This window comes from Indicator indicator, chromosome 1 (assembly GCF_027791375.1).
Source record: "Indicator indicator isolate 239-I01 chromosome 1, UM_Iind_1.1, whole genome shotgun sequence".
In the NCBI taxonomy this organism is placed as follows: domain Eukaryota; kingdom Metazoa; phylum Chordata; class Aves; order Piciformes; family Indicatoridae; genus Indicator; species Indicator indicator.
In genome coordinates this window covers 131,037,138-131,104,503 of record NC_072010.1, presented here as the reverse complement: position 1 = coordinate 131,104,503, position 67,366 = coordinate 131,037,138, and the positions used below count along the sequence as shown (strand labels likewise).

The following is a 67,366-nucleotide window of genomic DNA, read 5'->3' as shown; positions in this document are numbered from 1 at the left end:
AAAGCACAGAGCTCACAGCAGCTCTCTCCCTGTGCAGCCAGCTGTGGACACAAGAGTTATGTCCCTTCCCCTGATATTTGCAAAACACCTGAAGCAAAGTGACCTGCTGGGGCTGGGGGGAGTGAGCCACAGTGTATTTATTCACCTGCACAAACACCACTCTGCTGGGGCATGCTGAGGGAGCTCAGCTTTCCTAAGGAACATCATCTCCACATCCACACCTCCTGGAGGCTGCGTTACAGCCAGGGAGGAGCCCATTGCTCAGCAGAAGTCAGGCTCCAAAGTCTTTTATTGAACCATTTGTTTTCCCTGCCCCCTTCTGCACTGCTCCCCTTTCCCTAAAGCTCCTAAGCAAGCAGCTGGAGCCATGGACACTGAATTGCGGAGGGAGCAAAGCTGCAGAGCTTGGTGATGTGCTGCATTAGCTCATCCACGCTGGCCTCTCTCCCTGGCAAAAAGGACACAGATCATGTCAGTGATAACCCAGCCAGGTCCACAGCTGCTCCTTCTGCTTCTGCATGGGGAAGACCTCTTCCTCCCAGCGTGGTGGAGCTGCAGCCAAACTGGTCCTGGGATTCATCCTCTGCCTGGCCCTGGAGCCACAGGGAGGAGCACCTGCTGGCCTCAGCCAAAACTCTGCTGGGAAGCACTGAGGCATGCTGGGCCCTAGACAAACACCACCTTCATGGCCATGGATCCCAGGGATCCTGCTCTTCCAGCCTTGCCCACTAGAAAGTATCCAGCCGTGCCCACCTCTTGCCTGGGAGAGAAGGGCCTGCACAGAGGGACTGCAGGGAGACTGCATGAGGGAGGCAGGACATGGAAAGAGGTCTCATGGCCATGTGGATCTTCCTGCCTGTCCCACTGCCACAAGTCCACTGTGCAGTGGTCAGAAATACCTCTCCTGTTCCTAGACACCTCCAGCCTCACCAGCTCCTGCTCAGCACACCCAAGGGCAGCGCAGGCAGATGCAGGCTCAGTGAACAGCATTGTAGCCTGCGCTGATCACTGATCAGCCCATGTGCTGCAGGCTGAACTCAGGTCACAGGAAATTAAATACTCTTTTATTTCTTCCCAGAGGGTCTGAAGGACCATATTTTGCCTATTTAAGTAGCATCCCAAAATACCTTCTTCTCTTAGAACTCCATTTTTCAGGCATCAGAGGAACTTTGCTGTTCTTCCTCCAGTGATACTCTCTTGTTGTTAAGACAACACCAATTGAACTGTGGAGGTTTGCTTCTGAGAACACAGGCTGCAAATGGTTTTGTGGCTGCAGTGTGCTGCAAACAGAGAAGCTCAGCAGGGGCCACTGAGGTGAGATTTTCTCTGATTCAGAATAGACTGATAGGAGACTCTAGCAAGGTGAGGGAAATCAATGCACATCAGCTGGAGTAAAGATAAGCCTTGTAAACTGATAAGGAGAAAGCTAAGGCCTGTTTAAGTGTACAGAGAACAGCTGAGGAATTTGTGTGCTTCCTTTTTGTTCCTAGTAACTGATACAAGATGCCAAGGCTGGGCGGCACCCACAGATGGCTCTGAAGCCCTCTCTCAGGATCACCTCTGCTGTGGAGGCTCTACAGGCTCTGTGCTCAGATCACTACTCACATAGGACCACAGAAGCAGGTAAAGAATGTCTCAAAGCTGGCTCCCAAGCTGCAGTCTCACAAGCACCAGAACCACCTCAGGGCACCCTGCAGCTACCTCGCTGGTGGCCTAATGCTCAGCTGCTCTGCCAAGACCTTGCTCTAAGCTGCAAGCTGCAGCTCTGCACTTGGAGAGTTCAGTGTCTGTAGCCAGGAACCTTCTCCTGGAACTTCCACTGACCGACTTGTCCCTGTCCCAGGGCAGCTGTGTGAGCAGGAAACCCCTCCTGTTCTGGCTGGCACACTCCAAACAGTTTGGCAATTCCTTCTGGAGATGATGCTTAGCTGAGTAGCAGTAAGGACAACTTGTCTTTTGACTTACACTTTGTGCCCCAAAGCTTCATGTTGGAAGTTGGAAATGTTTATAATTTTTTTAGTTCTCAGCCTTTCTCTTTGGAAATGTAGCCAAGCTGTAGCCACACAAAGCCCCAAATGACAGCAACTCCTGAGAAAGCCTGGGCAAAGGGGTAGCATATATGTGAGGCTACCCACCAAGCCCCCCTGCTGAGACTCACAATGTGGGTGATCAGACCTTGGAAGAGGCAAGGACGGCACCCAGAGAGCAGACATGCACCCTGCGAGGCACTGCAGGCTGCCTTTGCTTTGCAGGGAGCTGGGAGCACCAAGTCACCACCTGAGGAACATAGCTGTGCTCATTTGTGCTTCCACAGAGGCACCCTGGCCAGTGGCAGGTCAGACCTGCTGCAGTGCACAGGGCTTGAACCCACCTGGAGTAAAGTGAAGTTGTGCATTCTGGAGCAGTTCAGTTAACAACCACCACTGCAAGGCCTTCTCTGAGTGACTGAACACAAACCATGGACAGTCAGGGAGAGCACCAGGGAACAGCAACCCCAGAGAAAACATCATTAGGCAGGGCTGAATATCCCCTGCTGGAACCTGCAAGCCCAGCTCTGGTCCTGCTGAGGTGGCAATTATTACTGCTTTAATTACTGCTCCACACAGGCTGGTGGCTGTGGTTTGCTTCCTAGCATTAATTCATAGGAAGGCTTTGGCATGGGGGGGGGGGGGGGGACGGGGGGGACGGGGAATGACAGTGGAAGATGACCCCAACCCCTCCATGCACCATGGCCATGGGTGAGGACTCACACTGCAAGGGACAGGAACAGGAGTGAGGATTGGGCTCACCCCTGCTGCCTGTTCTCAGGCACCTCATGGGGTCTGCCAGCCCAGTGCTGCTCCTGCTGATTACTGCAGACATGCTGAGGGGCAAAGCTGACACCAGAAAGAGTGCAGAGCTGCTCTGACTGAGGCAGAGCAGGGTTAGAGTGGAGCTGAGGAAGAAGTTGTTGAGTGTGAGGGTGGTGAGAGTCTGGCACAGGCTGCCTAGGAAGGCTGTGGCTGCCTCCTGCCTGGGGGTGTTGAAGGTCTTGAGCAGCTGAGTCTAGCTGGGCATGGTTGGGAGGTTGAAGGAGATGATCTCTGAGGTCCCTTCTCACCTGAGCCATTCTGTGACTCTATGACCATTAAAGAATTTCATACTCCTTTGGAAAAAGGAGAAAGATTCTGCCACCCCCCCAGAAATCCACTCTACTCTGGAGTTCTTAAAAGCTTGTGCATTGAAAATTCACATCTAAGTATAGATTAAAAATGGTAGCAGCATCTGAGCACAGCTCATGAGTGCTGAATTTTCTTAGTGAGGTTGAGAAGAGGCAAAATTAAAGCAAAAGTTTCTAATGTGGTAGGCAGCACTGAAATCCACTGCCAGTAAGCAGAGCTGAATTAAAAATGAGCCTTAACTGCAGGAATCTTAAAAAAAAATGTGAGGAGAAGCTGTTGGATTAAGGAGCCATGAGGTGGGCAGCTGGGACACAGCATGGGCTGCAGGTCAGGGCTGTGCAGAGGAAGTGTTTCCTGGGGTGTTCCACAGGCACCTGCCCAAGTGCCCAGCCAGGCACCCGAGGGCTTCCCCAAGGGGAGCTCTGTGTCAGATCTGATCCAGCAGGGATCTGTCCTGTGGAACAGAAAGCAGAGCTGTGCTGCGGGAACCAGGGGGACTGTTTTGGCCATCAATGTTTGATCCCTGGGGCAGGAAGGAAGCAGGCAAGCTCTCCAAATGCCCCTGTGGGAGCAGCACAGGCTGTGCAGAAAAGCAGACTCCCACCAGCCATGAGCTCTGCAAGCTCTTGGCAGCTTCTGCTCTTTCCCCCTGACGTTGGAGAGCTTTTCAAAGGCTCAGGACTACAAAGAAGCCATCCCCTGCTCAGTTCAAACCATAGTTGGGGCTATGAGGAGAGGAAGGGGCAGGCACAGAGGCAGAGCTGGCTGGTTGGAAGGCCTCACTACAGCCCAGCAGAGGTGAGGGTCACAGCAGGGCACAGGATTCACCACCTCTCCACTTAGGCCATGAGGAGCAGGATGAGCTGAGCTTTGTGTCACCAACCTGTGAACCTGGCCTGAATTCCACAGGGAAGCACCAGGGTTCTGTGAATGTAGCACTGCAGGCAGGGGCTGGGCTGGTGCAGACCTCAAGCTCTGGCAGCCTTTGCTGCAGCTGCTGTCCTGCACCTGTGCATCATGAATGTCTCAATCCATTTGTGGGATAAGGCTGTCACATATCAGAGACCTGAGGCCGCAGAGAAGAGCAAAGGAGCCTCTCCTCCTCAAAGCAAAAGTTAACATGACTGAACAGCAGCAGTAAACCTCCTACTCTTCTGCTCTTCCCCTGGGAGGCTTTGGCAGAGCTTCTCTCTTGACTAGGGACTTCTGCTGCCCTTCAAAGTGCTGCCCTAGCTCCTGCCCAGCAGCATGCCTGGAGTGCAAAGATAGCACTCAGGAAGCTCCTCAGCAAAGTAAGCCCAAGAGAAACTAAACCAAACAACATACCCAAGCTCATGCCTGGACATCTACCCAAGGGTTTAAATCCCTGCAGAAACAGTCACCTGTCACTAGCATGACCTGGGTGCTGTTTTTCTGACCCTGTCCTCTTGGCTGGTGTCTCTGCTGAGCCCCTTGCTCACAGGTAAGTGTGCCAGCAGGTCTGGCTGGGCTCAGCAGGGTCAGCATGACTCAGACTGCCACAGCTCCCAGGCTGTGGGAAAACAGGAATCAGGAATTGAGAGAGGAGGTTTGACTCTCAGAACCAGGAACAAGCCCCAGCCTGTGGGCTGCCCTGAAATGCCTGCACAAAGGGAACATTGCTGCCCAACACAGGCTGCTCCAGAGCAGCTGCTCCTCCCCGAGAGGAGAGAGGAAGACCCCTGCAAGGACATTTATTGTTCCAGCCTGGCTGGACAGAGTTCCTTGGCACACAATCCCTCTGCCCCAGGCCTCAAGCCCTGCTGACTTCAGATGTGCTAAGCTGGACAGAGGGATGTGCCAGGCAGGGCAGCTCATGCCTGCTGTGCCAGGCTGCCAGCTCTCACCCCAGGCTTTTCAGACAGCTGGCACTAGAGCCATGGCAAGGCTCACATCTGCACACTGAGCACTGCCTGGGAAGAGGACTTGAACCACTCCTACAGAAACCACTGACAGCTCTGCTTCTCTGTTCTGTGTCCTTCTCCTGATGGGGACAGCAGAACTGGATGTGCTGAGAAGGCAGCATGTGATGATCTTCTGGGCACTGGCAAGCTCTGGAGATCAGCTGCCCTCTGCACTCCACCAGAATCTGCACATTCAGAGCAGCAAGAGCCTGCTGGCTGGGTACAAAACCACTACCACAGAACTACTAACCAAGAGCTGCACAGGTTGGATCATGTACCAGCAGGTTGTGATTGCTACATGCAAGCCAAAAAAACCCTGCAGAATTACCTGTACACCCCTGCTGAGGCAAAGGATTCTCCCAGAGACTTTCTAAACCAGCTGCCCAGGAGCCAGGAGTCCCAGGAACTGGGATTCGCCTTCCTGCTGCTGGTACAGAGGAATGCAGAGAGGGAGTGTGCAGTGTGAACAGCTGTCTGCTGTTATCACAGAGTCTTCTGCTGGCTCTGATCTGCACCTCTCCCAACCTGACCTGCTGCCATGCAATGTGCAGAACCAAGCACTCAACTACTTCAGCAGCTGTTTCTTGGCACTTCAGTCCCCAGCACCCAGGACTGCTGCTGCCACTTACTGACATTTCTGAAACGATTTGCCAAAACCTAACACTTGCAGAACACGCTCTCTGCAAGAACTTACTTCCAAGGCTTTCTTGGAAGTCCAGAAGATGGGACCCCAACTGTTGGTGACATAAAGGCAGTGAACCAACCTGCTCAGCTTTCCTTGTCTGTGCAATCTGGACACCAGCACAGAATCACTCAGGTTGGAGAAGACCTCTAAGACCAAGCCCAGCTGTCCCCCCAACACCACCATGGCCACTACACCATGTTCCCAAGTGCCACATCCACACATTGGTGTAACACCTCCAGGCATGCTGACTCCACTCCCTCCCCAGGCAGCCCTTCCCAAGGCCTGACCACTCTTTCAGTGAAGAATTTTTTTCCTAATAGCCAACCTGAACCTCCCCTAAGGCACTTGCTAGACCAAAGAAACTGAAGTTTAACATCTCCAGTTGCTTTTACTTCTGAGGGGCTAGTTGAGGCAAGCACACAGCTCTAAATTCCTGAGCCTGAACCTCTGTTCAGACTTGCTCCTCTTTTCCACAAGTTCTGCCCCACAAGTTCCACAGATTTCCAGCAGACCCTTAGAGTCTGGCACAGAAAAGTCTTTCCCATCACAGACAGCAGACCCACCAGTTGCATCACTACCCCTGAAGATTATGCCATGTCCTTACTAGCCAGGTGGAGAGCTCTCCATTATTGCACCATGCATTGCTGGCCAGCTGCAGGACTCTCCATTATTGCACCATGCATTGCTGGCCAGCTGCAGGACTCTCCATTATTGCACCATGCATTGCTGGCCAGCTGCAGGACTCTCCATTATTGCACCATGCATTGCTAGCCAGCTGGAGAGCTACTTCCAGCACTGCAGAGCTCTTAGCCTTGATGATCCACTGAGCTCTAGAGCAAAAAGTACCACAAGTACTCACTGAAATGGAAATGTTATTGAATAGTCCAATTTTAATAAAACTTCATTCCAAATGAACTGAGTGAGTGGTTCCTAGGCCTTGCTCAGTCTCCACACAACCATATCTGAGCTGAGCTGAGCTTCTGCTGTTTTCCAAGTCATCTCCTGGTACAGGGCAGCAGTCATGGTCTGAGCCATGCTCAGCTCACTCTTGTCCCTCTCACTCTGCAGTTTCTTTCTGAACTGCTCAACTCCTTCCTTACTCTCCAGTAAAGAAGCCACAGCAGCAGCACTTATTTCCTCATCAGATTCATCCCCCCATGGAGAAGTACTTTCAGCTTTACTTTCTTTTGAGAAGAAAGAACTTCCTGAGGTGAGCACTGAGAAGAAAGCGCTTCTTGAGGTGAGCATTTCTTTCTCCAGGGCCAGTGCTAGCTGCTCACTAAGTGCATCCTTGCTGCCAGACCTCAGCAGTTTTACATCACAGCTTGCTGGCAGAACTCTTCTAAGGCTATGAAGGCACTGGAACAAGACAGTCAGATTTCTGTAAAACAAGAAGATAATGATGAGGATTATTGTGATTATTATTATTATTATTGCTACCCTCTAGCTTCAAAATTCTGTAGTGGAAAATAAATCAAAGCTACCTCAAATCAAAGAGGGAGAAACTTGCAGTGTTGATGGTTTCAGGTATTATGTGCACTGTGCAAGAGTAAGCCAGGGCTCTCTCATGGCATGCAGAACCACTGGACATCCAAAGAGCTTCAGCAGCACAGTCTGTGCTAAAACAGCTGTGCATGGTTAGGGTTTACAGGAGCATCACTTGTTCCCTTATGGAGCAAGCCACCTGTAGTAGCACAAAGGAATTGTGCTGTCTGGGCTACAACGAAGAGGTAGAACAGAAATCGCTTAGAGCTGGATGGAATCCACCAAGGCCAAGGCCAGCGTCTTGCACCTGGGCAAGAACAACCTCCCTGTACCCCAGCAGCATCCATAAGGCATTTGTACTTCAAGCACTTCTGGTTTGATTTAGGCAGCTTCATACTCCACTACTTTAACAAATGTAGTTTGTTCTGGAAGGCTGTGGAACAGTCTGGCCTGCAGCTCACTCCTCCCACAGAAATATCCTGGCTGGGGGGGATAAACAGCTATGGAATATGTAACACACCACAAACATGCAGCTGGCTGACAATGCAGCAGTGGGGCAGGAGCAAATGGATCAACTCCTGAAAAGGAATCAAAAGATCTGGGGCTTAAAATTCTACTGTTTGACTTCTTGAGCAGTTCAGCCTTTCCTCTGACAGAGCAGAGGAAACCCCAGCAGGAGGGAAGGACTGACCCTCACTCTAAGTCAGACACTGGTAAGAGACATTCCTTTTCTTTCCTGTTTTGGCTTGCACTCTTCAGGACAGGCAGCACTGGTCACTACCCAAGAAGCTCCCATTGTGTCCTGAGCTTTACCCAGCTGGCTCCTAAATTCAGGCAGGATTAGTAACTTGTGCAGCCTGGCTCAGCAAACTTTGCAGACATCTGGCCAAAAATCTACACCAGGAAAGGAAATCACTGAGCCTCTTCATGAATATGCGTAATTGATATGCATTTAAATTTAGTGCAGCCTGGGGCTTGTTGTTGTTTGTTTGGAGGCTTTGCAGTTGCTTTTTTCTTTTTTTTTAACATCACCTGATGGAATTTTTTAAAAAAATCAACATGCTGAAAAAAAAAAAAGATACTAAGGAAACCCAAAAATGAATATAAACTGCTGCAGTGAAATGGACCGAAAAACCAGTACCAAGCAGAGAGTAATGGAGACCAGACATACTTCTAATTCCATGCTCTAGCCTAGACAAAATTCAGCACTGCAGGTCCTGCCACAGCTCTGTGGTTGCTAATGGTTACCATAGTCTCATATTTGAAGCATCCTGGTTAGGATCTTGGCTGATTGTGGCACCAGGAAGCACCAAAGATAAAGTGTGTGTGTGCAACGTGAACATTCTTTACACTTTTGGAGCAATTTTACCTGCAGAATAAGGTCAGAACTCCTTCCAGTGGATTTTTCAGGGTCCAGCTGAGAATTGTCCCATAGACATTTCCTGCCTTGTGACAGAACAGCTTGTCTGTGCATTCCTTCAGTGGTGTGCACTCCATGTCTCCCAGTAACCACGAAGCGATTGGAGTCAGTGTGCAGGCAGCAGACACCACCTGAAAGGAGAACCTGGCAGACACTGCAAGGACAGCAAGTACATCTTCCATGGAACCTGCAGGGAAGCACAGTACACATACACTGATCTATTTTTATCATGCTGCAGGTACTGAATGTGCTTAGATCTGGGTCACACTCCCAGTTTTAGGGGAAGTTTGTACCTCCTCTGGGAATCTTCTCCTCACCTAAATTCTGATGCCTGCTCCTGCCAAGCAAAATAGCTGGCTGACTACCAAAGCCTCACCTATGGCGTGAAGTCACTAAAGACACACCTCACCTTGCCAAAAGCAGGCTATTAATAGCTTCCTGTGACAGTAAGATGACAAGTTGGCTTCAGTGATGCAGTATTAAAGAAAGACAGAAATGATTCAGAGGATATTTTGCTACATAGACAGAAACTCAGTTCAAAACCACTTCAATCAGGAATATGAAAAGAAAGGAAATTAAATTACCTCAGTAGATGTGTAGATGAGGAAAAGCTGCAACTGCTGTGCTATCATTTAAGAGGTAATACCATGCCAGAAAAATAATCTATGCATCTAATCAACAGAAAGCATTTTAGGTACAGAAAGGAATGCAAGTCTCAGCATCCTGAGCTGAGCTTCAACACTAACCTCTCCAGCCACACCTCACCAGCAGTGCTAGCACAGAACCTTACAGCAGCTCACTTCTGCCATTCTGAAAAACGTTCACTCAGCTTTTGCTTCCCAGCAGGCCTAGGATGTCCTAAGAGAGATGTGGTTTGACCTTGAAGGCTTAGCTTGGGTTCAGCCAGAGCAAACAGAAGACTCAGCCACCTGTTTATGAACCCAAACCAATCCATTTACCTGTGCAGTATCCATTATCCCTCAGCAGCTTTACTGAATGTTTTCCATTGGAAATATCCTCCAGGCTCAAGGCAATCTTCCCACAGAACACAGAGATCTCTTTGCTCTCCTGCAGGCTGTCCCCATGCGGTGCCTTTCTCTTGGCATGCAGGAGGACAGCGCAGCACACACGATGGAAAGCCAGTAGTGGTGAGAGGCTGGTGACAGCAGTCACTGCCCTGCCTGCAGCCAGCCCAGCCCCTGAACACCCCTGGGGAAACTCCTTCTTCAGGTTCCTGTTGCCACACAAATCCAGTTTCATCTTTTTGGCAGGAGGCTCAATGTGACACGGGGAGAGGGGCAGCGCTGAGCAGGCTCTGTCCAGCTTGGTGACTTTATTTCGACACTTGATAACAGGAGCAGCCAGGGAGGAGTCTTGATCCAGCACCAAGGATAAACTGGCACCACTCAGGGACCTGTGGGGACACAGGCAAGGGGACTGCACTTCTGCTTTGTATCTTCCCTCCTGACAGATACTTTGCAGGTATGTACAGACATTTAAGACTCCCACAAACTCCAACAGCATTCCAGGGGAACTCACAACCTGTGCAGAGAACAGAAGTCCCTCCAAGGACTGTTCTGTCCAAGCTCAGTATAAAGTGTGAGAGCTTCTATGAGCTTCCAGGAGTTGGATGCCTCATCTCAGCTGAAAGGCTTTGGATGTTTAATTCACCCCCAAAATGTTGAGAAGTTCCCATAACCCATGAGATACTCACCTATATTTATAACTTACTTTTAAAGCTTAATTTCTTTTTTGATTAAAAGTATTGAATTCTGCTCTGTTAAAGATGTTCTGTATTGTTTGACAGCTATTCAAACAAAACTGAGTGTAGGGAACAAAACAGAAGGTTTAAAACACCTCACACCAGTCAAACCACCTTGCATAGGCAGTAATTGCCTGAACTGTCTGAAGTTAATTATCCAGCACAGGGTTCTTCCAATGGAATCCTAACAGCACTGCTTCAGATCCCCTCTGAGTGTCAGTTCAGTCTCCAGATGTCACTGCCACTGGCAGTCCTATCAAGGCCTTCTTTTCCTGATGAAGAAGCACCACCACCTCTCAATGCACCCTGACACACCACTGCCATTTTGCATTAGTAGGAAGCAAAACCCCAACCAGTCCAGACTGCCAGTGTGGGGGGTGGAGGGCAAGCAAGGCCCTTCCCCCAACACGGGGTGGTTGTGCACAGCACTGAACTGCAGCCAGAAGCTCTGCTCCCACCAAGCCTGCCAAATGGCTTCATCTTCACACATATCTTCTCAGCTGTAAAAAAGGAGGAGAGGGCAATACTGCTGCTGGGTTCTAAAGACAGGTTCTGATCCTTTGGAGGGTTTCTGAAGCTGTGCAGCAATCAGGTATTTCCTTTTCAACAGCCACCATCATTAAAGCCAAAGGAATCAATGCTGGCAAGGCAAAACCAATCTCTTGCCTCAGAGCCTTCTAACAGAGGCTGTCAAGAGGATGTCAACCTTCTTGTAAAGTTGTAGCACCCTGGCAGCTGAGCCACAGCATACCCTCAGCTCCAGCAGAACAGCCAAAGGGCACCACAGGTCAGCTCCCTCGCAGCCACTGCAGGCATTGCCCAGTGGCATCAGCAGATCTTAAGCTCACCCTAACAGCCTCAGCCACACTGCCTGTGGGAATGTGGGTCAGAGGGAAGTTCTGACTCCATCCAAGCTCACACTGCACACTGGAAATCTGTTTCATGGAATCCTCTGTTTTTTAAACTGCACTCCAAGTGAGCTCCCTCCCTGGAAGGGGGGAATGATAGGAGTAAGATTTACAACTGCAACTGAGCAACTGAAATGGACATAGTAAACCAAAGAAGACAACAACAGAAACAAACCAATGTTGATGGTTTAAGGACTGTGCAGCTGACTGCTTCACAGAATTTACACAGTACAGAAGCTTAAGCTAAGATTGTGTTTGATTAGCTACTTGATTGCAGCACAGTTCAGTTCAAAGGCTGAGTACTCATTAGGCTGATCAGAGAAGTGAAAATGTTTCCTTCTGCACTTCTGCAAGCAAATCTCTCACCAGGAATTTCAAGGCATTAACAGTAAGGTATCAGGAACTTCACAGCCACAGCACATACCAATGGCATATGGTACCCTCAGCACAGACTGGCAGGAGCCATCATTTTGTTAAGGAACACAGTGTTGTAAGCAAGCCTCTGTCAGTGCTGTGGCTGTCCTGGCACAAGTGCTTTGTGGCTGTTCAGTGTGGTGGTTTGCACAGGGGGAGGGAGACAAAAGCAGCAGCAACCATGACAAGACACACGTGAAGCAGTTTATAAACATATAGGCAAAGTTCAGAGCTCAGAAAGCCACTTTGCTACTGCAGAGCTTAACCTGCAAAGTCAGCTTCTACAAACCCACCCAATGGCAGCAGATGCCAGTTTGTACTCACAGGTGAAATGCTTCAGCCAGCTGCACTCCAACAACCAGGCTGTCCCCCACAACGCGCTGCCACAAGCTCTCCACGAGGCGCTCCGGGGCCTGCTGTGCCACTGGTGTCTCTTGACCAAGAGGAGGAGAAGGAGGATTTTCTACCTCATCCCAGAGAGGGGCAAGACCTTCCTTATAGAAAAATGGGGTTTAGAGAAATTCAGTGGGGTATTATTTTTTTGTATTTCATTAGTGGTGTTTTGCCATCAATGACTGCTGGAGGTGCTCTGAAGGCACATCAGCTGCAATCCACACATAGCAGTTCATTCTCTGCAGCTGCTTGGAGAGAGAGAGTTGTGTTTCCTTAAAACACAAGCAATCAGGAAGAGCACAACCTTCTTGCCTTACAAACAGAACGTGCCTAAATCCTGAACTGCCATACAATTAACTGTCCAAAGAAGATTCAATCATGAAGTGATTGAAATGTCGTTGTCTAACCCTGGCTGACTTGAGAGGGCCAACACAAACTGGAAGGGATATCAACTCCATGGCAGGTAAGTCAGGAGGCTTATTTTGAGCAACATATCAAGATGACCTCCCCCAGCCTCCATCACCTTCTCAGCCCACAGCTGCCCCTTCCCCCATTGTCACATCAATTTTACTCACACAGAGCTGTGACAGCTCCTTTTTTTGCAGCATTAGATCCCAAACAGCTATTCAATATCTAGGTGACAGTGCCAGTTCAGACTGTACAGTCCCCATCCTCTTTGGCACCACCTCTTCTTCAGAGGATGTTCCTCCATGCAGCTCAGCTGTCAGGAGGTATTGTGCAAATCCATTTCAAGCAGACACTGACATTTACTCTTCAATATGTACATTGAGAGATTAAGGCAATGAACCAGAATTAAAAAGCAGATGGCAGAGTTTTGCTGGTGAAAGTTAGCAAGTGGGTGAGGGAATCCCCCTCTCCAAATGGCTCAGCAGAACCAAGAAGCGATTTGTCCTCTCCTCTGCGTTTTACCTCTTTGGCAGTTGGTAGAACATGGGTTCTGCCCTCCACAAGATCATTCAAGGCTTTACAGGACTGAAGAATGACTCTCTTTTTGAGTCCTAAGTGGTACTGCAGCTCTCGCACAGCTGTACAGCCAGCCTGTGGAAGATGCAGATGGTTGTTAATGCTTATGCAAACCAGAACACAAACTGAGGCTACCAAGACATCTTCTTAGCTTCCTATTTTTAGGTAAGGATCACAAACTGTACCAAATTATGTACACATTTACCACTTTCATGCCATCATTTTCATCCCTCCTGTTTCTCTCTGTCATGGGAAGGTATCGGTTTCAATTTCTTGTATTGATTATTGGTCAGGTCAATATACAGAAGAGTTGACAAAAGAATCTAGCACAAAACAAAACACAAGTATCATTCAGGATCAGTCACCAGCAGCTGACAAGCCTGAGGGAAATGCACTCCCTGCAAGCAAAGTGCTGCCCTCTGCTCATGCTGCAAGGGCAAAGGGCATTCAGAGAAAGCAGCACTGCCCATGGCAAGCTCAGGAAAAAGAGCATTCAGAGCACTCTTATGTGACACCTATCAAACCATGCCTCCTTAGCACCATATTTTATGCAATAAGCCTGTGCTAAACTTGGCTCAGGAGCTAGGAATAAAGATGTTTCTATAACGTCTTCCTAATCAAGATCATCAGAGTATCTATTAAACACTGTGAATAAACAATTGAGAAGAAGGAAACAAAGAGGAAAGCACAGACTGAGCAGCAGCCAGAATGGCCACGTTCACAACTGGAGGCCTGCTGGTGCCTGACCTTTGCAAGCCCTTTTTCCTCACAAGGCAACACAAGAAAGAGACCTGAACTTCCCCACACGGCAAAGCCAGGCCTGGGTAGCAGCCCCATCAGCTGTTTCTGGAGCAATGCCATGTGTGTCCTCTCTGCCATATGGAGCACACAGCAAGCATCAGCAGAATTCACTCTTGACTGTGAACTAAGGAAACAAAACCAGACCCATTTAAAACAGAAAAGAAAAATCTGAGAGTAAATGCAGCATGAAGACCAGAAGAGATGAATCACTGTCAAAAGCCAAGCAAATTAAGGCAGAGGCTTAGTTCTGAGACCAGCCAAGTGCTCTAACCTAGAGCAATTAAAGTTGCAGCATTCCTAAATAAACTAATGCCCACACAGAGCTAAAACCACTGAGTCAAGAAGGTGACACTTTTACAAAAGAAAGGCAGTGAAAAGGAAGATTAATGACTGACAAAAGTGGAAAACATTGGGAAAAGCAAGGCTAGAATGGAAAAAGACAAAAAAAAGCCAGATGGAAGCATAATTCAGAGATCCAGAGGCTGAAGCTGCTCCTGTGGCAGGTAACTGGTTCTATGCTTTGCAAGTGACTACAACTACTTATGAATAAATAGCAAAAAAAAAAAAAAAAAGGGCACAGCAACAGATGGAAGAAACAATAAACCTCACACTAAGCATAGTATCAAAAATCAGTGTTACAGAACATATCTTAAATAACTTTCTACCCAAATCAGCATTAGCAGAATAAGAACAAAACAATCAGTGCAGAAGTTCAATAAAATCACCAGTAGGGACTAGAAACCCACCTGCCCCAAAGCAGGCAACCCAAGGCAAAGGAAACGAGTCAGCCACAGGTAAGAGTAGATGGCACTGTAATCCTCAGCACTGCTCAGTGGGCACAAAAAGGTTCTCGTGGCTGCTGGCACTTCTACAGGCACAGCTCACTAGAACCATGAGACAATCTGTCAGCTGCTTGAATGGAACTGCAGTGCTCTGCCAAAGGAACTCTTCAGAACACACTAAAACAAGTGTTAAACAAAAAAAAAAAATCTTCAGAGAAGAAAGGCTGGGTTCAGGCCCCCAAAACAGTATGAAGATAAACACAGAACAGCTCAAAAATGCACAGACTGAGACTTTCTGGGGCTTTTTTTGTTTCAATTTCACTCCCTGCAAACACAACTTCTGTGTATTGCTGTGTACAAGTCAAACACAGCCTTCCTACAAGCACTGCCCAAGCTCTCACATGGCCATAAAACTGCTCCACAGAAGTGAAATGAGGGCTAGCCAATCAGGTGTGAAACAGGGCAGCATCTGCCCTTTCATTTTGCCCTGAAAGACAAGGCCCCACGGAGGCTGTCAAAACAATTTGATTGCACATTCCTAGACCTCAACTTTGATGATCCATATCAAGAGGCATCACTCCAATGCTACATAAATAACCTTTGGAAAGCCCCAAGCTAAGCAGGATCCATGCAACCCTGCATCAACACCATCATCCTTGAAATTCAGCTCTACACCAGACTGCAGAGCACAGGGAGAGTGCTTCACTGCTCAGGGGAACGCAGAGCACTGCTGATGCCAACAAGAAAACAGCAGTAAAACTAAAAAGAAACATCTGCACCTACTTCTTAATGCATCAGTGTGACAATTTCAGAGATTTACAGCAATAAAACACAGGAAATACAACTAAAATGCACTTGCCTACAGTGCTTGTGCTCCTAAGTGGCTATAAATATTAAAGATCCAAAAGATCTTCAAGTAACTAAAGAAAGAGGTTTTATGAAGAAGGATCCTGTGTCCATAAAACTTCATCAGCAGCTGACACGAGATCACAGAAACATTCAGGTTGGAAAAGACCCTCAGGATCACCAAGCCCAACCATGAACCCTACTCTACAAGGGTCACCCCTAAACCATACCCCCATGCACCACAACCAAATAATCTTTAAGCACACCCAGAGTTGGTGACTCCACCATCTCCCTGAGCCCTGTTTGTGTTCAGCCAGTGGCTTGTTAGCAGCAGCAGCTCCACACAGACTATTCATTTGCTCCTAGCATGGATCTCGGAGCTGTGCAGCTGGAAGCCACCTGGTGCATTACAAGAACAGAGAGCCATCAAGGGCAGGGTGGGTAGGCTTCATTTATCATAATGGAAGCAGCAGCAAATGAGAAAGAGTGAAACTAATTTCTGTTTTGTAGAGAAGGAACGTAATGTAATAAGTAGAGTACAAATGCAGAAGCAAAAAATCAGTTATAAAACCTGTGGCTGCCCAAAGGAATGATCAAAGAAAGGCATTTGGAGGGGAGCTTGCATCTCTGCATGTGAAAGCCAACAGGCCTCCAATGCTGACAGGAACAATGGAAAAGTGCAGGGTTGAAACAGACCTCAAGAAGTCCTCAAAATGAATCCAACTTCTACTTTCTCATGCTTTCCAGGAAGGAAAAGAAAAGTAAATATACTGTCCAGTGTTCTCCAAAGAGCAGCTTTTCTGGTTTGCAAGAGCTGTGTCTTTAGACAGCTCTGCTGGAATTGCAACTAGAAAAGTCTTTTCCTAATAGGTCACAGGCCTCCTTCTATTCCAGTACTAAACTTCTGCCAGACAATTTCCTTCGCTTTTAGAGGCTGGAGCTAAAGCTGCCACAATATCCTACTCAAGTTTTCAGTAACTCTCAAATGACAGCAATAATTACCTCCTACCTCAGACTAACAGCACTCATGGCAAACTAAGAACAGCCTCACATCACTGATCCAATTTGAGATTTATGCTAGTTCCAAAAGCCTTTTTTTGTTTTCCAGTAAAATAATCTTATTTTATTAATTGTTGCCCATTTGGTACAGGTCAAGGCACAATACTGCAAAGAACATCCTGGAGAGTGTGCGGAGTGTCTACTGTCAGGGTGAGAGGCAGCAAGAGAGGCAATAATGCACTGCCATCGATTACTGGGGCTCAGGCAAGTTCCCCAGCTGGCTTTATAAATGATGCTAATGAAAAGAAAGCCAATTTGAGCTTCATTTTAGCTGCTAGTAACAGGAAAAGAGGCATCACAAGGTGGTGAAATAACAACCACTAATTTGGGCATAAGTAAAAGCAAACTTGACTGAAGGCCAGAGGCAGAGAATCAGACCACAACACTTTTTTTCAGGATAAGCCACCACTCCAAACTGGTCATGAGGAGCAAACACTCTGACTTTATTAACCTGGTATTTAAGTATCCATAAGCCAAATGACTGTTACCATGCTTTGATGGGATGGCCTAGGCATTATCTCAAAGGTTTAATTGAAATTAAATTAGACCCTTGCAATTACCCAACTCATTTGGAACAGCTGAGAGAACTCAGACTACCACTGCTTCAGCAATGGATACTGACTTGTGTTCTCCTTGAACCACTTCTCCAGCAAACCTCACGTTTCAGATCATGCAATGACACAAAAGGGTACTTTGGAGAAAAGAGGGAGGCAAAACTGTTGAGCACAAACCTGTAGTCTTGTCTGAAGGGCCTGGACAGTAAGCAAGCCATTCTCCTGCAATCCTTCTGCAGCAGCAACATTATGTTTATAATTTTTACCACTCTGCAAAACCAAACCAAGCCAGTGAATTAATTAAAAGGCTGAAAGTAAGGCACAGGCTATCACACAGCATAAGGATATGGGGGCAAACACAGAAAGGCAGCAGAATTCTTGTGCTTTCTAAAGGAAAAACCCTCTGCAGGCAATTAGGGTGATGGGACCCCAGGGCAAGACTCAATTATGCTAAGTAACAACCTCTGTGGCTTTCATGAACAGTTCTTAGCCAAAAAGTAAGCACTGTAGCAAACCTGTTACATGTGAGGCATTTTCAGCTGCACTGCTTTCTTTTCCCAAAAGCAAGTTGATGCTATCAAGGAAGCAGGATCATCTCTTCAGAGAATTTATGACTATATTCAGACTTGAGGGCCTTTCACAGCAGAGCTCTGGCTTTGCTGAGTTCCCACTGCAGTAAGCACATACTGAGTAGCTGAGATGAGGCAGGCTGCACTTACTGCATAGCTGACTGCTCCAAGATCTGTTATTGTGAATGTGCTCAACACCTCTGCACTGGAATCATCCCTGAAGAGCAGCAGCAGCTGCTCACTTCCAGAGCCGATGAAGTCATCCACCAGCACACACTTCACATCTTGCCACTTGGAAGCCACCTAGGGCAGAAGAGGTTTAAACAAATACAGATGGCTGAGCTCTGGCACTGCTGAAGCTTGCTTTCTGCACAGAGGCAGCCTGGTCAGGGGTGTACAGTGTAGTACTGGAAGCCATCTCAGGCTCTCACTCTCAGTTCATCACCCAGAGCCTGAGTTACCTCTGGTTAAAACCAGGCTTTGCCCTCTAAAGATTGCTTTGCACAGTACAGGGGACAGAGGAGATAACTTTTCAGTGTACTCAAAGAGATGAAGAGCTGAATTCTCTAACATTTGTTTACAACCAATAACAGTTGCAAAGTACCTAAAGACATGGTACCTGTGGCACTCAGAGATATCTTTGTTGTATTGCTCTCTTAAATATGTTGGGGAGGCAAAGACAAATTTGCACAACAATGCTGCCAACCAAAGAGGAGGTTCTGCAAGTCTTCTTGAGAGAGGACTATAAACCCTGCAAGTTAACTTTACCTCTTCCTGACTTTAGGAAACAAAAGGCCTCTTCTTGTCATTTCCATGAGACAATACTTTTTCTTACTAGGAAGGGAAACTCAGAAGGCTTTTAAACTTACCAGTTTAGTTTCCCTTGAGCACAAATCCTGTAGGCACACTTGTAACTACCTTAGCTGTGCAAGCTCTTCCACTAGGGAAGGTTTCAAGCAGCTAATAAATAATAGAATCCCAGGTTTATATTCAGGTGTAAGAAAGCAAAACAATCTGATACTTTAGAGAGGTAGTTTTTACAGAAGGAACAGTAACAGACAAACATATCTAACCATGCCTGTCTTCAGATGCAGAAACTCCCACAAAGCCAATCTGAACAACCCAAAGCTACAGCAGTGATACTGCAGGGAGCTGATGAAAGCCACAAATACCTGCAAGCTGCCTCTCTTCTGCACAGCACAGACATTTCCAGAGGCAAAAGACACAATGAATAGCACATCACTGCTGCTGGTTACAGCTGCTTTCACTGAGTATGGGTCCTCATAAGGAAGTTCACAAACACCTCTGGGCAGCCCATCTTGGAACCAGATCAGCTGATTCTTGTGAGTGATGGCCACAAGTGATGTCCGGAGCTGCTTTCTCAAGGTCTCACTCTTGCAGACACAGACAGAGGACACCACCCTGCCATAAGCATGGGGCATAAAGCATGTGCCAGGCAGCATCTTCTGTGCTCTGACTGCATAGCCAAACAACTCACTACCCCAAATGGCTCTGTCTGAAGTGGAAAACTCAGCCTCAGCTTCGCTCTCTGTCAGGCAAGCAGTTCTTATTCCTAAGACAACAGGGCCTTCCTCCTCAATTTCACCTGTCCACACGACAGAAGAAAGCTGAACAGGAGCACTGAGGACTGTGCAGGTGCTGGCAGAGATGTAGAAGAGCTTGCTGGCATGCCTCCACAGCACTGAGGGGCCACCAAACAGGTTGATGTCTTCTTTCAGCTCATAATCCAATTTAAACTGAAAGGACTGCTCAAACTGGTTGGAGCTGTGAAGTAACAGCAAAAGGTATTTGACAACATTGTTCCTTTTTCTCTTTTTCATCAAAATGCAGGGGAGGATAATCCCAGTTCTGGAATCTGTCGTGCAGCTACAACAAATTATTTCCATTTTCAAGGGACTGCCATGCACACTGAATGCTCCAGAAGACTTCTGAACAAAGAGCTTAGTGTCTCTGTTGAAGGTCATTCTCCTGACACATAAATCCACTGTTTTATCAGCTACTCCCTCCACATGTTTTGGGTGTGACAGCTGAAATATGAGGACTTCACCATTGTAGGACAAGAACTGTTCTTGCTCACTCAGCAGCATCTTTATTTATCTTTTATATGTTCTTCTACAACACAACTGGGTGCATCTCTATTTTTGTCAGGATTACTTCTCTGCTTAAATTTTAACCTATCTGGATGTTTTCCACCTACAAAAGTGAAAACAACAACAACAAAAATTTAATAATTTTGGGACAAGCTGAAGGAATGTATCCCTAAGAGTAAGAAAAAAAAATCTACATTGCAAAGCAGTGACATAGGCTTATTCAAGAATATGAGGCCTGTATATGCTCTAATCTCACCGAGTAAAATGAAGTTAGACAATTTTGTATTGAGGGATGTAACAGAAACACCACAGAGTTGCTTTCAAGCCATTTATTTACCAAGGCATAGATTAGCTGCTGATAAACTGCTGCAAGATATAATACAAGCTGAAAGAAACCAGACCAACTCATAGACACTGTTTGTGTGATTGCATTGAAGCTCTTACCTCCACAAACATACTGAGTGGACTGGAAGGCAATGGTGCTTTGAATTCTTGCATTTAAGAGCCTCTGCTCATCTGTAGGCTTAATAAAAATTCCGGGTTCGTTCAGTCATTCGTGGTTAAACTTATACAGCCTCTTTAAGGAGAAAGTTCTCTGAAGAAGAGTTTATTCTGTCGCCTCCCCCAGACAAGCCTCCAGGGACGCAGAGCAAAGCGCGGCTGCCTCAGCTTTCACTCATTACACGGTGACGCCCCCCGCAGGGCTGCCTCCCTCGGCCGCCTGAGGCCCAGTTGAGAAGCTCTAGCAGCAGCCCCCACGCCCCTCACACCCTCGGCCGGGTCTAGTCGCACCGAACAGTCCCACGGTGCTAAAAGTGGCTCAAGGCCTGAGGCGGCAGCGGGCCGCGGCCCGGCTTCCACCCCCAAATGCCGTTGACAAGCATTGACAGCGATTAACGCCCTCCCCACTCGGTCCGGCAATGAGAGAGCAACAGCGAGCGCAGACTCAGCACCGCCAAGATCTTACCCGGCTGCCGGAGCCACCCGGCCCCCAGCCGTGCTCCGGAATCTGCGGGGCAGGGGGGAAGCAGAGAGGAGCGGCCTCCCGCCGCAGAGAGCATGCCGGGAGGGGCCGAGCGGCGCCGTTCCCCAGCCATTGGCTGCGCCGGCGCCGCGGCGCTGTCGGCGTGGGGCGGGGCCTAGCTCGCGTCACGTGCCGCGTGCATCCCCACTCGCAGCTGCTGCTGGCGCGGGCCCTGCTGCTGGCACTGGCGGCCGGGCCGGACCGGACCATGGCCGAGGTGAGCGCTCGTCCTTCTCCTGCCTGCTTAGCTGCCTGCCGGGCTGCCCTGCCGTCCACCCGCCGGCACTGGCATTGCGGCTGCGGGTCAGGCGGCGCCAAACAGGTGAGGGACTGGGACTGTCTCGGGCCTTGGCTTTTCCCTTCCTTTCACGTCCTTCCTGTTTCTCGTTTCCCCTCAGCAGCGACAGGACAAGGCTTCGCTGAGAAGTGAGACCAGGCGGCGTTTCGAGGCGGAGTACCTGCCAGGTGAGCTGGGGCGTGTGGGCTGGGGGCGCTGGGCCGGGCGCGGTGCGTGGGGCTTTCCCGGTGCAGCGTTTGTATTGAGGGCTCTGTGTCCCCGCGTCCCAGGGTGAGTGCCTGTTCTTGCCTCTTCCTCAGGTGGCTGAAGCTGCGGGCTGGGCATGGTGCACAAAGCAGGAGGTTTTCTCTCTTGGCTCTTGGTGCTCTCTTCTGGGTCGCTGTCTTGGGCAACAAGGGACGTCGGGGCAAAGGTCTGGGTTATTTTGACTTGTGGTTGTGTTTGGTCGGCTCTAGTGTGGGGTCTGGGATACTGCTGTGCTTGGTGCTGCCTGGACATATAGGGGGATAGGGAAAGAAGAATTCTGATCTCAACCAGTTTTTCAGCTGCTTTTTTAAAGTAACTTGCCTTTCAAATGCATGTTGGCCTGAATTGAAACACTGCATTCAACTCCATTTTTAAGTGCAGATGTTTGTAAACTTGTCAGTGAAGGCCTGGAGGTGCTTGGGATGCCTAGGGCAAAGGGAATGACCAAGGTAAACCTAGAGGATTTCATTTTGTTTCAAGATTGATTTGCATTGGTTATGGTAAAGGAATATATGGTAGTGCAGTATATTAATAATTGCAACAAGCAGTACATTTTATTACGACTGAAGACTTTCTATTAAAAACATGGTTTCTCTCTTATTTGAAATGCAAATGCAGTAAGAGGCAATAGTTTACGAGTCACCTGCATGTCCTTTAATATAAGTCTCAACTCTGTGCGCACACACACACGCTTTGGTGTTCTTGATCAGAATCATAGAGGTTACCTGGTTACCCTTTTTACTGAAGGGCTGCACACTTCCATGGCTTCCTTGTGACTGGCTGGAGCACTTCTCATGTGATCCTGACTCTTGGTACAACTTTGTCTCACATGATTGCTTTGTTGACCTTCCTAAAGGGAACTTCGTTTAGGGAACTTGAGCATCTCCCCTGTGAAGAGAGACTGAGAGCTCTGGGGCTGTTTAGTCTGGAAAAGAGAAGGCTGAGAGGGGGTCTATCGATGTATATCAACATCTGAGGGGTGGGTGTCAAGTGGAGGGGGCCAAGCTCTTTTTGGTGGTGTGCAATAATAAGCCAAGGAACAATGGAGACAAACTTGGAACAGAGAAGGCTCCACCTCAACATGAGGAGAAACTTCTTTCCTGGAGCAGGCTGCCCAGAGAGGTTGTAGAGTTTCCTCCTCTGGAGACTTTCCAAACCCACCTGGATGCATTCCTGTGCAGATTTTTGGTGATCCTGCTTTTGCAGGGGGCTTGTAGTGGATGATCTGTGGAGGTCCCTTCCAACTTCTAACATTCTGTGATTCACTGCCTTGGTCAGCAGTGACCTGTATTTATGGCAGCATTACTCGAATAGTGCCTTGAGGAACAGGGAGCTTGTTTCATTATTTGGTATCTCTGTGTCAATGAAGATGACTTCAGCAGCTTTAAAGCTCATGCTGAGGAAAGTGAGGGATCAGTGTTAAATTATAAATTCTCTTGTCTGCTAATGTTATTAGTTAATATCTGTATTTCTCTATGACAGATGATTTACTGTGCCTTGTGTTCTATTATCTCAGAATCTCATTAAAAAATTACTTTGGAAAGCCTTGAGCTGCTTTGGCAATTGCTGCTGAAAGGGAGTATTAGCTTTGCAATTGGCCCATCCCTTGCAATCTTGGAAGTGCACAGGTTTCTCTGGTGTCATGAGGCCCCTCTTGGGCTGTGTGTTCCAGCCATTAAACTAATTGGATGCTGCTGTAAGGTGAGCTGTAATCCTAGCTGCAGTATTTCGTACACATGTTCTCAGTAAGCCCATTTTTGGGTCATGGTTCAGGGCTCTTAGCCCTTTCAAGAAAATAGGATTAGGGTGTTGGGTTTTTTTTTTTTTGAGTTTACATTCTTAAGTCTCTCCCTCGAATTTAGGAATGCCACCAGCAAATTAATGGTGTCATGCCCCCTTCAAGTGTAAAAACACCAAGGTTTCAGTTCTCTTCTGGTCATTCAGCCTTTGCTGTGTGTATTTTAAAATGTAGGGAGGGCTATGGAGGGTCATGTGAGTTTTGTGTTGTGAAGGTTTTTGTGTTGCTTCCCATCCAGCAGCTTCATCCTGCTTTCAAAACACTGAGGAACTGATGCTTTCTGTGAGAATCTGGGGTGGGCCTCCACAGAGTGAGCCTAGTTCTGTTCACAAGTGGGCTGCAAATGTTAACATTTGAGTGAAGCTTTCAGGTGATTTAGTTTCTGGGGGTTGTAGCTACCACTGTTTTTATTTTCCCTTTGGGGAAAACTGTTCCTGATAATTCTAGAGCCTTGGTGTTTGTGTTATGAAGTGGCTCTTCCATATGAAAAGAGTCACAGGTACTGACTGCTGTCCTCCCCACCCCATCCCCTCATGCAGGAAGCACTGGCAGTGGTCATACAGTAAAGTTTGCTTTTGTTCAATGAAAGCTTACGAGGGCTCTGGGATCCTGACTTTTGGTTGCAATTTTTTATTGGCAGTACACAATGGTTCAGAGTAAAACAGGCTATACAAAAATACAGAACTGGATCAGAAACTAATATTGACCTGCCATAGTCAATCCAGGTGGGAATGTTTCACATCAAAGTTACAACCAAATCCCAGGCTGCAGTCCTGACAGTTGCCAGGCTGGAATGGGAGAAGTTCTGCTGAGCTGTTGGAAAGCACCAGCCATGTGTTTTCTGAAGCAGACAGCTGTGTCATTTGTATGACCAAGGAATGGCTTTAATGGTTGCTTTCCAGCCTGCAGTGTCACACACCCTTGGTGGCTCATTTCCCCAAAGCTTGCACAAGAACTTCCTCGCTGAGGCTGTGCAGCAAATGTGGGCATTGAGGAGCTGTGGACGGAAAGCTTGGCTGTGTGAGAGCTTTACCTGCAAAGCAGTGTTTGCTGGGAACTCAGCTCTGGTCCTGGTGTTTCCAGTCAGTGTTTTGGCTGTATTTGAACTACAGCTCTGGTGAGGAATGTTTATCCCTAGCAATTAAAAGCATCTTTCTGATGCTGAAAAGGTCCTGTTGGTGCAGCAGCCTAGCAAATGCTTTCTGGTGTGGCAGATGCACAGACTCCTTGGCTATTTTGGACTCATTTCTGCTTTGTCTGTTTGGACTCTTTGTGGGAACTGATGTAAATGATTTGTGTGGTGTCAGGAACAAGGAAAACAAAAGGTTCTTTTTCTAGGACTGGCTGATACTAACAATGTGTTCTAGCAAACAGTCTTCAGTGCATTTGTATTCTTCAGAGGATTTCTAAAATTAGCTTTTATTTCTATTTTAATATTCCGTTGGAAGTTCTAAATCATCAAATTTTGGTGGATTTTTTTCCCCATTCGACAGGCCTTTTCCACACTTCCTTTTACATATTTACCATTTCTTATTGCCTGCGTCCCATGCCTCTCTCCATTCACATCCTCTGCTTTTCTCCTTTAGGCAAAGCTTAATTTTCATTAAAAGGTTTTGCAAGACAAATTTCCCTCTGCAATTACAAACACTAAACATCATGATGCTTTGTGAGTCAGGAGCAAAGCTTGGTTTTTTTTAATTGGCTAATTGCAAGTGACATTTTAGATGTAGGGAGCATTCTCTACAAAAATTCATGTGGCTGCCAGAGAAAACTCTTAAATAATGTTTTGAATAGCTCTGTGTGTGTTTATGCTCTGAAGAATCTGTTTTCTCCAGTTGTTGGCTTTCACAGTGAGAAATGCTGGAAGCACCAGATAGGAAACATACAGGCAGGATAAACACTGTGCCTTTAGAGAGAGCTGTGTGATAGTAGTGATTGAGCTTTCTCTTGGAACTGGTCCTGTTGGTCACTGGGAGTGTTCAGCTTTGCTGCAAGTTCAGACTGATCACAGTTTGTGAAAGGATACTTCATTTGATTATTGAGTTCATTGAAGTAACTCCTTGTTGGGTGGACATAGTTTGATGTTCTTCACCCCATCCCTGAATGGATACTGATCTTCTGAAATTGTTTTCAGTTTCTTGCCAGTTTCCTAATCCAGCAGCTGAAGGTACTTCCCTGAGCAGAGCTTAATGTGGGGCACCAACAGCCCATCAAATGAGTTTTTTTTTCTAGCCAAGGTCAGAGCAGTGATTATGACCATTGCAGAGCTGAGTCCTCCTGGATGAAGCAGCTCCAGGCAGCAGTTAAATTGCATTTCCCCAGTTTCATGTACAGTGAAGTGTGGGATTTTCTCTATTCAGAAGTATGTGGTTGCCATCCCTGCTTGGCTTTGAGCAAGACTTGTTCTGTAACATTTAGTCTTTAGATAGGACTCCTCCCTTCAGGAGAACTCTTCCTTGCAGCCTGGGAATTCAGTACTTGTATAGATGAAAGTAGTGTGGAGCTTAGCTGTGCTGCCTGTTCTTTGTTCCTGGAGTCTCTCTTCTACATTCTTACTCAATATTCTCAAGTTTGTTACTTTTCCCAGAGCATGAGTGTCAGAAGGAAACACAGCAGTGCAGCATTGGTCTGCTGGTAATGCAGCAGGTACTGAGAAACAGAAGAGAAGGGATGGCACAACCTGTGCACCACATCATTTCATGAGTTCTTCCACTGACAGTGGTGCAGCAGAATTGTGTTCATTCAATTTTCCGTGATGCTGGAGTTCTTCTCAGGGCTGTTGTCTTTTCATTAGAGCATAGTAATTACATTGTAGTTTCACTGTGAATTTGTCAGCTTGAAGACAAATATTAAATGGCAGGAGAAAAAGAACAGGAAGTCAAGCAATAGAAAGAAGTCTTTTGCCTTGACCCCAAGTGTTAAATGAGGGAACAAAAGTACCTTGAAGTAGCTGTTTTTAAAATAAGGGTAAATGAAATTAAGACTCTCAGACCTGATCAGTCTTTCTGCTCACTCTATTTTTCCTGCAGGGCTTTTGGCTAAGGGCATGAGGAGAGCTGGTTTTGACTTCTCCTTGCTGTTGTCACCTCTTCCCTCGTACATAAGTTAGAGCTGGATTCGAATGCTGTGGTAAAGATCACGTTTGCTGAGCAGGTTCCTTCTCTGGCTTTTCTGGCTCTGAGGCTTGCTCAGCTCCTGCACAACTTACCAGCTGAACAGAAAAGTCCTGCAGTGTCCTGGGTTTGTCTCTCCCACTGGCTGTGGGGCTGTTCTGGGACGTATTTTTGGCCTTTCTGATCAGAAGCAGCTGCCAGTGCTGTTCCTCCTGTTACTTTGGAGGCAAGCAGAGTGTGTTCCAAAGGCTTTATCAAATTCTGCTTGTTATGGACTTAGAGATGCCCTTTTCCCTAAGCAGGGGATGACCAAACAGTGTCTCAGCATCTTACTGCCTCTTCTACAAGTGTGAAGTACCAAGCCCTTAATTTTTCTAGTGGGAAAAGCATCAGGATGTGTTTGCAGGTACCTGAGGTGGCTAGGCTTGGAGGGTGCCTGAGGTGACACGCTTCAGCTGGATTTCCATTTGAGTGCCCCTCAAATTCTGATTCCTTTTTGGCCTTTTAATCGTTGTGCTGCCTATGTTTAAATTGTTGAGAACCCTAAAGGTTCTCTTTCAACTAATTCTGTTTTTACTCCAGAAATGGCTAATTATCCAGTAACTGCAGTCAGGTGTTCCATGAGTGATCTAAAATTCAGGTTATTTCACATCATGGTTTGAAAACACATTTCCAGATGTGTATAGAATTATGAGAAATCTGACAAATCTGAAAGGAGTTCTCTGAACTGACATTCTCAATAACTGGATGATTGGAGGGGCTCCAATATCAAAGCAGTTCCATATCACTGCTTTGTGAGATAAAACACCCTTCTGCTGGCTTCATATTTCATCCTAAATGTTACTTAATTTTGTAGCAAGAACTGGTAAGGTTAAGAGCACTGCTGTTCCACCAGTCTTATGTCAATGAAATGCTGTCACCCTGCAAGTACCTGTGAAGGCAGGATCTGAGCAGTTGGTCCTGGCCTGCTGTTGTGGTGTATATGTGAATTTGGGTTGCTTATGTTGGGATTTTTTGTGGTGGTGTGCTGTGGCTGTGAGTAGCTGTGTGTGGCTTCAGTAGCTGTTGTGTGGCACAGCTGGGATGCCATGGCTGGGAGAGGCCAGTGCTGGCTGCAGATGTGCTGTACACAGCAGGATCTCTGAAGGAGCTCTAGGGTGGGGTGCATGTCACACAAGGAAAGGCTGAGCAAGTTATCTTTGCAAGTTGTCAGAACTTGACTGGGAAAGGTTCTTAGTGGCCTGCTTGAACCTGGGAGTTAGCCTTGCTGTGAGTAGAAGTTGAAACTGAGATGACCTGCAGAAATCTTCTCCAATGTCATCTTTTTGTGATTCTAACTCAAAGCCTAAGTGCTGTTACCATTTCTCAGGAAAACAGCCCCAATAATGATCATCAAATTTCAGATGAGCAGTTGAGACTTTACAAAATTTAATACTCCAGATTTTTGCAATTTGTTCCATCTGTGCTTGACGTGGAGCAACAGAAATTAACCAGCATCTCAGACTTGTGCTGAGTGTTCACAGAATCACAGAATACATCTGTTTGGAAGAGACCTCAAAAGTCATCCAGTCCACTTTATTTGGCTTATCCACTGGAGAGTTTTTGTGGGTTGGAGGCTTTTGGGTAGAAAGAAGCAAGTAGGGGACTAAGATGAAAGGAAAGGGGCCTTAGGCACAGCTAAGGAACAAGATGAGGTCCTGGGATGGGATCAAAGGAAGGAGAAAGTTGAAAGCTGATGAAGGCACCAAGTAGGTTGAGTAGTTGCACTCCCCAGTGCATCTCTTCACATTCAACTCTAACAGCCTATGGTGGAGGAGGCATTTAGCACAGGTTATGTTGCCTCCTTGGACAGGCAGAGTGTATGAAGGAAAGCCAAGTGACATAGGTCCTGTCTTTGTATGTAGACTAGAAAACCAGAAGTGCTGGCAGAGTTCACTGGTGTCTGTCTTCACATCTGCTGCAGAGCTAAGGTACCTTGACTGAAATGCTTCACCCTAACCAGCCAGGCACAATTCTAAGTCGCTTGCCAGCTGTTTTTATTGTGGTGCCCTGAAAGTAGTTGTTTTGAGGCTCTTGTTGCAGAGGAAGGAGAAGTCTTTCGAGTATGTGAAAATTAACATCTATTTTATTCACAGCTAGGCTTAACCTTTTTCTCATGCTATCACAGTGAGTCATTCCAGAGCTCTGGGGAGGTTTCCTCGAAGTGTATCAGCGCTAGTTGACTTCAGAAGCCTTTGTCTGTCATGGGCTCTTGATTTACGTTCCAGTTATGCAGGTTTCTCACAGAGGAGCATTGATCTTTAACCGGAGCCTCAGTTTAAGCATATCAACAATAAAAATAAGCCCATTTAGGCATATTACAAACTTTACTTTAAAAAAACCAAAACTAAGGAGTAGCAGCAACTCCTGAAGCACTTGCTGAAGCATGTATCCTGTTGTGCTGCTGCTAACCTGCTACCAAAGGAGTGCAGTCAGCAGAACGTGGATCCTTAGACTATCTACTAATATTAGTATATAGTCTATGTGTACTGGTACATAGACTATTATTAGTGTGTAGGTACATTAGCATGGACTAGACAATAACTGAATCCACCTCTTAGTCTCTATTAGCATTGTCTAAATGGTCAGCATAAGTACACATGGTAATAATTATGGAGGAATTTGGGGTCATTACATAACCTTGGGTTTAGAAATATGCCACCTGCCCTGCCCAGGCTTGCTCATATTTTCTTTGAAGAAGAATCACAAAATATTTCTGTGGAGAGAATCCTCTTGCAGTACTCCTGAAAACTATCAGAGCAGATCAGTGTTTGTAATCAGCTTCTCCTGGTGTGCTTTGCTGGAGGTTGAGGCTGTCTGGGGAGTCCTGTGTGCCTAGTAGACACTTTTTGGAACTTATCGATCTCTTTGTAGCAGATGCTGTATCCTTACAGTCCTTGCTTTGTTTGCTAGATAAATCAGATAAATATGATTCTAGAGACGTGGAAAGGCTTCAGCAAGACGATCAGTGGGTTGAGAGCTATTTGATCTGGCGCCACGATATCGTGGACGACACCTTGAAGATGATTGATGAAAGCTTTCAGTGGAGGAAAGAGTACACAGTTAATGGTAAGCTATGGTTATAATGGTTTGCTGGTGTGTGTTGCACTCCTGTTGGCCTACAACTGATTTCTACATGTGGCTTCCTTGAGCATCCTTTGAAGATGATGTAGGTGCCACTGAGCTGAAAAAAGCTTCTGCTCATTTAAAACCCCCAAATAACAACTGTTGTGTTGATGTTGACCGGTCCTGTCCTGCTGCCCCTGTGCCTGTTGGAAGGTTCAGAGGAAGGCAGGCAGGCAGCTCTCTCCTTTGTGGGTTTGCTGCAATGGAGTCCTTAAAAATGAAGCAAAGAACAAAATCCACAAACCCCAGGGCTCTGTTTGTGGCTGCACTGCTCTGGCGACAGATCTTACTTTGTCCCGTGAGATTGTGTTGAGAGTGAACTGTGTCTGCAGGACTCCACAGCCCGAATCAAAGGGTGGAGCAAGAGGGCCTTCAGACCTCAGTAAAAATTAACATTTGCAACATTTGTTCTTGCATAATAACTTTAATTCTTATTCCTCTCTAAGTGGATTAAACTGTACAGCAGGAGAGGAAGCAGTAACGATTTCAAAAGAGCTCAGTGTTTGCATTAGTTTAGTAAAGGCCTTGCAGAATGGTTTATAGAAACATTTTTGTTATTTGCTACCAGCCTCCTGCATTTCTAGGGACTTCTCTTAATGAATTTGCAATGTGATTATTAATGCTTGCTGAAATGCTCTCTCCTTTGGCTTTGCAGACTTGGCAGAATCTGTCCTTCCCAAATGGTTGTTTGAAATCGGTGCTGTCTTCCTGCATGGATATGATAAAGAGGGCTACAAGCTGTGTAAGTCACACACAACATCCTATTTGCAGTCATTAATCAGTGGGGTTTGTTTCCAGCATCTTATCATCCCTTCTGAAAAAACAATGTAGCAAAACCAGAAGTAGCTAAATATTAGCAACTACTGTTGTTAACTGTGAGGAGAAGCTGGTGAGTGAGAACCTCTGGATACAGGAGTGGAGTGAGGGAACTTAGCAGTTTTCAGAAGTCAGAACTCTTTTTCCTACTGCTAATGCAGCTTGGCTCTGCTGCTTGGGGGTTTTCTTGGGGGTTTGTTTTTTTTTTTTTTTCCACTTTTTTGATGCTTTTGAAATCCTCAGGAATAGTGTGGACAGCTGAGAAGTGTTGAGAGAGCAAACGCCCAAGTTATGTGGCTATAAAGAATAAAATTTGTAGGGAAACAGTAAATGCTGCCAGGATGCTCCTGTGTTGTGTGTATCAGATGGTCAATATGTTCTGTAAATGAATCTCTTCTAACATCTCTCATATTTACTTTTCATGAAGATTAAATCCTATGAGGCAACAGAGGCTTTTTAAACAAAGCACTCCCGAGGCTTTCCAAGCAGTGATCTTGAGCCTTTTAAAAAAAACAAAGCTGTGATTCTGCTTCTCCTTGCTTGACAAGGGCTGGTTTGTAGCATGCATAAGGCAGCAATCCAGTCTGTTACAAGGATGACTGCTTCACACTCCAGCAGGATTCTTTTAATCGCACCATGAAAACATACTGCTTCCCTTGTAAGGTCTCAGTGCTGTGTGAAAGATTGCTGCTTTCTTATGCTTCGTGAGGTTTTGGCCTCCAGGGTAAGTATTCAAGGGTACATGGTGCTGAAGCCTGTCTGTAGCATTTGGAAAGCTGAGCATTGCTGTGCTGGGCTGCTCAGGTTGGAGATACCAAGGGGAAGTGAGTACAAAAAGACTTTTACATTAGAGCTTGGACTGAGAAAGTTCTGAATTGTTCTGTGACCAGAATGTGTGAGTCAGGTAAATGATGATTTGCAATTTGTTGCCATCTAAACATGGGTAATGGTTCAGTTTTCCACACTTGAAGTGTTCCTTCTATGAATGCTAGCTGGGCTGGAATATCTGACATGGCAATGCACATTCAGAGCTAGGAGGTCCTGCTTGGTCAGCATTTGAGAACTTCTGGGCTATGTGCTCCATTCTCCTGTTCTGTAAAGTGGACCTCTTCAAGCACAAAGGAGCTCTTCAAGAACTGTTGGTCGCTCCGCAAGAATCCTGTGTTTGGATAGAGCTCTTTGTGAAGCGCTGAATTCACTCCAAGCTGATCTGCTGTGCTTTTAAAAAGCTGCTTTCTGTACACGAGCCAAAACATTTTTTTAGTTCAATTGGAAGCAAAAGACTTCCCAAGTCTGGGGAGGAAAACACCAGTCTGTCCATGCAATTGGGTTTCAGAGCATGGCTGGTTGTGGTGGTGTAGAGTTACCAACAGTAAAGGCTGCTCTTTGTAGTGCTGCCTGGAGGATTTCTTTAACCAGTTCACTGTATAATCAGTAGTTTGGTTTCAGACATTTCTCAGAAGCCTGTTACTTTGAAACATGCTAATTTTAATGGAAAAAACTTTATCTGGCTGACTCCCTTCTTGCAGAAGGCTATATGTATGGCTTTTGTGTATACACCATTGCTCAGTTTATTTGGAATAGTCTGTTGCTTTTTATATAATCCATGATGTGTGTAGAAGTAGTTTTTCAGGAGGTGTCAACTACAAAAACCTAATCAAAGAAACAATTCCATAAGACAATACTTAAAATGTATTCAGAGCATAAAAGCCTATCTGAGGACCATGTTGATGTCATGTGGAAGTATGGAATGATGATAGCCTGGATGAAAAGTGGTCCTTAAATGCATGGGAAGTATTTCTGCACTCTTCCCCCGTGCTGTAATTCTTTGTATTGTCAATCTTGAAAAAGTTCTGATATGAAAATGAGAGCAAGGAGAGGAGGCTGTGGAGAGGTAATCCGCTGGGTTTGTTTGGCCCTTCAGTGGTCACACAATCAGTCCAGGTGTGGAATACCAGCCCAGGGGTGAATGTCAGTAAATCCTGTACAGTTACTTGCATGCTTCCTGTTAGTTTGGAGCTCTTTTTTTTCAGCTTTTGTGTGTTTTTTTTTTTTTTTCTTTCTTTTCACAAGTTTGGTTCAGAGTGAAACACCATGTAAGAGATCCTAAGCAGCAACTTGAGAAAAAGAAACTGGTAGCTTTTTGGTTAGAACATTATGCAAAGAGAGATCATGGAAAGCCCTTAACAGTGGTATTTGACATGTCAGAAACTGGGATCAGTCACATAGTAAGTATTGTGTTTTTCAGATTGCTTTCTGCATTACCCCTGTGTCCCTAGGAAGAAGGAGTCTGTGCAGCCCTTAACAGCTACCTGACAGTTGCTAACCTCAGTGGTGTGTGGAGCTCTCCTCGTGGCACAAGCAGGTTGCCTAACTCTGTTGTTAGCATTAACTGTAAGCCTTGTGCAGCACACTAGAAACTGGCTTTGAGTTTGGCTGAGCCAAAGGCTGTGGAGCAGCTGCTCACCAGCTGGCTTTGTCTTGGGTGATCTTAGTAGAATTTAGTTTTTCAGCACCTAAAAGGCAATGGGCTGAGCCATTTCTATAATGAGTACAGCTGCTGCCAGTTCTTCAACAGCTCCGTTTTCATTAAGAGTGAAGAGTGGGAAAATGGGGTAATGGTGAAGCATTAAAACCCTTGGTGGCTGAGATCTTTGGTCTGTGCTAACATGGCAGCACCTTCAGCTGACAACTCTGGTTCTGTCTTCCCATCCCCCCTGCTGTCTCCTGTATATTTCAAATGTTCCCTTCTGAAGTCCCTGCATGCATCTCTCTCCAGCCATTGAATTTCATTGTGAAGAGAGCAGCTGTCCAAGGAGGCATTGCTCTCAGTGTTCATCTTAACCAAGCTTTTTGCTAACCTGATAATGCAATTCTGACACTACTGTGGCAAAGAAACCTAGTTCCTTTGGCTGCCTTGCATATGCAGGAGGAAAGGAGGTGTCTGGATGTCAGCAGATGTGGTGGAATTCTGAATTGTAGGCCTCCCAGACTCAGCTTTATACGTGGTCAGAAATACCTTCACTCCCTTTTCAGTTCCTTGCCCAACCTGCCAGCTTTGCTGCAAGCTGCTTCCTCCAAACCTGACCTTACCTAAGCAAGAGACTCCCAACGTTTTATTCAGACATTTAACAAAAGTTCTGATGCATTTCCTGGTGTCCCCTAGGACTACAGACTGAAGGAGGAGCAATGTAGATCAGTCACCTCTGTGTGATCGTTCCAAAGGTTGCCATTAGAGCTGTGAATTGTAATGATTTGAAGAGCAGGATTTCACCTCTGCTTTGGACATGGAACTGCAGCATGGCAGGAGCCAGAAGGAGCTATTCCCAAGAACTATTTCCTGTTTGTAGGGCAGGGTGGCATTGCTGCTGGGCTGAGCTGGGGATGCAGCTCATTGTGATGCTTTTCCACTGTTGTGCAGGAACACTCTGACCTGCTGCAGGAGGCCAGCACTTGCCTTGGGTTTATTCCTTGTGGGCAGCTGGATCTCAGCCTACAAAACCTACGAATGAATGCAGTGGGTTCACTTCTTTAGTCGTGTACTGTAGCAAGCTTGAGCTGGGGATCTTTTGCTGCTGTCTATCCATACATTGGATGTGTCAACACCTGCGTGAGGCCAGAGTGGTGCTTAAGGCACAGGCCTTGAGGGCTGTCTGTCCATTCTCCTAAAGACCACACTGGAGCTCTGGTCCCATGCAACAAGCACAAAGGCTTGGAATTGCCTTGCTGTGAAAAAGCAGCTTGGCTTGGGTTCATGGAGCATGCACTGAAGCAAACTTCCTAGTGTCTTTAAGGCCCCCAGAGATACAACCTCAGCAAGAATTGGAATATCAGGAGTATTTGTAATGGCTGCTTCTAGCCATATAGAGGAACTGATAAGTGGTCCCAAAGTGAGTTTCTGAGCAATTTTTTCAGAGCATGCCAAATGTGGTTTTTTTCCATTGCCATCTCCTGTGTCAGCTTTTATCACTGGTGTGCAGCAAGGGAGTCCTGCAGCTTGTGTTTGGTTGCACTGCTTCAGGTAGCTGGGATAGGGGCAGTTACTGAATGGGCTGCTGGAATTACAGATTTAAGTAATGGATCCATTCTCCTCCTATCTGATAGTGCTGGTGTGGGGTAGGCAGTGGAATCAAGAGCAGCATCCCTGGTGCCTGCATGGCTCCCTGTTTGTGCAAGGAAGCTGGAGATACTGCAGGTGGTAAAGGCAGCAGCCAGATGAGAGAAAGGCTTCTGCCTCTGAGGGCACTAAGCTTTCACTTAGCTTCTAGTTACCCACCTTACTGAGAGGAGCAGCTTCCAGGTTCTGGGGAATCTCATGAGGTTCAATATGGCAAGTTTCAAGGAGTTTCAGGGTGTTTAGTACTTCTGCCTTGCAAGGCTTTAAGCTGCTGTCAAGCTTCTGTGCTGCTAAAGGTTTCTCTTCCTGCTGCTGCTCTGCAGTAGTTCCGATCCCCAGCTCCCTGCATTGGTAGTAGATCTGTTGGCTTCTTTCTGAGATCAGAGGCCAAAGCCTGACTGTAGCCCTGCAGCAATATAAGGAGGTGGAAGGCATTGCAGTGAGGTTGGATGGTGTTTGTAGTCATACAGCTAATTCCAGGGAGTGCAAATTGTGCTGCTCAGTGAATGCCTCCCTGAGCCTGTGCCTACTGTGCTGATCTCTGCTGTGTCACCTCTGCTCTCGTTCTAGGACTTGGATTTCGTTCGGTTCATCGTCAACTGCTTCACAGACTATTACCCAAACTTCCTCAGTAAGTACTGCCTGGCACACCCTGGGCACTGCAGGCCTGTGTGGGGAGAACACCTCACAGTGCTGCAGATGATGGGCAGCCCAGGTCATTGCTGCCTGTGCTTTGTGGTAGCTGCATGGAACACAGAGGGGCTCCAGGTTTGGGATGGCTTTGTGCTGGTAAGTCAGCACAGCTTCACCCTGTAAAGAAACTCCACAAAACCCAACTCTCTTTCCATAATTCAGATTCAAAACTGATTTAAGCATCTGCTAGAGCTGAACTGGTCTCGTTTTGCCTTTCCTCCTTGGTACTTGGGTGGAAGCTTTGCAGGCTTGGATGGTACTTGGTGTCCATTAGGAATCTTCAGGAGACAAAGGATAAAAGTCTGTAGAAGTTTGGAGGCGGCAGGGGAGCAAGGCTTGTGCCTGCCTGCTAGTTTTTGTGAACAGGCAAACACCAAACAGTTTTGGATAGCTCCTCTTGCACCAGTTCTAAATTCTGTACAGTAGCTACTTAAACTCTGCATATTGAATTCAGCTTGCCCATCAAAGCTCAAAATGTTGAGCAAGTACCAAACTTCAAGGCAAGTACAATGTATGCTTCCCTTAAGAGGAAAATGTTGGCATGCTTCAACTTTTCAGATTTCTCTGCTAAAGCAAAGCTTGGGGGAAATGTAGCTTTGCAAAGACTCTTGCTGCTTGTCTCTGGGGGAAGAGGAGTGCCTCAGCTTACTTGTTAAGCTTTTTTTCTCCTGTTCAGTAGTTGTTCCCCATACTAAAGCAATGAAGGTGTCTGTCACTGAGCAGCCACTCCTTGCATGCCTGTAGTTGCTGTGCTGCTTTTGGAACAACCTGGCATTCAGATGGTTTCCTTTTCTTTGTCTCCCCAGCAAAGATAGTGATCTTTGAGATGCCCTGGATAATGAATGGTGAGTCCTTGGATTTGTTGTTTCCTTTGGGTGTTTTTAGATCAGGACAACTTTTTAAACTAGCAGAGGGAGGAACCCTTTCTCTTCTCAGTGTAGGTACAAGTGGGTGGAGTTTTAGATGTGCATCTGTGAGTCTGTCAGGTCCTAGGCTGCTTCTGGTCTTCCTTCCAGCACTGTGTTGGGTCATGCTTGGGATAGAGTTCCTGTTCATCCTGTTACCTTTTAAAGCTTGGAAGACTGGACAGTCTGTTAAAGCTGGAGTGCACAGTTTTGAGAGATGGATGCTGACATTCTGTATGGTTTGATGTGTGTGCTTAATTATCTTTAATGATGTCCAGGAAAAAACCACTAGTCCTATATTTTGAGCATAGGAACACATCATTTTATGCTGGCTTTCTCTTTCCTGTGCATCCCTGTTTTCCCATCACTGCACTAACCAGGGTGTCTGCAGATGCTCTGTAGCTGTAAGTAAGTGTCCTTCAAAACAGCAGAACATCTCAGCCAAGAAGAGTACATCCAGAACTCTCCCAGCCTTTCCCTCATATGTGGAATACAATTGTCAGGGTTGGAAGGGACCTGAAGGCTCATCCAGTTCCAACCCCCCTGCCATGGGCAGGGACACCTTACACCAGAGCAGGTTGCTCACAGCCACATCCAGCCTGGCTGCAAAAACCTCCAGGGATGAGGCTTCCATCACCTCCCTGGGCAACCTGTGCCAGTCTCTCACCACCCTCATGGGGAACAACTTCTCCCTAACATCCAATCTGAATCTCCCCACTTCTACTTTTGCTCTCTTCCCTGCAGTCCTATTACTCCCTCACACCCTCCAAAAGTCCCTCCCCAGCTTTCTTGTAGCCTCCTTCAGATACTGGGAGGCCACAGTGAGGTCTCCTGTCCAGGGGAGCGTGTGTTCATTACACATCTGCTCTCTAGAGAAAGCTCTTCCTTGCACACACTGCACACCCAGCTCACCTGTGCCTCTTGCTTCTTGCTCTTCCAGCTGCTTTCAAGATTGTGAAGGGTTGGCTTGGCCCAGATGCAATCAGCATGCTGAAATTCACCAACAAGAGTGATGTCCAGGAGTACATCAGTGGAGAGTATCTGCCCCCTCACATGGGTGGAACTGTGAGTACCTGAACGTTTCGTGGCTCCTCTGTGAGAAACTGAGACTTGGCTTTGTAACCTTCACCTGTGGGGCTGAGAGTGGGTACTTGGTGGGTGTGGAACTTCTGGAAACTGTTCTGCTAATAGAAATTTCTAAAAACTATTAATATGGAAGAGGGTAACTTGGAGAGCTTGATACCTGGCACATCTGCAGAAGGCATTGCTCCAAATAATCTCAGTCTCTTGCAGTGCAAGTGGGTATGTTCTCTGCTTTCACTGGAAATGACTTAGATTATTTTTTGTCTTTATAGAGGTCTGGCAAACTGGTTGAAGCCTCATTCTTCCTTCAACTCTTTCTCTGTCCCTCCTGGTGAATTGGAGATGGTGCTGATTTATGAAACAAGTTTTGTGAACAGGACATGGGCTTCATGGCCCTCTGCTCAAGGCTGGTGCAGTCGAGACAATCCTGCTGCAATTAGTTTTGTCTTTGCTCTCAGCCTGCATTTTTAAGATATGTATAGAAGATTGTTTTTTAGGAGTGTATGAGAGCTGCAAAGAGTGTGCTGCATGGATCCTCTTCTAGTGCAGTGCAAACAGCAAAACAGCAGAAGCGTTTGCACAAGCATTTGCAGAGCTGGGAGATCAGTTTGCACAACCTTCATGGAGGAGTTTGCAGCAGGAGGATGTTTTTCTTTACCTTTTTTTGTAGACTATCTGTGGCAGTGCAATTAGCCCCCTGTAGATGAACTATTTCTACTTGTTCTTTCCTTTTGGTTTTGTTTTTTTTTTTCCTGAAGTGTTTTTGGAGTTACAGCAGTAACAGTACAGAGAAAGGGAAGACCCTGCTTCAGCAATAGCAGGAGAGGTCATGTTCCTTTGTATGTAAACTGAAGGTGGAGTTCTGGTAGCCAGAACGTAATGAAACTGGTGTGGGGAACATAAAGCACTGAGGTTTGTATTGGACTGAAAGTAGCAGCCTTTAAAGAACTGCTTTTGTGTATGATTCTTGAGTAAAAACCACTCCTTTCCCTCTGCTGCTCAGCCTCCCCAGGCTTCTGTCAGAACTCCCTCACGTTTAAGTTGAAGTTGCTGAAGTTCAGGAGTGAGCATAGAAGGGCTGCTGGTGCTTGAATTGGCTTTAGTGAAGATGAAGCAGTGGGCTTGGGCCTGGCTCCCATGGTCTTGTGCTCTTGTTGCAATAGAGGGCAGAGTTCTTGTCCTTCCTCTTAGAGCTGAGTGGCTGCTGGCTGCTCTTCAGACCATCTCACAGCTGTGCCTTTAAAGAATGAACTCCTGGCTTTGCTGAACATCCTTCTGGAGGGTCTGGTTCAGCACATGATCTTAGAGTTGTCCTTTAACCTGTCTGGGGCCTGCAGGGTTTCCTTACCAGTTAGTGATTGTTGGCCAAGGTGTCTCCATGTTGCCCATCCAAGAGCACTGACAAGTTCCAGAATCACGGAGGCAGGCTACCCAAACCTTTTTGTTGGCAGTGACAGAAATAAATGTGTTGGGTAGGGACAGACTGGCTTGAGAAGAGCTGCAAAGGGCTTGAGTCTCATAAACCCAGCTCCAGCTGCCTGGTGAAGCCCTGCATGAGGAACCAGCAGGTGCTTTGGCTAAGGACTGACTGGGTGGGCTTTTGGCCCCAGAACTGTCAGCATCTGGAAGCACTGCCAGCAAACACTGCAGAGTTGTGCTGGGGATCTTCCCAGAGAGCTCCCCAGCACACACAGTAGAGCAGGACTTGGCATCTCTGACAGCAAGGGCATCTTCCATGGCCACAAGCACAACTTCCTGACCTCTCAGAAGCTCTTTTCTCCGTGTGGTTAGCTTTGGCTCCTCTGGAGGCAACTAGATAGTGCCTTCAGCACTGCTGGTGGTGTCAGGCCTCTTCTCTGTGCTTTTTAAAGGCATTTCTGACTTGCACAAGTTTATTGCCCTCATTTTCCACTGAGGTGTGTGTTGGGTTTTTACCTCCTCGTTCTTTGTCATGTTTGATTTCCACACACTTAGAAACAGATCACCTGCACTCTGCTGGTGGCAAGTACAACGAAGAGCACAGCATAGCTGCACCTCCTTTGTGCTCAGTACGGCACCATGAGCAGACTCTTGGTGCCTTTCCTCTCTTTCCCCTGCTAGGATGCATCTTGGAAGAGCCAGATGTAGACAGCTGGTGGAGTGGGTCTCTGGCTAGGTGCTTGAGGGAGATCCTGGGAGTGTAAGAGCAGAGGGATCGAGGTGTCCAAGGGGTGTGTTAGAGACTAGCTTTGGAATGAACACACAAATCCATCTTGGAAACAGAATTAGTCATGTTCAGCTTGGAGCCACTGACTGCTTTGCCTAATCAAGAGAACTGTTCTGTGTCTGCATCAGAAGCCTTCAAGCTCCAGTCTCTCAGTTGAGTTATCTTTGTTTTGTTTTCACTGGCTCAGGGTCACGCCAGGGATGAATCTGAAGCTTTCCTTAGTGTGAAAATCCTTCTGTGAACTGTGAGCCAGCTGGGAAGGGAAGAAAATTACTTGCTTGATTTTAGACAACTTGTGGGTGAAGCTGTCTGCAGAGCACCAAAAGTGCTAAGACTAATTATGGAAAACAGGAATTTGGATTGCTGCAGGACTTTGAAGCACAAACTTGAGTTCTACTCAAGGCCTCATCAGTCTGCTGGCTGTGGCTACTGCCCTCCTGCTAAGCCAGAGGAGCTGCACACCCTGTACCTGACTCAGAGCTCTTGCCCACAGCATACAGAGATCTCTTCATAGCAGCTTCTCAGAACTGCCCAAAGCAGATCTAGGAATGAGCTAATGATAATCTGGAATAGCAAGGTCAGGGGCTGAGAACCCACCCCCTGATGACTGCAGTAAGCAATGGCACTGTGTCAGTGCTTTCCTGGATTCCCAGTCTGGTTTGTCCCACAATCTGCCCTTCCCAGGATATTGCTGGTGTAGCAGTCACATTCCTAGGGCATGTTTTGGAGTGGGCAGGGAGAGTAGTTGTGCAAGGCTGATACACACACACTGCACTGCAAGCAGGGGCACAGAGAAGGGTTTCAGATGCTGTGGTTACCACTTTTCCTCTTTCAGAGGTGGGTGTAGGCCCAGTTCCCCTCCCCTGGTGCTGGTACTGAGCAGTGTGTGCAGCTCCAATGCTGTGCTCTTCACTGGGCTCTCTGAATTGCTAGCCCAGAGCTTCTCTTCTTGGAAGTGCCTTCTGCAGCCCAGCAGCCTGAAGTCAAGACATCACTGTGTGCTTGGCGTGGGATTTCATAACCACTGTGCACACAGCCTGGCAAAGGGGCACTGCCATGATGAAGTTGTCTGCTGCAGAGAGATCCCTGTTTTCAACTCTGTTCCTAACACCGTAATAAATATTTGAGGCTATTAAGAGAACTTCTAATGAGCAAAAATGTTTGGGTTTTTAAGCATTTTTCCAATGGAAAAGGTACCTTTAGGGTAGCAGCATCCAGCACCTAAGTATGCTGCTTCTACATCACTCAGGTCCCTTGGGTATGGTATTGAATTTGGTATCCCAAAAGCTGAGGTCTGGGCTACAGGATATGTTCGAGGTGCACACAGCAGGTTCAAGTGCACAGGGGTGCCCCTCAGAATGGATCACTGAAAGTTGCAACAAAGAGTTAGTGGCACTGTCTCTGTAGTAACCCCAATAAACCACAGCAGCAGCTGGAGAAGGCTCTCATCCTCCTCAATAACTGCTCTTCTCCAAACCTTGTGTTCTAGGATTCCTTCAAGTACAGTTACCCTCCACTAGTGGATGATGATTTTCAGACTCCCCTGTGTGAGAATGGGCCCGTTACTAGTGAAGATGAGCATGAGAGTAAAGAAGAGATAGAGGCAGACACCAAGGAGCCTGGGGAGCTGAATGAAGAACCAAACCCCAGCCAGAAAAAGGTATCTGACTCTGAAGGCTGAGCAGTACTAGCTGAATGGTTTCAGAGTGGCACAGGAAGCACAGTTCTTGTTTCTGGCCTGACTTTTGCTTTATGTTTACTTTTTAACCTTTGTTTTCTGCTCTACAGTTTGCCAAAAGAACTCAGTAAGCCTGCAGAGGCTGCTTGCAGTCCAACTTCTTGTCTGTCCAGACCAGTCTTGTGCTTCTGAATGAGTGCAATGTGGACCAAATATTCAGTGTCTCTGGAGTAGAATAAGCTGTGCAGTAGAATTCAGAAGGTTTCTGTCTTCTGCTGTCAGCATTATGACTCCCTCATTGGTGGCTTTTTAACCTTGGCTCTGTGGTGATGCACCTCTGAAAGGACATCTGGCTGTCTCAGCTGCTGAGCTCAGTACCTACCTGAGAAAGCAGGAACACTGAAATATTTGCACTTTCCTGCCTGTTAATTTCCCTTCCTCAGTTACTGACCAAATCTCAACAGGCCAAAGGTTTAATTTAGTGTCAGGGACAATGTGTCCCTCTTCCATCACTCCAGTTTGGCAGTGTGCTCTTCCTGCAGTGGTGCTTGTTCTGCAGGAGTCCAGGTGAAGTGGTGATCCAGAATATGCACTGCCAGCAGGGACACCACTCTTGGAAAGAGTAGAGAAGTTCTGAGAACACAGCTGGATCTGCAGAGCCACACATTCAGTGCCACAGCTCTGGACTGAACTGTTAAACTCCTGCTTACTGGAGCAGCTTGCTCCAAAGTTGTTGTTTGGGTTTGATTTACTGCTTTACACTTTTTGTCACAGAATGGTAGGGGTTGGAGGGGGACCTCTGGAGATCATCCAGTCCACCCCTCCTTTGAGCACAGGATAATAATCCCATAGCTCTCTAACTGTTCAAATGTTCTTTAATAAGGCCACCTCTCAAACTAGCAGACTTCAGGTGCCTCCCAGGATGGGGACCTTGGAGCAGATGATTTCTGAGGTCATTTCCAACCTGAGCCATTCTGTGAAGTGATTTGTGTTTGTCTTCAGTACTTCTGTACTCCCAGGCTTTATCTGCAGACTCTTTTAACACTAAGAATGTATCAGATGTATTTTACATGTGTGTGCCTCCCCTTACCCCAGAGAGCAGCCTGGGTAGTCAGTGCCTGTCCTGTAGGTGCCTTTTAACCTCAGTGTGTGCTGCTGTCATACTGTCACTGGGAGTTTGTTAGCTTTCTGTAGGATAAAGCCTGACACATAATTAGTGCCTGCAGCTGCACACCAGCCTTTCACCATAACTGTAACCATTGTGGAAACATCAAATTGCTGGGTGGTCTCTGTTATCAAACCTTTTCTAGTCACATTTTGCATTCCAATTACCAAATCTCTTTTCTAGTCACATTTTGTATCCCTTGCATTCCCATTCTCCTCCTTTACAGAAACTCCAAAGAAATGAAGACCATGCAGTTTAAGTGGAATAAAAGCAAGGCTGAGCACACTGTTGCCACCTGATCTGGAGTTATTATGTCCTTAATTCTTTGTTTTCTATGCCTGCTCTCCCCCTGACATTTTGCACTTAATTCCACCTTCCTTCACTGTACAGACCTGCCAGCATCTCTTTCCATAGTGTAATAGGAGGAGAAGCCTCAGCAGCTGAGATCCTGCAGCTTTGGATGCACCACTTAAATCCCCATTGTTTCTTTAAGCTCTCCAAGCCTGCAGAGTTCATCCCAAAGCAGATGTGAGCAATGCAATAAAGTGTGGAACTGTTGCCCTGTTTGCTTGTGTTCTGTTCAGTGTGGCAGGGATTGTGCTGGGCTCTCCGCTTTGACTGAAAAGGTTTGTGGTGGAAGAATAACATCACTGCTTTGTAATCCTAAATATGTGCAGTTCTGTGACTTAACATGTCTGGAGCTTTCAGGAACAACCAGCTGAGGCACCAGGAAAATGTCAGCTTTATTTCATGCACATTGAATACATTCTGTAACCTACAGCAAATCCTTCTGTTTCAGTGGGCTCCAAGCAGCTTCAGGGCACACAGATATTAAGCTTGTTCTGCCATAGAATCCATTGAGTTAAGCCTCCCCATGTGTTTGAAGTAGCTGCATGATTGTGTGTGGTGTAACCCTGCTTTCTAGTTAATCACTGTAACTGTCATTTCTACTCAGATGAATTCTGTAGAGCAAATTTCCAAGTCAGAGGAAACTGACAAAACAGAGACCAAACCCAAAAATGCCAAGAAAGCATTAACCACTTTTAAAGGACCTTTGTTGCACATCAGGTAATGACCCTTTCCTTCACTGTTTGTTGAATGCCTTGGGCACTTGAGTGCTGGGGGAGTTGATTTGGGAAACGAACTCCTTTTGCAGCAGCCTTATAGGAAAACAAGTTCTGAACAGCCTCTTAGCAATGCTCAGGGCTATGGTTTGGGTTTCCAGGCACTTGGTGAACCCTTTGCTCTCAGCAGAGGCATGGTTTGCTGCTGATCACCAGCTGGACACTTCCTAGAGTGGCAGAAGCAGTCCCTGGCTCCACTTCTACTGAGGGTGTCACTGGGTTGAATTAAACCTGCACTTAGCTGCAAGAGCAGCAGTTGCTTGGCATTGCATGGACTTGAGAACAATGCAGCTGCTAAGCTCTGTGCTGGATTGTTCTGAATGGGGATGGTGCACATGTCTAGACTGGTGGCTTGCACCAGTTAAACAGTGACTGAGTCCAGTTAATGGTGTGGCAGTGCTCCAGGTGCCCTGTCTGCTCAGCAGGGTTTTGTCACCCAAGGTGTTCACACCTTGCACTTGGTTCCATTAAAGCAGAAAAGCAGCCACATGCACTTTTGCTCTGTGTTGCCTTTCAGGTTAAAATGCTTGTTCAGAAACTGATGTGGATATTAATTTTTATTTTCACTTCCAATTTGCTATTAGAGGAATGAAGAAAATATCTAATTGCTAAGTAATTCCTTAGCTGATCTTGTAAGTGCTGTACTGAAGTGGTTCTGGAATGGATTTGAACAGTGACACTTGTATGTGTGAAAGCTCCCTGGGTTTGAAATGAAAATTACCCTCTAGTCCTCTGCAAAAACCTCCTCTCTGCACCTTCCTTTCTCATATGCAGGGCAAAAGCACATCAAAGTATGGTGCAGACTTCCTCTGCCTGTAACAAAAGCACAACACCCCTAAAACCAGAACCAAAGAACACAACTCCAGCCAGAAACAACAGCACCAACCCACTCACAGGACCTCTCTTCCTTACTTCCTGCTCTTGCAGCCAAGTGTTGGAGTTGATGGAAATTCTAGGAGAGACTCAACTCCAGTCAAGTAGGGAAGTGCTAATGCTTGCGTTCTGCCAGTCCTGCTGCCCCTTGCCCCATGTCCCATGCTTTCAGGGTTCAGCATTTCCAGTTCACTCTTGGCAGGCTGGGCAGTTGGGGCTCTCATTAACATCTCCAACTGTGCAGAAGCTAGAAGCAATTTTCAGGTCCCTGCAGTCTTTCTCAGGACACTAAACTGAACTTTACTGGACTAAGGGCTTGGAAGGAGATGATCTTTCAGGTCCCTTCTAACCCAAGCCACCTGGTGCCTGTTATAACTAGTCACAGCCACCTTTCTTGGGGCCTAAGCTCTGCCAGTACCATTAGCTTGTGTCCTCCCTGATGCCAGCAGTGCCCTGTGAAAGGAGCAGCCTTGAGCACAGCTGGGAGCTTGCGCTGGCAGCCTCTCTGTGCCTCTCTAACTGCTGCTGCAGAGGACTCAGGGAGGCCTCCTTACATCCCCTTGCCTGGCACTGCTTGGTACCTGGTTCTGATACGTGACTGGAGCAGAGTCCTCGTGTTCTGCTGTCTCTCGTGTTTGTAGCCATTCTCACCCTCCCTGTCCCTGGGTTAGGCCAGCATGGCATTGCCTTGTGCCCCTTGCTGTGGAGGACTGGTCTGCAGTGGCCTCCCTGCTCAGTGACTCAGTTTATTTGGTGACACAAAAGCAGCTGCAGGGCTTACCCCCCCTCCACATCTGGGTGACAGAAGTGTCTCTGTAAGAGTGGAAAGGCTCAGGTGTTGACTTCAAACCAAACAGCCCCAGGAGCTGCTCACCACTCAGCCCTGATGCTGGGGAGCTGCTTGGTTTCACAGGTGCCCAGCCCAGTCCTGGGGGCAGTGCTTGTGGGTTTGGGGACTTTTAATATCCGCAGTGATGGGACAGGAAAGATCAGTCTGTGGTGGCACTGCTCCTTCCCTGAGTCCTTCATGTGGCTTGCTTTGATGCTAGCTACTGTCTGTCTCATGTGGCTCCTCTTGCCCTTGCTGCAGCATGGCATGAAGGTAACCCAGGCACACTGAAGCTGCAGCCCTTCCTGTGCCTGCTGCTGGTGGGTGCTTGAGAACTGGGGAAAACCCTGAGAGGAGTGAACACAGTGGAATCTGTGTAAACCCAGCAGCTTCTTGCTTCACCAAGCATGTTCACTTCTTGCCCACAACAACACATTAATAAATAAATCAAGGGGGAAGGGATTTGCCCTGTGACCAGCCTCATGCCCTGTAGCACACAGGCACTCCCAGGCACTCACCACTGCTTGCAGCAGGGCCAGTCAGGCTGGCCCCACAGCACCAGCTGCCCTGCTAGTTGGTTTGAAGTGAGAGCAGAAAGGATTGGCACTGTGCAAGGAGGTGTTCTGAGGAGGGGGGCCAGCTGATGTGAAGTTGGCAACCCGAAAAAGGGAGGTGGGGAGGAATGGAACCTTTGGTGTGATGCTCTGTGTCCAAAGGATGCAGTCCTGGGCTGGTGCTGCTGGCTGCAGTGGGAGAACACAGGCTGGCACCTGGGGCTGGAGGTCCCTCTCAGCTGCTGCTGTGTGAGCATGGCCCCTTGGCCTGGGGGTGCTCATCTGAGTGCCTCTTCCAAGGTGAGCTGTGGGTGTGACATGGTTTCAGAGGCCTTCTGCATGGCTCCCTGAATTGCACAAGGACATTAAAGACAATAATAAGTGGTTTTGTGCATGTCCCCAGGAGTGTGTGCAGAGGGACTCATGAGCACAAGTGAACTGAGCTGTGCTGAGCTGGGTGCCACTGGCAGCTGTCTGCCTGCTTCCCTTAGGTGTACCCTGCACTGACCCCAGGCCAGGGCTGAGAGGTGAAGCCCCAGCAGTCACACCTCAGACTCTTCAGTGGCAGCACACAGGAGAGTGAAGGATGCTGGCCCTCCCCATGTGTCTCTGGAGGGGCTGCACGTGCTGCTGGCTGTGCTGCTGCTGCAGATGCTCTTCAGGTAGATGGAGCCAAGGGCAGGAATCAGCTGAGGCAGCCAGGTCCACTTGTGGTTGTGAGTCAACCCTGAGCTTCACTGCAAACTGTCTGCATTCTGTCCTCACAGCTCCTGGATGAAAAGCTGTAGAGTAGGGCTGTAGCTGTAGGGCTGGGAGGGCTTTTCTCCTGTAGCTGTGGCCAGGTGCTCTCTGTCATGTGCTGTCAAGCCAAAGGCACTAACTACTCTTTTTTCTCCTCTCTGGTCAGCCCAGCAGAGGAGCTGCATTTTGGATCCAAGGAGACAGGAGAGAAAAAATGTCTGATTGTTCTCACCAATGTCACCAAAAACATAGTGGCTTTTAAGGTGAGTGTTGCTGGTGGCCTGCTTTGCACCACTGAAAGAGTAGCTGCTCTGGGGGAGAAGGCAACAGCTCTCTGAAGCCTAGTTCTCAGTCTGAATCGGTTACTCTGTTGTGCTGTTGAAGCAGATCAAAGATACCTTCTGGCTGGCTTGGTGCCTGTGTCTCAACCCAGAGGGGACAGTCCTCAGAGCACTGGCTGGGGAAGAGCTGTGGGGATGGTTCTCCAGGCAGAGCCTAGTACTTGCTGAAAAACAAAGGCCTCATCTCATCTTCTGAGAGTTTTTCCCCACTGAAGTCTGGGCTGGGGGCAAGTTCAGGAGTGCTCCAAAATGCTGCAGAGGGCACTGCCTAAGGAGTCAGTACAGTGATGTCTGCTTCAGGAGCACTGCTCTGGCTTGCATCCTGGTTTGGTGTTCCGCTACCTTCTGTCTCCTCTGCACACAAACAACTAAAGTTAAAACTTCTAACACATGCTCCATCTGATATTCTTGATTCTTCTTGATTATGTATGCAAGGGAGGAAACCAGCTTGTGTCAGAAAAGAGGAGAGGAGTGGTGGGCAGGGGAAAGGCCAAGCTAGTGTCAGCTTGTTCCTGCAGAGTGAAGTCTTTCCCAGGCTCTGTGTGCTATGTCTTTAACAGTTAAGCTTTGGGGGATTTCAGCTGGTTATGGAACAATCACTTTGGGCAGATGTTTTACTCCCTCTGCTTGCTTGGTGTTTCTTGTTGGCAGGTGAGAACAACTGCTCCTGAGAAGTACAGAGTGAAGCCCAGTAACAGCAGCTGTGAACCTGGCACATCCCTGGATATCATTGTGTCTCTTCATGGTGGTGAGGGGACCCTGGCATGCTTGCTGAAACTCCCAACAGGCTGTCCTAGACACCAGCTTGTGTGTATGAGCCTGACCCCACTGCCTGCCTGTGCACAGGCTGCTGCTGCAGCCCAGGAGGCTGTCAGGCAGAACTGGAGTAACTGCCCAGGCACAGCCACTGGGCACCAGCAGCTGCTGGCTGCAGCCCACCAGGCCTTGTCTGGGCAGAATCAGGCACAGTGGCAGCTCCACACAAGGGGTTAGTCTGCAGGAGGCCAGTTCCCTGTCTCAGGGACAAGTGAGGTTGCTGGGAGTGCATTCCTGGCAGTGCTGGAGTCATTCAGCTGGAGCTGGGTCTGTTGAGATGAGGCTGTGGGGTCTGGGGGAGCTGTGGGCAGGATTGTTGAGCTCGAGAGAGCGACTCCAGTGCTTTGATTTCTGGTCAGGCAGTGGCCAGTGGCCTGCACAAGCAAGCTCTTGTTTAAAGCAGTGTGTTCCACCATGCTGCTCTGCACTTTGCAGCATTGCCCCTTCTGCCTTTCACCCAAGCTGCCTTGTTGTGTTTGCTTTTTGAGGACAGGCTTTGCAGCCTCCCTGCAGGATCGTTTCCTCATCATGGCAGCAGAAATGGACCAGGCCTCTGCAGCAGGAGCGCCAGAGCTGACTCAGTTTTGGAAAGAGGTTCCTAGGACCAAAGTGATGGAGCACAGGTGAGCAGAGCTTTCTTCAGCCACTGCCAGCCAGCTCATCTGTAGCACTTGCATGGCACAAGTGGAGGATTCTCCGAGCCGGGCTGGGTTCTTGCTGCCTGAAGCACACTCCTCAGGTGTCTGGCCTGAATAACTGATTAGAGGTGGGTTTAATGCAGAAGATGTCCTGGTGTCTGCACACACTCTGCTGTTCTTGCTGTGCTGGTGAAAAGGGGAGTAGAAGTGGATGGGTGTGATAACACATGGAGATAGCAGAGTTTTAATACTTTCTTTTGTGATAAAGAAGTGCCACTGGGCTTTCCAAGGAGAAACAAGCAAGGGAAGAAGATGTCCTGTACAGGACTGTTTGCTGGAGAGTCTAAAGCCATTGCATTGGTGCTGGGGAGAGTCTAAGCCATTGCATTGGTGCTGGGGAGAGTCTAAGCCATTGCATTGCTGCTGGGGAGAGTCTAAGCCATTGCATTGGTGCTGGGGAGAGTCTAAAGCCATTGCATTGGTGCTGGGGAGAGTCTAAAGCCATGGCATTGGTGCTGGGGAGAGTCTAAAGCCATGGCATTGCTGCTGGGGAGAGTCTAAGCCATTGCATTGCTGCTGGGGAGAGTCTAAGCCATTGCATTGGTGCTGGGGAGAGTCTAAAGCCATGGCATTGGTGCTGGGGAGAGTCTAAAGCCATTGCATTGCTGCTGGGGAGAGTCTAAAGCCATTGCATTGCTGCTGGGGAGAGTCTAAGCCATTGCATTGCTGCTGGGCAAACAGGAGTGCTGTGGGAGGTCTCTGTAACAGCTGACAGGTTTTCCTGTCTGTGCTGCCCATGTGTAACACTGAACAAGTGCCACTGGAAAATCAATTTCCCCTGCACCTTCAAATCCACCTGTGCCTCTTTTCTCTGCTGACATCATGCTGTCTCCCCCTACCTTCCTAGGATGAGTTCATTGTGGTTCTCTCTCAACCAGAACTCTCAGAAACATATCAGTGAGGTGCTGGTTTCTCCTGAAAAACCTTCATTTGATGTGTTTGTGTTTAGGCTGGGGCTGAGCTTGGCTTGGGCTGTTGGTTGGTTGGGTTTGGTTTGGTTTGTTTTTTTCATTTTTCTTTGCGGGAGGCAAGGGTTGGAGCTGCCTTTACCCTCCCACAGCCAAAATGAACATGGGAAAGGTATTTTTGAGAACTGATGCCTGAGTCTTGCTTTCTCTTTACTTCAGATGCATCTTTCCACTTCCCCAACAAAATCTATACCACATGAGTGCCCTTCAGGTTCCTTTCAGAAGTGTTTTAAGACACAGCCTGAAACAACAGGGAGGGATTGATGAAATTCCTTCCTCTCAGTGCAGCACTTCTCCTTACCCTCAGAAAATGCCAGCACTCTGCAAGGGACCTTTCCCAAGCAGTGGCCAAGCCTAGAACCCACAGCACTGTGCCATGCAGAGTAGGGCTTGTGTTGGAGAGAGCCTGCCTGGGACTGCCTTCCCAAAAGCAAGGTTCTCCCTGGGCAGGAGCCAGCTGCAGTCCCATGTCTGATCCTTCTGCCACCCCTCCCACTGCACTTCAGTGCTCTTCAGTCAGGAGTTCCCTAGACCAAGCCACTGCCAGTTTGGGGTTGGACCCTTCCAACCCAAATCATTCTGTGACTCTATAAATTGATCACTTGCCAGGTGTGCTGTGCAGAGCTTACTGCTGGACACAAAACCGGCCTGGGTTTGGTATTAAGCCTGGATTAAAGGCAGTGGTGAACAGGACTGGCCTTGTACCCATGTGCAGGACCTATCTGAGCAGGCTGCCCAGATTTTACTGCTTCTGTTCATCCCTTTTTTGTCTGGTCTCTCTGGAGAAGTCTTTGCACTTCTCTTTCCAGAACAGCCTCAGTTTAACCATTTCTTTAGCAACTCCATTCTGGCACTGAAGTGCCTTCCATGCTAGCAAAGCAGCTTCTGCTGTGTTTAGAATTTAGAGAGGATCCCACTGCCTTAAACTGTGGCTGGAGGTTCTTCTCCTGCATACCCAACTGCAAGAGGCAGACTTTATGAAACATGTGGTGGCTGAGGGTTGCAATGGAAGGGAAACCTTCAGATTTTGTTTGCTGTTCCATAAATGGTTGCACCTGCAGTGGTATTTGGCTGGCTGGCACAAGGTGCACTGGGTTCTGAGTCTGACAGGATGCAGATCTCTTCTGCTGAGCATGCAGGTAGGTCTGTAGCAAAAGCTGTCCAAATGGCAGCGGTGAGCCTGAGGAAGCCTTTCAAGACTGACTGCAGGAGTCATTAGGAACAGAAATCAATCAAAATAGATGAGAACGTTCCTCTAGTAACTATGAACTATACAATGTTACCTTCAAGTGATGATTTTTGGTGCTCATCTTTCTTCCTCTTCTACAGGCTTAGGTGTCACGTGGTGGAAAGCAGCAAGCCTTCTTCTCTGACACTGAAGGAGAGCACATTTAACACTCCAGCCAAAACCAACGAGGATTTACATGTGCAGGTGAGAGTGCTGGGGTTTGGGCACAGCTACAGAAGGTGGCAGAGGCAGGAAGCATTGGTAGCCAAGCCCACTGCTGCTTTGTCCCTCTGCAGAGCTCAGCATCTGAGAGCAGCTGAAGCAATGACAGTGATCTGATCACAGCAGTGGTTTAGCAAACACTGCCCTGGGTGCAGCTTGCTCCTTCCTCCTGTGCATGTTACACATCTGGGGTGTCACTGGGCCCCACTGCTCTCTTTTGCTTCACCTGCTTGCTGTGGGCAGTGTGGGCTGTACACAGCTGAAGAGCTGGAGCCCCACTGATGGAGCAGGGCCCTGAGAGTGTGCTGATAGGAGAGGTTTCACTAAGAGACATGGGGGATTCTTCTGGTTCCTCTGCTCTCCTGTTGCTCTCCTCTGTCTGTGCTGAGCTCAGTAACTCTGGCTCAGCAAGCCCTCCAAGTGCAGTGACTCTGGTTTAATGACTCCATTTGTCTTCCAGCTAACTCATTTACTGCAGATTAACAAAAGACTTCAGGAGCAGGTTGACCGCTGCCTCTGGTTCCAGCAGCTGTCACTTGTGCTCTCACTGCTGTCAGTTACTGTTGTTGCCTTCTGCTTCTACCTGGCCTATGTCCAGAGAAGCTAAAGAGAGCTGCTGTGCCCTGGATATGCTGCCTGCCATGGTTGGTTAGAGTGGGAGAGATGTCAGTGCCCTGCTGGGGATCTGGAGCTGCCCAGGTGAGGTCTGAGCCACAGCCACGAAGGAGGACACTTTGCTGAGGCCAAACATGAAGCACTGAGTGACCTGCAAGGGAGGCTGCTGGCAGGTGGCACCTGGAGCAGGGCATGAGGAAGATGGTACAGCTGGGATGTGCTTTCACTGTACAGCTCAACAGATGGGAGGAGGAAACCAAATGCCAATTTATGACTGTTTAGGTCTTTTCCCTCTAATCAACCACTTTAAACACAGTACTTAACTGCTTCTCAGCCTGTTCATCCTTGCTTTCTGAATTGCTCTCACAGAGGTGCAAGCAGTCAGCTTTCTGTGTTCCAAAGGTTCACCTGTCCAGGCAGGAAGATCTACAGAGATTCTCTGGTGCAGATAGATACTAATTCTATTTTGTGCCTAATTACACACATGCCCATAGAAAGGAAGGTCTTTGGTACTTCAGGCTCACTCCTTTGCTTCCATTGTTTCAGTTCCTTCTCTTTGTTCTTTTGCTGTGTGCGAAGTCCCTATAAATATGTCCTGCCAGCTAGCATACAGCCATGGGGACCAGGAGGAGAGCCCTGTCTGATTCCAAAGATACTAATGAGGTAGGAATGAGCAGACACTCTTCTTCCTGCTTTGCTTTGGAGCCTTTTGGGGAGCAGCTCTCAGTCAAGTTGCAGGAGGAGTGTGAGGGTTGGGGTGTGATGAGCTGTTCCTGATTCCTGGAAAGGCTGCTCAGTAGTCAGTGTATGAACAACTTCTGGTCTGTGCAGTATGCTCAAACTCAGAGCAGCCAAGGTCAGGAGGATCAGCTGTGGCTGAAAGCAGTGTGGCAGTGCTGTGTCTGCCAGCTCCCAGACCTGAGGAAGTGCTGTGTGAAGCTCAAGAGGGTTCCTTCTACTCACTGCTGTACATGAGTGCATTAAAGTGATGGATGCTCCAAAGGAGGCTGATGGCATCTTTCATACACTGAAATTTTCACTCCTAATGAGGTCTAGAACTCTCAAATCATTTCTCTGCTGGGATTAATTTTTGTTACAGATGGGTTCTGCCATAGACCATCCAGCAGTTGTCTGCTGACTTCAAGAGATGAGATTACTGAGGGCAGCCTGGGGCCACCCTGTGCTGCTGTCTTTGCTCACAGTGTCTGCAGTGTGGGTGCAGCCATCACTGCTAGGACCCAGAAGGGCAGGTTGAACAGCACCAAGGAACAGATGGACCTGTGAGGCAGCAGCCTGCTAACTGCCACAGCTCCCATCTCACAGGCAGGGCTGCAGAAGGGCTTGGGCCTTCCTGAGTTTACTCAGGGTTTGGCCACAGCTCAGTTTTGCTGAACTCTTCAGTAATCTCATTTCTCTTTGCTTCTCAGTGCTTTGTTTTCTTCACAAGCTGACAGCTTCTGCTGCTCACTGCTGGCTGTGAGGCTGCTGTTCAGTTTGCAGTCCCCTGCATGCCACTCCAGTGCCAGCAGCAGCAGTTGTGTCTGGTTGAGGAAGGTAACAGAGTTGTTTGTAACCTCAAGGTGGTGGTGACCATGCCCTCAAAATGCCCATTCCTCCATCTGAGTGGATCCAACTGCACTTTACTGTAAAACTGCAAGAAATCTATTCTTAGAGTCTCTGCCAATGGAAATTTGGATGTTTTGGTGCTTTGGTATATTTCCAGTATTTTATTACTGTTGGCATTTCCTTTGTATGATGAAGCAGATGGAGACCTTTTCTATTTTAATACCTTTTAGAAAAAGTTGCCAAATAAAGATGAGGAACTCTGTAGTCCTGTGTGGTTAGTCCTTTAAAAACAGCTTTGTCTCACTCTGCAGGGGACAATGGGTGATGAGTCCTGGTCTGTTGTGTGATGGAAGCTGTGGTATGATGGAAGGTGTGATGGCAGACATGGAGTTGGGTGCTCAGGAGTTCTGGGGGTGCCTGGCATAGCATCATGGCTGTGATAGTGCAGCTCCCACACCACCAATGGCTACTTCATCACACTGCCAACACTGACCTGGGTAACCTATTGGCACAGCACACAGGGGTGGGAAATCCGCAGCAGGGTGCAGGTGGCAAGAGGAGTTCCTCAGGCACCTGCACTGCCCCCACTGCTGGGTAACGGTGACTTGGGCAGTGGCATCCAGGGTACCCTCACCAGGTCTGATGACACCAAGCTGTGTGGTGCCATGGACTCGCTGGAGGGCAGGGATCCATCCAGAAGGATCTTGACAGGCTTGAGACAGGGGCCAGTGACAGCTGCAGGAGGTGCAGCAAGTCACAGGGCAGGGTCCTGCTGCTGGGGAGGGTAAATCACATGCACAGATCCAGCCTGGGTGCAGAGTGGGTTGAGAGCAGCTCAGAAGAGACCTGAGGGTGTTGGGTGCAGAGCAGCTCCCCAGGAGCCAGCAGTGCCCTCCTGCAGCCCAGCAGGCAGCTGTGTGCTGGGCTGCAGCCAGAGGAGTGTGGGCAGCAGGGCAGGAGAGGAGATTCTGTCCCTTGGCTCTGCTCTGCTCAGACCTCACCTCCAATCCTGCCTCCAGTTCTGGGGTCCCCAGCAGGAGAAGGACACAGAGCTGCTGGAGAGAGGCCAGAGGAGGCCACAAAGATGATGCAAGGGCTGGAGCAGCTCTGCTGTGAGCACAGGCTGAGGGAGCTGGGGGTGTGCAGCCTGCAGAAGAGAAGGCTCCAGGGGCACCTCAGAGCTGCCTGCCAGGACCTGAAGGGATCCTGCAGGAAGGCTGCAGAGGGACTTTTGCTGAGGGGGTCTGGAGACAGGCCAAGGGGGAATGGTTGGAAGCTGAGGCAGAGCTTACCTCCTGCAGTGAGGTTTTACTGGGAAACACTGAGCTGGTGCTGGGCTGCCACAGTCTCTCCTCAGGGCTGAATCCAGCTTCAGAGTGAGGTGCAGAGCCTGGCTGTAGACAGCAGGACGTGCTGGGAGGTGGCCTGAGGCAGGGAAGGAGTCACAAGCAATGGGCTAAGCTACATGGGCTGGAACAAGTTCAGCTGCAAAACATTTTTACTAATTACCTGGGCAAAACAAAGCAGAGCAGCTGGGGCAGCAGGAGCTGAGGGAAGGCAAAGCAGACAGCCAGAGCCACCTCCTGCATGCCCAGCTGGGTGCAGAGGCAGACCGGCACTGCACTGGCACCTCCCACAGCAGCCATCGATAACTGCAGGCCCCTGCGGTTCTGCTTGTGGCTTGCACTGGTTCCCCCTGGGTTCCAGAGTCAGTTGTTCACAGTCAGAATGAAATGGGGCTGGGGGCCGGTGGGCGGGGGGGGGGTTGTTAAATGGCTCCAATTTAGTTCTTGTAATGGAAGTGTCAGGCTTCAAAGGAGCTACTAAAAGCACTGCTAAAAGCAGCTGCTGGACTCAGCCTCGATGGGGAAAGGGGGAATGGAAGAGATGGTGCCGGTGGAGAGAGAGGCTCCACAACAGCACAGCTGAGCCCTGCAGTGGGGACAGGGGGAGCCCTTCGCTTGCTGACACCCAGGACGTGGCAGAAGTTCGTGCAAAGGGTATTTAGTTTCAAACTCTGAGGCCCTGCACTCCACACTGTGCTGGAGGTGAGCCACAGCAGGCTCCTCACCTCTGCTGGCCAGCTGGGGTTTGGCCCCCCAGGATGAGACCTGCCTTCTTTTTGCAGGCACCCAGCCTGAACTGCCACAACAGTAACGTAGCAAAGAGCTGAGATGAGCCTGGAGACGTGACAGCTGTCCCAGAGCAGAAGAAGAGGCAGGAACAAACTCGAAGAGAGGGACACTTGCAGATTCTTGCAGCCAGTGGAGCTGTAGACACTTGCTGTCCCTGACCACCTGCCCCACAGATCCCTGGTTGCTGGACTTGAGTCCTGCTCGCTGCATGGATCTGAGCAGCAGGCAGCTGCTGCCTCTGGTGGTGTGCACAGAGGAGCTGGTTCAGTGTCTCTGCACTGGCAGCCCAAGAGGCAGGCTCCCAGTCTGAGCTAGAGGTGTGCAAAAACACCAACCCCCTGAGTGCAGATGCTGGCACAGAGGGTTCACAGCTCAGCCTCTCACCCTCCATTCTTTAGTAGCTTGTGGGAAATGTCACCATCCCAGCCTTGTACTTTTTTGACCCCTGGTGCTTGGAGATATTCACTGCCCTCCAGCCAGGTGAAGCTCTGTGTGGTGCCATTCACAGGCAATCTCTGGCAGCACTCTACCTCCAGGAGCTGTGCTCATTGGTATTACCAAAGGGTACTCATTGCTGTGGTACTGAGATGGCAGAGGAGCAGGCTCAGTTGTGCTGCTGCACTTACCTGGCTCCCAAGCCATGAACAGCATCACAACTGCAAGTGAAACCCTCCTGCAACAGAGACAGTGCAGGAGGTGCAGAACAAAGGCTGCAACCTGTGCTTGCTGCAGCCATGCAGCCTCTCCAGGAAAGAGACAGAAAGGATTTCCTAATGGGGATTGTTCCATCAGGGGATTTGTAATAAGCCAGGGGGGTTAGTGCAGCTGGTGAGGTGCTTGCACAAGTCATGAGCCAGGCACCTGGCCCAAGGCTGGGAGGGGTGCTGGGTGCCTGGGGGGAGTGCTGGGTGCCTGGGGGGGAGGGGGGGGGGCAGTGCTGGGTGGCTGGGGCAGCAGAACTCCTTCTCCTCAACAGCTGAGCATAAAGGAAGCAATATCTCTGCAGCATTTTATTACGTAGGCAGGAATAAGAGCACCAAATAGCCCATGGGAATAGAACCCAAACTTTGCTGCTCCCACATGTCAGCTGACATGCAGCTTTGACTTTAGCTGTGAGGATCTGTTTATTCCTTAAGGAACAGCCAGGATGTGACAGCAGCAAGAGAAGGTGCACTTCCCAGTATTTGCTGCTCAAAATGCCTGACCTCAGCCTTGTCAAGGACTGCCTTAGGAACAGGGTCAAGATGAGTTACATTTTCCATCCCACTTTTTGGTTTTTCCCCTCAGAAGGATTGTTTTTTTCCCCTTGTGTAGCTGACAGTCATCCTTGACATTGATTGTCAGGTTGATTTCTATCACCAGGATGAGAGGCAGCTCCCTGAAGGGTTTGTCATTGCCTCTTGCAACAACTGCTACCATTGTCAGGAGCTGCTTCTGGCAGCCCTGCAGCAGAGCTGGCAAAGAGCTCTGACTTCCCCCTGCCATGGCAGGTCTTGGGCAGCACAGGGCTGTGCCTTAGTGACTCCTGAAAAGACCTCCCAGTGACTTTGTCCAGTGTTGAGGAGAAAGAGCTGGAGACAGAGGGAAGAGCAAACTTTGTGGAAGCTGAGGCTGGCTGCCAGCACTTGGCAGGGACTCCTTCACACCTCACAGCCAAGAGCTTCAACTTCATTCCTGATGCCAAGGGCTGGAAACTGCCCTCACTGCTTACCACTCTGCAGCTGTGCTGAGCAGCATCCATTGCTTACACACAGAGCTCTGTGACAGGCTCCAGACAGCCACTGCTTGGACTGCAAGGCACTCCTTCCCTCCCTCCCTCCCCTGAGCAAGGCTCTCCCTCACTTCCCTTGTCCTGGCTGGTGCCACCAAGCCCTTGCTGTGCCAAGCTTGAACAAGATCAAGCTGAAATATGACTCTGCAGCCTGCCTTACCCCCGAGGAGCTCTCCCATCAGGAGCCAGAGGCAGTGAACCCCTGAGGGCTGAATAGCTTCAAACACTCAGAACTCCTCTCTGGTCATCCTTTCTCACAAGTCCTCAGCCCCAGGCTGCAGCTGCAGCCCCCGGGCTGGCTGGGTGCTGTGTCCCCATGTTCTGCTTTGCAGCATCACTCTTTTTGCTCTTTACCCAGCAGACTCAAGCCCAGCACTATTCCATGTGTTCAGCTACCAAAACCTGAGGAGTCACCAAGGAAATGGCTTTCCAAGTCTTTTTATCCCAAATCCTGACCTAAATCTCACCAAAATGCAGCCACATTTCCCACAAATGGTGCCAGCAGCACCAGTTCCAAATGCTCTGATAAAGAGTAGTGCTGTAACCTCCATGGGCTGGAGTAAGCAGCAGTCAGGAATCATTGAAGGCTTCGTGCCCAGTGTCTCTGAAACACTACCAAAGGAGCAGCTGTGATCACAGCTGAACTAAGCTTCCAGAAGGCAGCCAAAGGAATTCCAAAAGCTCTCTCAGACCTGTTGGTCTAAGCTCTCTCTAAAAAACCTCAGCACTCTGAGGCTTACAAGGAAGTCTTTGAGCACCCTGTGCAGAGATCTAATGAGTTTACAGCACAGCCAGAGTTCTGACCTGAGGTAGGAAGGATGGAGTAGGCTGGTTAACAACATCCAACAGTGAGCCCTAGAGGAGCTGCTGCTTGGGATTATGACCTCTGTGCAGTCTGAGACACTCAGCACAGATTAAGCCCCCTTAGTTTGCAGCCTCAGCTGTAATGAGTCCATTCCAAACCCAGAGAATGCTCCGGGGGGCCCTACCAACAATAAAACTGAATCTCATTTTTATTTCAACAACTGGAAATTCACAGCCACAGTCTGGAGGCTGCCACAGCTGAGGTAGTGTCCCTGCACCAGCTGATCCTGCTCTCACTGGTCCTCACTTTATCCCAGTGGTCCTCATTTTATCCCAGTGGTCCTCACTTTATCCCAGTGGTCCTCACAGCACAGTCCAGTGGCCTCTGCCAGGCTCTGTTACTCCCCTCACTGGCACCAACCTTCTGCTCCTAGCTTTGCCCCATGGTGGTTGCTGCCTTGTGGGTGCAAGCAGAACTGTTCCCCTCTGTGTGCTAGCTGTGACCCTGACTGTCCCTTGGCTGTGCCCAGCTGGCACTTGGCCATAACAGTCAAGGACAACCCAAAGCCCCAGGTAACCCTCAGCCTTTCTGCAGGAGCAGACAATGATACTGCCTGTTCAGACCCTTTGTTCCCAGAGCTGAAGCCCAGGCTGAAGTCCCCAGCACATGAAGCTTAGCAACCACAGAGTCCTTCATAACCCTGAGCTGTGTACAGCTGGGAATTGCAGAGTGGCTGGAGCTGGAAGGGACCCTTAAAAGTCACCTGGTGCAACCCTCCTGCAGGGAGCAGTGATACCCTCACCAGAATCAGGTTGTTTACAGCCCTTGCATGTTTCCAGGGCTGGGGGATGTAGAGCCCATAAATAACCTTTCACCTTCTGCCCTTGTGATTGAAAGCTCTCCCTCTTGTCTCAGCTTTAAATGTAGAGGTAGGAGCCTGGTCTGGTATGAAACTGATTTAGCAGAGGCTTCTTCTCATGTCACTGGGAAGCCCAGTGATGCATCTGGCTTCTCAGCCCTTTGCTTGCTACAGGTACTCTTAGATACCTTCTCTGACCTGTCCTTTAACCCCCCAGGGACTCCCCTTAGCACCATGTGATCCACCCACCCTGGCTTTGCCAGCCTCCCCTCTCCCATGCTAATCCATCTGATGGCTTTCCAGCTGCTGCAGCCCACAGCCTAATCCAGTCCCAGCCCACAATCTGCTTTCAGTACTAGAGACCAGTGGCAGCCAGCTCCAAAAGTCCAATTGTTTCAGTGCCACTGGCCTGACCTGCCAGCCAGCCTCCTTCCTCAGCCCTGCAGTGCCCAGAAGCTCAGTGGTGGTGCTGGCCCAGCAGCAGCTGCAGTCTCAGCCACCGCACACCTGGGAAGCAAGCAAGAGTGGTTTGTCATTGTCCCTGCCTGCAAGCACTTGAACTCTGCACTAGCTGTTAACAGCTCTTCTGACCCTGTTGCCCTTGGTGCTAACATCCCCCAGGCTCTGATGTGACCACCCCCCAAGTGCAGCGTGAGGTCTGACTTCCCCATCAGGTGGCTAAGTGGAAGCAGTTTGCTCCTCCCCAGTCACAGCCAGGTTTTGGTGACTGCTCAGCATGTTCACCTCAGCAGGTGATGGCAGCCTGTGGAGAGCTGTCACTGCCTTAGCTCCAAGCCCTTGCTGGGGCTCAGTGCAGCATCTGCACTGCAAGCAGCAGCTCACTGTTGGGTTTTCTGCCTGTTCCCAGCCTCCAGCCAGCACAGAGGGCTGGCTCTGTGTGTCTGTGTGGCCATCCACGATGCAGACACAGAGGCTGGAGCCATGCACTCCAGGTGCTGTGGAGAGCTGCCTCAGTTCTGCCCCAGCCTCACCTGAGGGGAACACCTCCCTCGCCCTGCCTGAAGCTGTCTCTCCCCCACAGCAGCAACCCGGGGTTGTCCCCTTCCTGCTAGGGCTGCACTGCCTCCTGCCAGCAGCTTGGCTGCACCCCCAGCAGGGCTGCTCTGCCTTGCCACCCTCCTTTCCTTGGCACTGCAGAAGCCTGGCTGCCATATGCCAGGTGGCAGCATGCATCACCCTGCCCCGAGCAGGATCTGTATCTGAGCTGGCAGTGCAGAGAGTTGACATCAAGCCCCAGTGATCTGAGTGTCATGGCTCTGCCATGTCACCTGCCAGACGATGTTCCTGAATGGAGACCCTTCATCCCCACCAGATGGGCACTGCTGCAGACAGCAACCTCTGCTGCAGATAGCAGCCTCTGCTGCAGGTGCAGTCTGCTGCTGCAGAACAGTGCTCCCCCAGGAGGAGGGGCACTTCTAGCAGCTGAGAATGACAAACCAGATGGGCCTGGCCCTTGCTGAGGTCTGGGGCTGTCAGCAGTGACCCTGCAGCCTGCTCTAAAGCCTGGGCCTTTGCCTTGCACCAACCCACACAAGCAGAGAGCTGAAAAGTGTCATGCTGGAAATCTCTGGGACTTGTTACCTGAAAGCAGTGCACAGGCAGAGAGCTGAAATGTGTCATTCTGGAAAACTCTGGAACTCATTACCTCAAAGCAGTGCTGTGGAAATAAAGGGATTCTGGCCCTGATGACAGTAGGTAGCTCCTGTGGGCTGATGGAGACGTTTGCCAGGCTGAAGTGGGTTATTTTTATCAGGACTCTCTTCCCATTAGCACATTCCCTGCTGGCTTGGAGGCTTATATCTGTGTTGGCTTGGAGGCTCACACCAATTTGTTTTGCTACAGAATCAATAAAAATGAAAGCTCAAATGATAATTAAATCCAAGAAAGCCCAGCTGGAAAGCATGCAGAATTCCTCTTTTCTAATTAAAGTCTGTGCAAAGCACAGCTTCACAGGGGCACTAGGGAGGAGGGGAATGGAGGGAGCATGCTCCCACTAACACGTCTCTTGTAGCTGTCTTTCAGGCCAGACAAATCACTGCAGCATGGTCAGCCAGCAATGAACAGGCAGCAAGGCTCACAGGGCCTCCATTTCTTTGGGAAGGGGCAAGGTGAGGCTGAGAGTGGGAGTGTGTTCAGCATCTCTTGCTGCTGGGAGTGGAAACATTGCCAGCTAGCCTGCACACCAGAGAAGTTAGCAGGAGGTGACTCCAGTGGGCTCTGGATGCTGTCCACAGTGTGACTGGGAAGGTGCAGTCCAGGGACATCTCCCTCTCCAGGCTGGGCAGCAGCAGCTGCCTGCCACAGCTGCTGCTTTGGAGCCAACAAAGTGGTTTCTGAATAGGAAAAACCCCAATGGCTTTGGGTGAATTCACCCTGCCAGGCACTGCCTTCACCTCCTCATCATGCTTCCCCTGCAGCCACCAAGGAAAGTTGGTAGCACCCCTAAGGGGCCATCCAAGGAAGCCTCCAACAGCCACAATAAACCCAAAGAAATCTCACAGCAGAAGAGAGTAAAACACAGATAGGCACAACTGTGAAACAAGAGTCACAGAATGGCTTAGGCTGGAAGGGACCTTAGAGATCATCTGCTCCAATTTTACAGTGCAGACTGTCCAGCCAGAGTGTAAACAACACTTTCCCACTGGAGACACTGGAGCTTGGTCACCCCTGACAACCAGGGGCTGGGGCTCTGAATGAAGGACCAAGCATGCTTGTTCAGTCTGAGTTTGGGGCTGTAGCTGAAGGACCAAGCATGCTTGTTCTGTCTGAGTTTGGAGCTGTAGCTGAAGGACCAAGTATGCTTGTTCAGTCTGAGTTTGGGGATGTAGATGAAGGACCAAGCATGCTTGTTCAGCCTAGCTTGGGCTGTTCAGCTGTGTGCACTGACTCCATGACTGCTGGATCACTGATGCCTGGAGAACAGGGAGCAGGAGGAAGCTTGCTCTGGAAGGACAGAGCTGTGAACAGCATGGGCTCAGCTCTCAGCTCTGCTGTGTGATGCAGGCTCAGCAGCCAGCAGAGAAGCACAGAGGCAAAGCTGTCTGTTAGAACAAGGTTATTGAACCTGACAGAAGTGCTCTTGTGTCAGCATCAGCAGATATACAGTGGGGGAGTGCTGACGTGATGGGGAGAAGGAAGATTTTTGTTCCACTGCTTTCATTGCTGTTGAGCCCTTGGAAAAGTGAAGACCACATCTAGGGCAGCAAGCTTACCGTCCTCAGAAAGGAGAACCTGAGGCATGCTGTTGGGATTGATGCCACTTAGCTAAGTCAGACAGGAGCTGTGATGAGCCCCAGTGGAGGGCCCTTGCTGATCATCCTTCTCCAACCATGCTCTGGCACAGAGCAGCCTGCCCAGCCCAGTGTGCTGCTCTCTGCTAACCCCAGCAGTTAACCTTGCCAGGCTGAGGAGCAGGGCTTTGCATTTGATACTGTGCTCATTTCTACTCTTTGCTGTCAGAAACCTTCACATCTCCCCTCAGCCCCTGGCTCTGCATAGGGAAAGACAGATGGTGGTGGTGGATCCTTCCACAGCACAGCAGATGTTGTAACTGAGGACCCAAGAATTCTTCCAAGTTAATTAGAGTCTTCCACTGATTTGGATCCAAGGAGCAGTGCCTTGGCACTTCAGAGGGGTCTGCAGTCTTATTGGTACCACCCTGCCAGGTGAGATGCAGGTATGGTGCTGGGTTCTTCTAGGGCATCCTATGAGCTGACTTTGAGACAGAACAGGAAGGTGGTAAGTGGAGGTCAGCTCTTTAATACACCAGCCTGAAATCTTCAGAGCAAAAGCACCTTGGGCTGGTAGGGCAGGAGGGGCTGTGGCACACATGCTCCATACCCAATGCTCTTTTACTGTGGGGAGCCAAACTGTCTTTTGGCTTAATTCTCTGGCAGCTGAGCTTTCCACACACAAGGCCATGCACTATGAAATAGGTAACACCTTGCCCTTACTCACAAGGCACACCATCAGTGCTCAGGGGCTCTGTACCTTTTTCTTTTCCCCCACACTGGAGCAGTTTCAGAAGCTCTTGGTTTTGCTACAAGAGGAAACCAAGCATGAGTGACGTAGCCAGGCTCTAGGCCAGGCTGGGGTTGGCCCTCCCCAGCTGCAGGACAAGCAGCTTGTTTGCTTGCACATACCAACAACTAAAGATCTGGAGTAAAATATCATCAAGAAATGCATCCCAAGTGTGTGAGAGAAAATGCTGCTGGCTACTGCCTGTGTGATGCAGGGAAGTGCCCTGCACGGCTTCACTGTCTGAGGATGTGAAGCACCTAAGGACATGAAGCAAAATACCTGAGTGTGGGGATGTAGATGAAGGATCTTCCAAAAGATTTTTTTTTCCTCTGTAAATTTAACTATCAAATGGCTCTGTAGGACATTAAACCTCCTAAGAGGGAAGAGGGAAGTGGTGTCCTCAGCTTGCCTCTTTACCAGAGGGATCAATAGAGGAAGCACAGGGGGTGTGGTTTGATTTGGTTTGTTTTTTTTCCTTTCCTTTGAAGCACAGCTCCAGTATTCCAGGGCTTCAAGGTGGCTACCAAGAGTATTGAGGCTTTCTCCACACAAGGAGCCACGTGGAGGAAAGGGCAACAGGAACAAGTTGCACAGGGGAAGGTTTCACCTTGTAGAAGAAAGACATTTTTTACAGGGAGACAAATCTGTGAGTGGAACAACTCCCCCAGGAACGTGGCAGAGTCCCCATCACTGGAGGTTCTCAAGATGAGATTGGACAGGATGCTGGATGATACCATCTGGGCATCCTTCCCTTCCAGCTCCACCAGTACCGAGGAAAGTCAGCACTGGTGTGCTCCTGCTGAGGTAGAGGCCACTGCAGACAGTTCTGGATTTGAAGCACAGCCTAAGCAAGAAGGCACAACCTGATCTGCTCCTCCTCAGCAGTCTGCTACTGCTCAGACACCAGAGGGCTGATCCTCTCTGCTCACTGCTTAAGACAGTGAAAAGCTGAGGATCGTGTGAGCAGCTGCTGAAAGGGGGATTGGTAGCTGAAGGAGCTGGAGGACAGAACCTCGTGGTGAGGTAGGGGCTGTGCTGTGCTGGAATAGAAACTGATCCAGAGCAGGCAGCAGAACGGAAGCATGGTCGACACAGAAAATCAACTGCCCAGGGTCATCAACTTCAGGGAATAATGGAATTATTGAAGTTTAGTGAAGAGAGAGGATTCATTTTCCCAGCCCTTTTCCTGGGCATAAATCCTGTTCTGCAGCTGACTGATTGGCAGTCTGGGCACAAATCATCTGCTGCAGCTGATTGGCAGCCTGGACAGTGGCTCTCAGCCCTAGGTGCCTCCACATGCCCGAGTGGCATCTCCAGGGTTTGTCTCTCTGGCCCCTCAGTTGTGTCAGCTCCTGCTCAGCGTGGCTGAAGCTGCCCAGGGAGGTGCTGTAGTCACCATCCCTGGAGTTGTTCAAAGCCAGACTGGCTGTCATGGTGCAGTTGTCAGGAGGTGCTGGCTAATAGGTTAGACTTGGTGATCTCTGAGGTCTCTCCCAACGTGGCTGATTCTGGGATTTTGTAAAGCTAACCTCTGGCCCCTTCCACACAACTCCTGCACTTAGTCACTGTTTCAGCAGCAGAGACTCCTGCTACCTGCTGACTTCTCCAAGCCCAATCTCAGCTGCTGCACACCCGCACAGCTCCTGCACACCCACACAGCTGTTGCACATCCACACAGCTGCTGCTTTGTTTTCTCAACACCTGCCAGGTGCTCCACTCACTCTTGCCCCCCAGCCTTGCTCTGTCCCCATGCACACAGGAATGCTGCTGCAGAATCCACTGGACCCCACTGTTTGACCTCATTGCACACCAGTTTGTAGCTGCCAGAGTACAGAGAAGCCAGGAGGGGCTGAGACCCTGGGCCAGGGGTCAAGACATGAGGTTAGGCTGTGGGCTGGGGTTCCCAGGCTTAAGCAGGTCTTGGCTGAAAGCGAGACCCAATTCACAGCTCCTGCAGAGTGGGGCGTGCCCCACTTCCAGGAGCTTTTTCTCAGGCAGAGAACATTTTCATCTGCAAGTCCAAGGTCCTGTCTGGCGTGCCTCACTCTGGTGCCATCTGTCAGTGAGAACCACGAAGCTGATCCCCTTACCTGAACTCTGTTTCTTCAGGGTTTGTGGTTATTGTATTTTCAAACACTTTCCTCCTTCACCCACACAACTCTGCAGCTGTGGGATGCTCCTTCAGTGCCAGGCCAGACTCTGTTCCCCCACAAATCCCTGCTTGGTGCTCTGCTGTGTCCTGAGCTGTGCAGAAATTGGTGATGGATTTCAGGCTATCAGTGTGCTGGCATCACTCTCTGATGTGCTGACCAATATTGACTTATTTTATCTCAGCATTCTCCAGGCTCTCTACAGCTCTCTTATCACTTGTCCCACGTTACAAAGCCTTTGGGCTGGACCTAAGCTTCTTCCTATCCTTGTTTGTACAGTATTTATCACAGCAGAGCCCTGCACTGTGATCACTGCTCTTCAGTCCCTGGGGCTGGATAAATAACAGTAATAATGATAATGCTTTATTGCGAGTGCCAGCAAAGCAGCTCTCTGAATGAAAGCCAGGCAGCAAACACACACAAGTCCCTCCCAGCAGCCCAGCTTCCACTGCCAGCATTCCCATTCCAAACAGGGAATGCTCAGGCATGGCTGAGTGCTTGGGATGCTCTGAAGCAATGTGACTGTCAAGATTTATAGACTTCTCACTCCTCCATCTCTCCCAACCTGAGGATCACAGAGCAGTAACTGAAAACATTGGCAGCACCTGGGAAGCCCATCTGGGGTTGGGCCAAGTGTCAGATGGTTTCGCTGACCTAGATCGTGATGTCTGCAAGTCAAAAACATTGGCCTTGAGTACAGAATCACAGAACATTAGAGGTTGGAAGGGACCTCCAGGGATCATCCAGTCCAACCCTCCTGCCAAAGCAGGAGCACCCAGGGTAGTCTGCACAGGAATGCATCCAGGTGGCTTTGGAATATGTCCAGAGGAGACTCCACAGCCTCTCTGGCAGCCTGCTCCAGGGCTCTGGCAGCCTCACTGTTAATAATGTTCCAGAAAGGAGCAGTGGCTCCCCTCCCACTGGCCACTGAGAGGTTTGATGTGGAAATATTTCCCAGCTGTGCAGCAGCTCACCCCCAGCTCTGGCCTCTTGCCCTGTAGCTGAGGTGCTGCTGCTCCTTACCTTACAGACCAAACCCACCCTGAGCTCTGACACCCCACTGCACATGCAGGAAGGAGCAGAGAGTCACAGAAGATGATCCAAGCTCCTCACATGCCTCTGGTAAGCTGTCTTCAGGGAAAGCTGTTCTAGAAGGGATCTCTGTTAAAGGTAGGAAGCTGTAAAGAAGACAGACAGTGCCTTCTCCCTCAGTTACTCCCTGCACCAACACTGAGAGACTGGCAGAGCTGCCAGGACTCTGTGCTCATAAATCAGGCAGCATTTGGGAACCTTTGTTTCCCGGGTCTGAAATTGTTGCACTTGGCCATCACCTTCCCTTTTGGCTGTGCTGAATCATGACCATGTGGTAAGAACTAAGAGTGCTCTCTCTTGGAGACTTGGCTCCTGCTTTGGTGTTTTGCTGCTTTCCTCTCTCCTGGATGAAGTTCCTTTGGGCCCTTTTTGAGCACTGGCAGGGAAAGGGAGTGCACTCTGGTTCCATGTTGGCAGTGGTAAAGGTATGAAAGGAGCATGTGGGCCAGCGAAGAGCTCATCAGTAGTATGCACTGATCCCTTGAAGTGCTGAGGCTGCCCTTTGGAGCTGCTCAGGGCAGTACAGCCATCCTCCCTGTGGCACAAGGCTGTGATTTACCCCTTCTGACACTGACTGCAGGAGCAGGACATTCTACTAATGCCCAGTCCCTTGATAATGTGACTTCAACTTCCCTTCCCTCACCTGAGCCACAGGTACCCCCAGGGACTCTGTCTGTGCTCACAGCCCTGTTTGGAGCCTGCATGTTTAATGTAGGGAATGGTTCATGCCCTGCCTCTCCTGCTTCGTTAGCAGCACAGAGAGGGAGAGCAGTCAGAGTGCTTGGCTAGGCAAGAGGGGATCAAAGAGCCAGCCCTGGCTCAGGCAAATGTTTAGTATGCAGTAGTTGCAATTAATATCCACATCTTAATCACTTAATAGTCACATCTTCATCATTTAATCTCTGAAGGAGAGAGGAGCTGTACAGCAGGTCTGCCATAGGACTCTGCTGGCAGCCAGGTTTCAGGATTTCACTTTGCTCCTCTCTGACCCATGGACCAGCCAAGCATGGCTACAGCAGCAGAGTGGCACCAGCACAGGCAGCTGTGGACTACCTCATCCCCAGTGTCTGACCACTTGGACTGGAGCTGTACTGACAAACTAAACCAGGCCAAGGAGACCTCAGAGCAGCCTGCCAGGACCTGAAGGGGCTCCAAGAAGGCTGCAGAGGGACTGTTCCCAAAGGGCTGCAGGGACAGGAGCAGGGACAAGGGTTTGAAATGAGAGCAGAGCAGATTGAGATTGGATGTGAGGAACAAGTTGTGCAGCAGGAGGCTGCTGCAACACTGCAAGAGGTTGGCCAGGGAGGGAGCTGAGGCCCCATGGCTGGAGATGTTAAAAGTGAGGCTGGAGAAGGCTGTGAGCAAGCTGCTCTAGAGGAGGATGTCCCTGCTGAGTGCAGGGGGTTGGATGGATGCCCTCTGGAGCTCCCTTCCAACCCATTGTAGGATTCTGTGATTCTAACTCCTCAAGTCATCCACATGCAGAGGTAGGAGGCACCCTGCAGTCATGGGAGATGGGGGGGGGGTGTCCTTGTCCACCTTGCGCTGTGGAGTTTGGGTGTGCAGCCAGCTGTTAGGATTACTCTTCATGATGGAAGCTGCTTTCCTGAGATGGTGCTGCAGCTGCTACAAGTCACAGGGTCCCAGGAAGCTCTCAGACAGACAAACAGACAAAGGTATATCAAACATTCTCAAGACTGGTGCAGAACCACCTGATGCTGTGCTGCCATTTGGTCCCTCTTGGAGAGCCAGCCAGGGGATGCTGCGTGAGGGGC

At 48.8% G+C, this 67,366-nt stretch overlaps 2 protein-coding genes across 2 annotated transcripts; one reads left to right on the top strand and one right to left on the bottom strand.

The window, feature by feature from the left end:
• Positions 1 to 6,698: 6,698 nt before the first annotated feature.
• On the bottom strand, positions 6,699 to 19,853 carry FANCB (FA complementation group B). Its single transcript, XM_054386828.1, has 8 exons — positions 18,918 to 19,853; positions 17,896 to 18,048; positions 17,354 to 17,446; positions 13,081 to 13,209; positions 12,082 to 12,251; positions 9,633 to 10,087; positions 8,623 to 8,860; positions 6,699 to 7,149 (listed from the first exon to the last, which is right to left on the bottom strand). The coding sequence occupies exons 1-8, from the start codon at positions 19,851 to 19,853 to the stop codon at positions 6,699 to 6,701; spliced, it is 2,625 nt and encodes an 874-aa protein (XP_054242803.1).
• A 1,449-nt stretch (positions 19,854 to 21,302) lies between these two features.
• On the top strand, positions 21,303 to 51,382 carry MOSPD2 (motile sperm domain containing 2). Its single transcript, XM_054400366.1, has 14 exons — positions 21,303 to 21,345; positions 29,288 to 29,443; positions 30,156 to 30,242; positions 32,390 to 32,544; positions 35,004 to 35,064; positions 35,933 to 35,971; positions 36,972 to 37,096; positions 40,810 to 40,980; positions 43,119 to 43,231; positions 46,451 to 46,547; positions 47,277 to 47,373; positions 47,935 to 48,064; positions 50,437 to 50,539; positions 51,018 to 51,382. Exons 2-14 carry the CDS (start codon positions 29,398 to 29,400, stop codon positions 51,162 to 51,164), a joined length of 1,371 nt encoding a protein of 456 aa, XP_054256341.1. The 5' UTR covers positions 21,303 to 21,345; positions 29,288 to 29,397; the 3' UTR covers positions 51,165 to 51,382.
• Positions 51,383 to 67,366: the final 15,984 nt, after the last annotated feature.

Coding starts and splice junctions, on each gene's coding strand:
- MOSPD2 (XM_054400366.1), top strand. CDS start 29,398: ATGATTGATGAAAGCTTTCAGTGGAGGAAAGAGTACACAGTTAATG. Junction 32,545..35,003: donor AAACTGGGATCAGTCACATA/GTAAGTATTGTG, acceptor CTCTCGTTCTAG/GACTTGGATTTCGTTCGGTT. Junction 35,065..35,932: donor CTATTACCCAAACTTCCTCA/GTAAGTACTGCC, acceptor TTGTCTCCCCAG/CAAAGATAGTGATCTTTGAG.
- FANCB (XM_054386828.1), bottom strand. CDS start 19,853: ATGCTGCTGAGTGAGCAAGAACAGTTCTTGTCCTACAATGGTGAAGTC. Junction 18,049..18,917: donor AGAAGAGAGGCAGCTTGCAG/GTATTTGTGGCT, acceptor CTTCTGCCCTAG/GTGGCTTCCAAGTGGCAAGA. Junction 12,252..13,080: donor TTCTACCAACTGCCAAAGAG/GTAAAACGCAGA, acceptor TTTTTCTATAAG/GAAGGTCTTGCCCCTCTCTG.